Raw genomic sequence first — 72,089 nt, forward strand, 5'->3', positions numbered from 1 at the left:
GTCACCCATCTGCTCAAGAAGGAGAAGAAGAGCGCGCTTCGGGACGAATACGCCATAGAGCGGGTAACCCCGAAGTGTTGGGGAACGTCGCATGGGAAACAAAAGATTTCCTACTCACATGCAATACCTATCCATGGTGATGATCATCTACGAGAGGGGAAAGTGCATCTACATACCCTTGTAGATCGCTAAGCGGAATCGTATATAACGCGGTTGATGTAGTGGAACATCTTCGCGATCCAAATCGCAGCCCGTCCTGTGATCTCATCATGATCCTCCCGCGATCCCATCACGATCCATCCCGATCTAGTGCCGAATGGATGGCACCTCCGTGTTTAGCACACGTACAACTCGATGATGATCCCCGCCTTCTTGATCCAGCAAGAGGGACGGGGAAGTAGATGAGTTCTCCGGCAGCATGACGACACGCCAGTGATGGTGGTGATCTCTTCCTGCAGGGTTTCGCCTAAGCACCGCAGAAATCCGATCTAGAGGAAGAACTACAAACTAGAGGAGAGGGTAACACGTGGCTGAAATTGTGTGTCTCAAAAACCCTCAGTACCTCTAGTATATATAGGAGGGAGGGAGGGGAGGAGGCATCCTCAAACCCTCAAGGTTTGGCCGAAATTGGAGGTGGAGGAGTCCTACTCCAATCCTACTAGGAGTAGGATACCTCCTTTCCACTTGGAAACCCTTTCCACCTTTGGGTTTTTGCCTCTCAAACCTCATGGGCCTTTGTGGGAGCTTATGTTAGCCCACCAGGGGCTGTTTTGTATCCTTCCACAGCCCATAAGGCCCCTCGGGGCGTGACACCCCTCCCGATGGTCCCTGGTACCCTCCCAACACTCCCGGTACACTACCAATGAGCCCGAAACTTTTCCGGTGACCATAACAGGACTTCCTATATATCAATCTTTATCTCCGGACCATTCCGGAGCTCCTCGTGACGTCCGGGATCTCATTCGGAACTCTGAACAACTTTCAATTGCCAACACCAATAACTCAACTATACCGAAATGTCACCGAACCTTAAGTGTGCAGACCCTGCGGATTCGAGAACTATGCAGACATGACCTGGCACATTCTTCGGTCAATAACCCAATAGAGGGACGTGGATGTCCATATTGGTTCCTACATATTCTACGAAGATCTCTATCGGTTGAACCTCTATGTCAAGGATTCAGTTAATCCCGTATGCTGTTCCCTTTGTCCTTCGGTATGTTACTTGCCCGAGATTCGATCGTCGGTATCTCCATACCTAGTTCAATCTCGTTACCGGAAAGTTTCTTTACTCGTTCCGTAATAGAAGATCTCGTAACTAACTCCTTAGTCACATTGCTTGCAAGGCTTGTTGTGATGTTGTATTACCGAGTGGGACTCGAGATACCTCTCCGTCACACAGAGTGAGAAATACCAGTCTTGATCCATGCCAACCCAACAAACACCTTTGGAGATACCTATAGAGCAACTTTATAGTCACCCAGTAACGTTGCGACGTTTGATACACACAAGGTATTCCTCTGGTGTCCGGGAGTTGCATGATCTCATGGTCGCAGGAATAGATACATTGACATGCAGAAAAACAGTAGAAATAAACTGACACGATCATATGCTACGTTTATAGTTTGGGTCTTGTCCATCACATAATTCTCCTAACGATGTTATCCCGTTATCAAGTGACAATACTTGCCTATGGCCAGTAAACCTTGACCATCTTTGATCAACGAGCTAGTCAACTAGAGGCTCACTAGAGACAATGTGTTGTCTATGTATCCACACATGTATTTGAGTTTCCAATCAATACAATTCTAGCATGGATAATAAACGATTATCATGAACAAGGAAATATAATAATAACCAATTTATTATTGCCTCTAGGGCATATTTCCAACAGTCTCCCACTTGCACTAGAGTCAATAATCTAGTTCACATCACTATGTGATTGTAATGAATCTAACACCCATACAGTTCTGGGGTTCAATCTTGTCTTGCTTGTTAGAGAGGTTTTTAGTAAACGGATCTGAACCTTTCACATCCGTGTGTGCTTTAAAAATCTCAATGCCATCCTATAGATGCTGCTACTACGTGCCATTTGGAACTATTCCAAATGACTGCTCCACTATACGAATCCGGTTTACTACTCAGAATTATTCGGATTAGTATCAAAGCTTGCATCGATGTAACCATTTACGACGAACTCTTTTATCACCTCCATAATCGATAAAAATTCCTTAGTCCACTAGTTACTAAGGATAACTTTTGAACGCTGTCCAGTAATCCATTCCTGGATCACTTTTGTACCCCTTGATAGATTCATGGCAAGGCACACATGAGGTGCGGTACACAACATATCATACTATAGAGCCTATGGCTAAAACATAGGGTACACCCTTCGTCCTTTCTATTTCTTCTACCATGGTGGAGCTTTCGAGTCTTACTGAAATTCACACCTTACAACACAGCTAAGAACACCTTCTTTGTTGATCTATTTTGAACTCCTTCAAAAACTTGTCAAGGCATGCATTCCATTGAAAGTTCTATTAAGTGTTTTGATCTATCTCTATAGATCTTGGTGCTCATTGTTCAAGTAGCTCTATCCAGGTTTTCCTTTGAAAAACACCTTTCAAACAACCCTTTATGCTTTACAGAAATTCTACATTACTTCCGATCAACAATATGTCAACCACATATACTTATCAGAAATTCTATAGTGCTCACACTCACTTCTTTGGAAATACAAGTTTCTCATAAACCTTGTATAAACCCAAAAGCTTTGATCATCTCATCAAAGCGTATATTCCAACTCCGAGATGCTTGCACCAGTCCATAGAAGGATCACTGGAGATTGCATACTTGTTAGCATCCTTAGGATCGACAAAACCTTCTGGTTGTATCACATACAACCTTTCCTCAAGGAAACCATCGAGGAAACAATGTTTTGACATCCTCTGTGCAGTATTTCATAAATAATGCAGCAACTGCTAACATAATTCCATCAGACTTTTAGCATCGCTACGAGTGAGAAATTCTCATCGTAGTCAACTCTTTGAACTTGTCGGAAACATCTTTGCGACAAGTCGAGCTTTTCTTAATGGCGACTGTTCACCATCATCGTTTGTCTTCCTTTTAAAGATCCATATGTACTTAATAGTCTTACGATCATCAAGTAGTTCTTCCAAATCTACACTTTGTTTTTATACACAGATCCTCTCTCGGATTTCATGGCCTCCATCCATTTGTCGGAATCCGGGCCCACCATCGCTTCTCCATAGCTCGTAGGTTCATTGTTGTTCAACAACATGACCTCCAAGATAGGGTTACCGTACCACTCTGTAGCAATATGCGAACTTGTCGGCCTACGAGGTTTGTAGTAACTTGATCCAAAGCTTAATGATCACTATCATTAGTTTCCACTTCAATTGGCGTAGGCGCCATAGGAACAACTTCCTGCGCCCTGCTACATACTAGTTGAAGTGACAGTTCAATAACCTCATCAAGTTCCACCACCCTCCCACTCAATTCTTTCGAGAGAAACTTTTCCTCGAGAAAGGACACATTTCTAGAAAAAACACTTTGCTTCCGGATCTGAGATAGGACATATACCCAATTGTTTTGGGTGTCCTATGAAGATGCATTTATCCGCTTTGGGTTCGAGCTTATCATGCTGAAACTTTTCCACATAAGCATCGCAGCCCCAAACTTTTAAGAAGCGACAACTTCGGTTTCTCCAAACCATAATTCATACAATGTCATATCAACGGAAATACGTGGTGCCCTATTTAAAGTGAATGCGTTGTCTCTAATGCATAACCCATAAACGATAGTGGTAATTCGATAAGAGACATCATACACTACTGGAATTCAGGATTTTGCCGTTTGCCTTGCCTTTGTCGTCTGCTCACGCATGGCAAAGGTACTCTTTGCCGCCAGCTGTCGCAGTGCTGACGGCAAAGAGGTGGCTGATGGCAAAGGTTTAATTTGCCGTTGGCCACCTCTTTGCCGTCCGCTGGCGGACGACAAAGGTTGGGCAGACGGCAAAGCCCCCCCCCAAACGGCCGAAATCGCACCCCACCCACCCCGCCCCTTTGCCGTCCGCCACCCTCCCTTTGCACACGGCAAAGGGGACATGGCCCTAACGGCTCGGGCGCCTCCCCTAACGGCTCCCACCATGCACCCCACTCCCTGCCCGCCTACACCCCCCTCTCTCTCGCGCCGTCGTCTTCCCACCCACCGCCGCCGTAGCTCCCCTCCCCAGCCACCCGCGCCGCCGCCCTCCTGACTGCCGCCCCCTCCAACCTCCTTCCCGACCGCCGCCCCCTCCAACCTCCCTCCCGACCGTCGCCCCCTCGCACCTCCCCCCGGCCGCTGCACCCCCACCTCCCTCCCGGCCACCGCCGCCCCCTCCCACCTCCCCCCGCCCCCCATCCCACCTCCCTCCCGGCCGCCGCCGCCCCCCTCCCACCTCCCTCCCGACCGCCGCCACCCCTCCCACCTCCCTCCAGGCAGCCGCCCCCTCCCACCTCCCTCTCGGCCGCCGCCCCCATACCACCTCCCTCCCGACCGCCCCCCTCCCACCACCCTCCCGGCCGCCACCCCCTCCCACCTCCCTCCTGGTCGCCGCCCCAGCCACACCTCCCCTGTGCCGGCGACCCGGGCGCCCTCCCCTCTGGTTAGTACTGTTTTTCTTATTTTTTTGTTTTTTTCCTGTTTTTTCTTCTTCTTTTTTGCTAGAATGTCCGAATAATAAAAAGAAAAAGTAGAAGAAGAATATGTAGTTTAGTGCTATGTTTAGTTTTTTTTCTATTTTTTATGTTAAATTAGATAGTTAGTTTATTAGGTAGAAAAAGTAGATAGAAAATAAAAAAATAGAGAGAATAAAAACTTAGAAGAAAATAAGAGAATAATAAACTAGAACAAAGAAGAAGAAGAAGAAGAAGAAGAAGAAGAAGAAGAAGAAGAAGAAAGAGGAGAGGAGGAGAAAGATAAAAGAAGAAGAAGAAGAGGAAGAGGAAGGGGAGGAGGAGGAGGAGGAGGAGAAAAAGACGAAGAATAATAATAATAAGACGATCCAGAAGAAGAAGAAGAAAAAGAGGAGAGAGTAGAAGAAGAAAGAAGAGGACCCCGACCCCCGACCCCCGACGCCCGACGCCACCAACCCCCGACCCTCGACCCCTACCTCCGACGCCACTGACACCAGACTCCCGACCCCCGACGCCCGACACCACTGACCCTTATGTATTGAATAATAATAATAATAATACATAATTAGCGAGCAATTTTTATGGCTTGCACCGATGAAAACTTACTTGAGGGATCTTATTCAATCCATAGGTAGGTATGGTGGACTCTCAAGGCAAAATTGGGTTGAAGGTTTATGGATGCACAAGTAGTATCTCTACTTAGTGCGGAAGTTTTCGCTAATATGAGGTGGAAGCAAGCGTCCCATGCCAAGGGATCTCTAGTCATATAATCATTGTTTGTAACCAAGCAAGCATAATTCATTAAGTTGTCTTCCTTGTCCAACATCTACTTCTAAGCATGTAATAGTTTAGTGAGTGTTTACAATCATAGATGGTGTCAAAGATGATATATTTATATGTGAACCTCTCCTTCTTTATCACTTCCTATTAATTTCCACAATGACCAAGGTCTACGTTTGTCCACCCTCAACAAGTTTCAATCAACATTCTTTTTATATGTGAAGCCATCACTTACCATAAGATCATTACATGATCTTTCATGCTTTTGTTCTTTTATCATTCTCTTGATCATGGCATGAGGCAAGGCCCTTAACTAAAACTCTCTTTATTATATGACTCACGAACTTGAATACATTAGGGGTGACACAAAGCAAAACTCAAGCCTAAAACACCAAGAACTTTATTCTACTAGAGAAAGATAAAACCAAAAAGGATGAACTAAGAAAAGGTAAAGGCAAAAGATGTGATGGTGATACGATACCAGGGCAACTCCCCCAAGCTTGGCGCAAGCCAAGAGGAGTGCCCATACCCGTGCTTAGTTGTCTTCCTTCGAAGGTGATGCTGGTGGAGTTGTTGTTGCAATCTGGGGTTGATTCTCTGTCTTCCAAGGCATAGGTGCTCCATCATGGAAAGATGATCGAGTCTTCGGAATCCTCAAATCTGTAGCCAACCGTATTGATTTAAATCTATACTCATACTCACAGTTTTGGTTCTGCAAGTCATAGATCAGGGCTTGGAGGTGATCAATTCTGTCATAGAGCCTGGAGAGGTGCTTCCCGATGTCATTGACATCGATCTTGTGCTTTTTGGTGAACTCCGTGATCATCATGTGGTTGGCGTTGAGTCCACACTCCACCATCCCTTGGCACTTGAAGACTTGTTGCTCCATTGCTTCGAGCCTCGCCTCCACGCTTCCGGTCTTCTTGGCCCCCTCAATATCACGGATGTGCAGCACCCCCTCACGCATCTCGATAGATTGAGGGTGTTGCAGCACTCCCGCGAGGTAGGGATTGATGACCTTCTCAAAGAACTTGTCCTTCGGAACTTTTCGGGATGCCATAGCGATCTAGATCTACAGCAGAAACAGGCTCGAAACAAAAACAGAGGAAAATTGCGTGATACGAGGGTTAGACCTTTCGGGAGAATATATAATGATTTTTTTCCGACCAGAAGGAGTACTCCGCAAGAAAACAGAGTCCGGGAGGCACACGAGGTGGTCACAAGCCCCCCAAGCGCGGCCAGGGGTTGCCCCGCGCCTGGCAGGCTTGTCGCCTCCTCATGCGCTTTCCGGACTACTTTAAAATTTTCTAATTTTCTAAAAATTCCAAAACGGAGAAAAATTCCTACTGGAAAAGTTTTGGAGTCGTCTTACTTACCGAATCACATACCTCTTCGTTATTGGAGTCTGAAACAGGCTGATAAATATCCCTTATGTACTCCTCCAGAGTTATGGTATTGATAATATTGCTTTCAACATTTATGGGAGTACGTGAGATATAATGCTTGATTCTTTGCCCATTTACCACTCTCGGAAAATTACCTTCTGTGTTGTTGATCTTGATGGCACCGGAACGATATACTTCCTCAACAATGTAGGGACCTTCCCATTTAGAGAGAAGCTTACCTGCAAAAAATCTTAAACGAGAATTATATAGCAAGACATAATAACCTACATTGAACTCACGTTTTTGTATCCTTTTATCATGCCACCTCTTAAACTTTACTTTGAACAACTTGGCATTTTCATATGCCCGAGCTCTCCATTCATCAACTGAGCTAATATCAAATAACCTCTTCTCACCAGCAAGTTTGAAATCAAAGTTGAGCTCTTTGATTGCCCAATAAGCCTTATGCTCTATCTCAAGAGGTAAATGTCATGCTTTACCGTAAACCATTTTGTACGGAGACATGCCCATGGGATTCTTATAAGCAGTTCTATAAGCCCACAGTGCATCATCGAGCTTCTTAGACCAATTCTTTCTAGACCTATTAATAGTCTTTTGCAGAATTAGTTTAATCTCTCTATTACTTAGCTCTACTTGACCACTGGACTGAGGGTGATAAGGAGATGCAATTCTATGGTTGACATCATACTTAGCAAGCGTTTTACGGAAAGCACCATGAATAAAATGTGAACCACCATCAGTCATTATATATCAAGGGACTCCAAATCTAGGGAAAATAACTTCTTTAAGCATACTGATAGAAGTGTTGTGATCAGCACTACTAGTTGGAATAGCTTCTACCCACTTAGTAACGTAATCAACAACAACTAGGATATGAGTACACCCGTTGAATTTTGGAAAAGGTCCCATATAATCAAAGCCCCAAACATCAAATGGTTCAATGACAAGTGAATAATTCATAGGCATTTCCTGACGTTTGCCGATATTACCTATTCTTCGACATTCATCACAAGACAAGACAAACTTACGGGCATCCTTGAAGAGAGTGGGCCAATAGAAACCTGATTGCAATACCTTGTGTGCAGTTCTGTCTCCCGCATGGTGTCCTCCGTAAGCCTCGGAGTGGTACTTCTGTAGGATCTGTCCCTGTTCATGCTCAGGTACACAACGTCTAATAACACCATCTACTCCTTCCTTATATAGGTGAGGATCACCCCAAAAGTAATGTCTCAAATCAAAGAAGAATTTCTTCTTTTGCTGGTATCCGAAACTAGGTGGTATATATTTGGCAACAATATAATTTGCATAATCAGCATACCACGGTGTACTATGTGAAGTATTGATGACATTCAGTTGCTCATCAGGAAAGCTATCATCAATAGGTTGTGGGTCATCAAGAACATTCTCCAACCTAGACAAGTTATCTGCTACGGGGTTCTCAGCACCCTTCTTATCGACAACATGCAAATCAAATTCTTGTAGCAAGAGAACCCATCTGATAAGTCTAGGTTTAGCGTATTTATTTTCCATTAGGTATTTAATAGCAGCGTGATCAGTGTGAATAGTGACTTTGGAATCAACTATGTAAGATCTGAACTTTTCACATGCAAACACGACTGCTAAAAATTCCTTTTCTATAGTAGCATAGTTTCTTTGGGCACTGTCTAGAGTTTTACTAGCATAGTGAATAACATTCAATTTCTTATCAACTCTTTGTCCTAGGACAGCACCAACATCATAATCACTAGCATCACACATGATTTCAAAAGGTAAGTTCCAATCAGGTGGTTGAACAATAGGCGTAGTTATCAAGGCCTTCTTAAGTATTTCAAATGCTTCCTCACAATCATCGTAAAAAACAAAAGGAATATCCTTTTGCAAGAGATTGGTAAGAGGCCTAGAAATCTTATAGAAGTCTTTAATGAACCTTCTATAGAAACCAACATGACCAAGGAAACTTCTTATACCTTTGATATCCGTGGGGCATGGCATTTTCTCGATCGCATTAACTTTAGCCTTATCGACTTCAATACCTCTTTCAGAAATTTTATGTCCTAAGACGATGCCTTCATTAACCATAAAGTGGCACTTCTCCCAATGCAAGACAAGATTGGTATCTTTATGTCTCTGCAAAACTCGATCAAGGTTGCCGAAGCAATCATCAAAAGAAGACCCGTAAACGGAGAAGTTATCCATGAAAACCTCAACAATCTTTTCACAAAAATCAGAGAATATAGCCATCATACATCTTTGAAAGGTGGCAGGTGCATTACATAAGCCAAAAGGCATACGTCTGTAAGAAAAGGTACCGAAAGGGCAGGTGAAAGTGGTTTTGTCCTGATCAGATTGTGCAACAGGTATTTGGGAGAAACCAGAATAACCATCTAGAAAGCAGAAGTGTGTGTGTTTAGACAGTCTTTCTAGCATTTGGTCAATAAAAGGCAAAGGGTAATGATCTTTCCTAGTGGCTTTATTCAATTTCCTAAAATCGATCACCATCCTATAGCCAGTAATAATCCTTTGTGGGAACAATTCATCCTTATAATTAGGGACAACAGTAATACCTCCCTTCTTAGGGACGCAATGCACCGGACTCACCCAATCACTATGAGCAACATGATAGATAATACCCGCTTCCAGGAGTTTTAGTATTTCTTTACTTACTACTTCTTTCATCTTAGGATTTAATCTCCGTTGATGATTGACAACTAGTTTGAAATCAGGATCAGTTTTAATCTTGTGCTGGCATAGAGTGGGACTAATGCCCTTAAGATCATCAAGAGTATATCCAATAGCAGCACGGTGCTTCCTCAGAGTTTTTAGTAACTTCTTTTCTTCATGCTCTCAGAGGCTAGCACTAACAATAACATGATATATCTCTTTTTCATCGAGATAAGCATACTTAAGAGTATCAGGCAACTATTTAAGCTCGAACAAAGGATCACCCTTTGGTGGGGGTGGATCTCCAAGCAGTTCAGCAGGCAAATTATTCTTAAGGATAGGATATTGTTCAAAGATTACTATATCTATCTCATCCCTTTCATCCATATGCATATCATTTGCATGCTCAAGCAAGTATTTCTCTAAGGGATCAATAGGAGGCACAACAATAGAAGCTAGGGCCATAGTTTCATCCTTACTAGACAACTCTTTTTCATGAGGTTGTCTACCAAACTTGGAGAAATTGAACTCATGTGACACACCTTCAAAGCCAACAGTGACAGTTTGCTTCTCACAGTCAATATGAGCATTGACCGTATTGAGGAAAGGTCTGCCAAATATGATGGGACGAAAGCTATCTTGTGTGGTAGAAAGAACGAGGAAATCAGCAGGATACTTCGTTTTACCACACAAGACTTGAACATCTCCAACAATTCCCAAAGGGCAGATAGTATCTCTATTAGCAAGGTGGATAGTGACACCAATAGGTTCCATCTCAACAGGTGCAATATCGTCTTTAATTTCATCATATAAGGATTGAGGTATTGCACTAACACTAGCACCCACGTCACATAAACCATGATAACAATGATCTCCTATCTTAACAGAAACAACACGCGTGCCAACAACTGGCCTATGTTTGTCTCTAGCATGTGGTTTAGCAATTCTAGCAGCATCTTCACAGAAGTGAATATCATGGCCATCAACATTGTCGGACAGGAGATCTTTGATAATAGCAATGCTAGGTTCAACTCTAATTTGCTCAGGGGGTGTAGGTGTTCTAATGTAGCCCCTACGTATCACAGTTGAAACTTTAGAATGATCCTTTATCCTAGCAGGGAAAGGTGGTTTCTCAATGTAAGCACTGGGAACAATAGGATCATTATAAGCAATGACTTTCTATTCAACTGGATCGGGTTTAACTACATTGACTTCTAAGGGAGGATGATATTTAAACCACTTCTCTTTAGGGAGATCAATATGAGCAGCAAATGATTCACACAATGAAGCTACTCAGTGTCAAGTCCATATTTAGCGCTAAAATCACAAAAAGTATTTGTTTCAACAAAGGATTTAACGCAATCAAACTTGAAATTCATACCTGACTCATTACCTTCATCAAACTCCCAATCTTCAGAGTTGCGTTTAATTCTTTCCAATAAATTCCATTAGAAGTCAATATCTCTCTCCATAAAAGAACCGGTACAAGAAGTGTCAAGCATGGTGCGATCATCATTAGAAAGCCGAGCATAGACGTTTAGAATGATAATTTCTCTCGAGAGGTCATTGTTGGGGCATGAATATAACATTGATTTAAGCCTCCCTCAAGATTGAGCGATGCTTTCTCTTTCATGAGGCAAAAAATTATAATTATAATTCCGATCATGATGCATAGGATAAAACTTCTGATGAAATTCCAATTTCAACCGGTTGTAGTTCCATGATCCAGTATCATCACATAGCCTATACCATGTCAATGCTTTATCCCTCAAAGATAAGGGAAAGACCTTCTTCTTGACCTCATCCTCGGGCAAACCTGCAAGTTTAAATAAACCACAAACTTTATCTACATAGATTAGATGCAAGTCTGGATGTGATGTTCCATCTCTTGTAAAAGTATTAGTCAGTAGTTTATCTAACATACCCGAAGAAAATTCATAGCAACTATTTTCAGTAGGTGCAGCAGGTTGAGCAACACCTCCTTGTGCTTCCGTTCGAGGCGAAGATACCCCGAACAAGCTCCTCAAAGGATTAGTTTCCATAGTAACACGTGACAATAAATTTCAGCACACTATATAAATGTTTCCTTACCAAATTCCACTTACCAAAGGCGCTTCACTCCCCAGCAACAACGCCAGAAAAGAGTCTTGATGACCCAAAAGTGTAGGGGATCTATCTATTCCTTTAGATAAGTAATAGTGTCGAACCCAACGAGGAGCAGAAGGATCTGACAAGTGGTTTTCAGCAAGGTAATCTCTGCAAGCACTGAAATTATCGGTAACAGATAGTTGTGTGATAAGATGATTCGTAGCAAGTAGCAAGTAGCAATAGTACAACGGTGCAGCAAAGTGGCCCAATCCCTTTTTTAGCAAGGGACAAGCCTGGACGAACTCTTATAGGAGGTAAAGGGCTCCCGAGGACACATGGCAATTTCAGTCAAGCTAGTTTTCATCATGTTCATATGATCCGTGTTCACTACATTGATAGTTTTGATATGTGGGCGGACCGGTGCTTGGGTGCTTCCCTTACTTGGAAAAACCTCCCACTTATGATTAACCCCTCTCGTAAGCATCCAGAAATACGAAATAAGAATTAAGACAAAGTCTAACCATAGCATTAAACTAATGGATCCAAATCAGCCCCTTACGAAGCAACGCATAAACTAGGGTTTAAGCTTCTGTCACTCTAGCAACCCATCATCTACTTACTACTTCCCAATGCCTTCCTCTAGGCCCAAATAATGGTGAAGTGTTATGTAGTCGACATTCACATAACACCACTAGAGGAGAGACAACATACAACACATCAAAATATCGAACGAATACCAAATTCGCATGACTACTTATAGCAAGACTTATCCCTTGTGCTCACGATCAAAAGTGACTACTCACAAAACATATAAATATTCATGACCAGAGAGGTATTGAATAGCATCAAGGATCTGAACATATAATCTTCCAGCGAGTAATCCAACTAGCATCAACTACAAAGAGTAATTAACACTACTAGCAACCTTACAAGTACCAATTAGAGTCGCGAGACGGAGATTGGTTACAAGAGATGAACTAGGGTTTGGAGATGAGATGGTGCTGATGAAGATGTTGATGGTGATCAGTCCCCTCCGATGAGACGAGTGTTGGTGATGACGATGGCGATGATTTCCCCCTCCGGGAGGGAAGTTTCCTCGGCAGGACGACCCTGCCGGAGCTCTAGATTGGTTCTGCTCAAGTTCCGCCTCGTGGCGGCGGCGATTCCTCCCGAAAGCCTCCTCTTGATTTTTTTCTGGAACGAAACCCTCCTTATAGCAAAAGAGGGGAGCCAGAGGGCCAATAGGGAGCCCACAAGCCCCCTAGGTACGACTAGGGTGGTAGGCTGCGCCTAGCAGGCTTGTGGCCTCCTGCTGGCTCCCCTTTGGTGCTTCTTCGGCCCAGTATTTTTTATAAATTCCAAAATAATTCCTCCTTGATTTTCACGGCTTTTGGAGTTGCGCAGAATAGGTTTCTCAAACTTTCTCCCTTTTCAGTCCAGAATTCGAGCTGCCGACATTCTCCCTCGTCATGTAAACCTTGCAAAATAAGAGAGAAAAGGCATAAGTATTGTACCGTGAAGTGTAATAACAGCCCGTAATGCGATAAATGTCAACATGAAAGCATGATGCAAAATGGACGTATCATTGGTGTGCCACACCATCAAGGGAGCGTCAACTTAATCCAATTTGGCTAGAACTGGGTATGTGGTTTGCTTCATGCCTCATGCAATTCGTTCTTAATGCTATCTTGAGCCGTTTACTAATACAATTTTCCTCTCTCTCTCTTTTAGGCGCGTCACAATAAGACGGAGGTGCCACATATGTACGACCTGCATGCGATGGCCCATACTGCCTCGTACAAGAAGGTCAAGGCATTCTCTGAGTCTGACCTCGAGCATCCAGAAAACTTCACCAACATCTCCTCCGACCACAAGCTCGTGAAGTACAGAGATCACGAGAAGGCGAGGAAAGGGGATGACTTTAACCCGAGCGAGGGGCCTATTGATCCAGAGCTGGTGATGATAGTTGGCAACGGGAGACCCCATGGCTCGATCGCCATTGGAGACAGCGTTATACATTGTCCTAGCACTCTCCACCAGATAAAGGCACGCCAAACCAGCTCCTGTCTTGAGATAACACCTCGTCCACGGCCAGTCGAGCTCGCCATCGAGGTTAGTTTAATGGACTCAACTATATTTCCACATTATGTTGTGCGTTGGAACCAATATGATTACAATGCTAACAATGAGTTGTGTTGCAGGCTGCTATTCCGAAAGAGAGAGAGGCAATGCAGGCAGTTTTGGCGGAGAAGGATAAGGAGATGAAGGAGCTGGAGGAGAGGATGACTGCATTGGTGGAGGCGGAGAGGGCACGGAATGATGCGTCTAACTGGGCCATATATGAGCTCTTCGTGGTAAGTTTCTTGTTCATATTATTTCAGATCATGCATTTTAATGTCTATTTCATTAATAACTAAAAAGTTTGACTTGTCGAAACCAAATGTACAGTCTATGTGCGAGAAGACCGACCAAGTCCCTCTGGCGATGCCAGTCATTAACATGGCGGGGATGGTGAGTTTCATTCCAATGCAGTGATCTTAAGAGTGTCCTCATGCTAACGACACCTTGCAAACGATGTTTGGTGCAGAATATCTCCCGAAACGCATCGCATGACCCTTCTACAGTGGAGCCTTCTCCAGGGCAGCCTTCTCCAGGTGAAACAAGTCAGAGCCACCGTGCTTCACCGCCGTAATGACGATAATGGTATGTTATCCTCCTTCGTCTTCTCTCCTCCTTTTCCTTCTAGTTTTCCTTCATATTTTCTTCTTCTTCTCCTCTTCCTTCTCCTTCTCCTTGTCCTCCTCCTCCTCCTCCTTCTTCTTTTTCTTCTCCTTCTTCTTCTCTTGTTGCTTCTTCTATTTCTTCTTCTACGTACCTTATTTTCCCCAACATAGGCATACTTAGCTAATTGTCCTCCAAAATGACATAATTAGCTTAGTTAGGTAAAAACATCATAAGAACCTTGGTTAGCTCATTAAAATGACATAATAAGCTCATAATGACCTATTTAATAAACAATTACCTATACTTACCTAATTATCCTCCAAAATGACATAATTAGCTCCAAAAAGGCATAATTAGCTAATTTAGCTCGAAAAAGAGGACAAGAGGAGAAGAAAGAGGAAAATGAAAAGAAGGAAGAAGAAGAAGAAGAGAAGAAGAAGAGAAGAAGAAGGAGAAGGAGAAGACGGAGAAGGAGCTAGTCCCCTCCTTATTCTTTTCCTTATTCTTCTCCTTCTTGTTTTCTTCTTCTTCTCCTCTTCCTTCTCCTTCTCCTTCTCCTCCTCCTCCTCCTTCTTTTTATTCTCCTTATTCTTCTCTTCTTGCTTCTTCTCTTTCTTCTTCTACGTAGATTATTTTCCCCAACATAGACATACTTAGCTAATTGTACTCCAAAATGACATAATTAGCTTAGTTAGGTAAAAACATCATCACAACCTTGGTTAGCTCATTAAAATCACTAATTTAGCTCCAAAATGACATAATAAGCTCATAATGGCCTATTTAATAAACAATGACATATACTTACCTAATTATCCTCCAAAATGAGATAATTAGCTCCAAAAAGGCATAATTAGCTAATTTAGCTCGAAGAAGAGGACAAGAGGAGAAGAAAGAGGAAAACTGAAAAAGAAGGAAGAAGAAGAAGAAGAGAAAAAGAAGAGAAGAAGAAGGAGTAGGAGAAGAAGGAGAAGGAGCTAGCCCCCTCCTTCTTCTTCTTTTCCTTCTTCTTTTCTTCTTCTTTTCCTCTTCCTTCTTCTTGTCCTTCTTCTTTTCTTCTTCTTCTCCTCTTCCTTCTCCTTCTCCTCCTCCTTCTCCTCCTACTCCTCCTTCTTATTTTACTTCTCCTTCTTCTTCTCTTCTTGCTTCTTCTCTTTCTCTTCTTCTAGTAGCTTAGACTCATCCAACAAAGACTAAATTGGCTAATTATCCTACAAAATGACATAATTAGCTTAGTTAGGTGAAAACATCATAAGAACCTTGGTTAGCTCATTAAAATGACCAATTTAGCTCAAAAATGAAATAATAAGCTCAAAATGGCATAAGAACCTTGGTTAGCTCATGAATATTATATACTTAGCTTGGCTTCCACCTAAATGACATAATTGGCCAATTTAGCTCCAAAATGCCTTAATAATCATAGTTGGCTCCAAAATGACATATTTTACCCAAGTTAGCTCTAGAATGGCCTATACTTAGCTTGGCTTCCACCTAAATGACATAATTAGCTTAGTTAGCTCCAAAATGGCCTATTTAATATAAAATGACATATACTTTGCTAATTATCCTCCAAAATGACATAATTAGCTCCAAAAAGGCATAATTAGCTAATTTAGCCCGAAGAAGGGGACAAGAGGAGAAGAAAGAGGAAAAATGAAAAGAAGGAAGAAGAAGAGAAGAAGAAGAGAAGAAGAAGGAGAAGGAGAAGAAGGAGAAGCTCCTTCTCCTTCTTCTCCTCCTTCTTCTCCTTCTTCTTGTCCTTCTTCTTTTCTTCTTCTTCTCCTCTTCCTTCTCCTTATCCTCCTCCTTCTCCTTCTTATTTTACTTCTCCTTCTTCTTCTCTTCTTAGCTTCTGCTTCTTCTCCTCCTTCTTCTCCTTCTGCTTGTCCTTCTTCTTTTCTTCTTCTTCTCCTCTTCCTTCTCCTTATCCTCCTCCTTCTCCTTCTTATTTTACTTCTCCTTCTTCTTCTCTTCTTAGCTTCTGCTTCTTCTCCTCCTTCTTCTCCTTCTTCTTGTCCTTCTTCTTTTCTTCTTCTTCTCCTCTTCCTTCTCCTTATCCTCCTCCTTCTCCTTCTTATTTTACTTCTCCTTCTTCTTCTCTTCTTGCTTCTTCTCTTTCTCTTCTTCTATGTAGCTTAGACTCATCCAACAAAGACTAAATTGGCTAATTATCCTACAAAATGACATAATTAGCTTAGTTAGGTGATAACATCATAAGAACCTTGGTTAGCTCATTAAAATGACCAATTTAGCTCAAAAATGAAATAATAAGCTCGAAATGGCATAAGAACCTTGGTTAGCTCATGAATATTATATACTTAGCTTGGCTTCCACCTAAATGACATAATTAGCCAATTTAGCTCCAAAATGCCTTAATAATCATAGTTCGCTCCAAAATGACATATTTTACCCAAGTTAGCTCTAGAATGACCTATACTTAGCTAATTATCCTCAAAAATGACATAATTAGCTCCAAAAAGGCATAATTAGCTAATTTAGCCCGAAGAAGGGGACAAGAGGAGAAGAAAGAGGAAAAATTAAAAGAAGGAAGAAGAATAAGAAGAGAAGAAGAAGAGAAGAAGGAGAAGGAGAAGGAGGAAGAAGAAGGAGAAGAAGGAGAAGGAGGAGAGAAGCTCGTTCTCCTTCTTCTCCTCCTTCTTCTCCTTCTTCTTGTCCCTCTTCTTTTCTTCTTGTTCTCCTCTTCCTTCTCCTTCTCCTCCTCCTCCTCCTTCTTTTTCTTCTCCTTCTCTTCTTGCTTCTTCACTTTCTTCTTCTACATAGGTTATTTTCCCCAACAAAGACATACTTAGCTAATTATCCTCCAAAATGACATAATTAGCATAGTTAGGTAAAAACATCATAAGAACCTTGGTTAGCTCATTCAAATGACTATTTTATCTCCAAAATGACATAATAAGGTCAAAATGGATTAATAATCATAGTTGGCTACAAAATGACATATTTTATCCAAGTTAGCTCTAGAATGACCTATACTTAGCTAAGTTCTATCCTAAATAACATAATAAGGCTATGTAGCTCCAAGATGACCTATTCCACCTAACTTAGCTATTAAATGGCCTATACTTAGCTAAGTTCTCTCCGAAATAACCTATATATACTTCTTCATCTAGTATTCTTCTTCTAACTTTCTTATTTGTCATTTTGCAGATTACATTCACTTCACGGGAAGCTTGGATTATATTGATGGAATGCTTGAATATGATTTCTTGTACCATGGCTTCACGGAAGCTTGTATTGAAACTATTGTAGTATATGGATATATATGAAACTTTGTATGCATGGATGAAACTGGTGTAATATATGGTTTGGTACAGATACAACTTGCATAATATGCATGTACTATGGATGAAAGTTATTTTAATATGGTTATGAGTACGAAGACAAATTTATTTCTACCAAATATATATATATATCCTGATTATTGTGAAAATTGCTGGATATAATAGAAAATAAAATAAACAGGGGCTGTTTTGAGCCTTTGCCATGAGGGGGCACACGACAAAGGACTTATGGCAGACGACAAAGGGGTGAGGGCTGACGGCAAAGGGGGAGGGGGCTGGGTGCAAAGGTGGAGGGAGAGGGGCTGGGTGCCCCCTTTGCCGTCTGCCCCCTCATGGCAAAGGGAGGAGGGCAGACGACAAAGAGGGGAGGGAGAGAGGGGCTGGGTGCCCCCTTTGCCATCAGCCCCTCATGGCAAAGGGAGGAGCCCAGACGGCAAAGGGGGGAGGGCAGACGACAAAGGGGGGAGAGAGAGGGGCTGGGTGCCCCCTTTGCCATGAGGGGGTTGACGACAAAGGCAGTAGGGCAGACGACAAAGAGGAGAGGCCTACCGTTAACACTTCACTGGACCGTCTCTGGATCTGCTGTCCCATTTTATTTGTCGTCTGCCCCCTCATGGCAAAGATTCTTTGAGGTCCGCCTTACAAAAGCAGACGCCAAATAACCTCTTCACCGGATATTTTTTTGCCGTCTACTTTGCCGACAGCTGACGGACAACAAAGCCTTTGCCGTCAGCCATGGCAGACGGCAAATTCTCAGATTCCTGTAGTGATAGTATGCACCATATCAAATAGGGCGCGGCTATGACGTTCGGACACACCATCACACTATGGTGTTCTAGGTGGCAAGAGATGTGAAACAATTTTCACATTTGTCTTAATTGTGTACCAAACTCGCAACTCAGATATTCATCTATATGATCATATCGTAGACATGTTACCCTCTTGTCATGATGATATTCAACTTCACTCTGAAACTACTTGAACCTTTCAATAATTCAGACATGTGTTTCATCAAGCAAATACACTAGTATCTACTCAAATCATCTGTGAAGTAAGAACATAACGATATCCACTGCGTGCCTCAGCACTCATGTAACGACCAAACCTCTCGAAGGATTTGAGTCTCTGTGCTTTACTGTGCTAGTCCCTGGATCGACTCGCTAGCACACACAGTATAGATGAAAACCAGATATAGCAAGTGCATCATTTATAATAACGTATGATCTAGAATTTATAAAATATAACAATCTGCATAGCACTTAGCTAGCTTTATTCTATTAAACAACGGAAAAGTAGCAGAATAATAACGATGAGTCCCATCATAGCCCACTGGCGATGTTGAGTGAAGACTCGCGACCCTAACGGTACCTTACTCCTCGTCTGAATATCCTGCAACATGATACGTTGCAGCCATATAGGTCAATACTTTGAATATATTGGCAAGTTACACATGAAAAGTAATATAACTGACCTACATGTATATGCATAGTATAACAAGAGAAAGGCTAATTGTTATTTTGCAGAAAGCTGATTTTATCCTCATAACTACCTAATAGTCAAGTTTTAATTTGTTTGCTACAATAACTCACATATGGTTGAATTGGCATCTCCAACTCCAACCTATCACCATTATTAAGTTTCCCATCAAGTTTTATTAAGTGTGTCATCTGTCAAGATCATCCAACAACTGCAATGGCCTAGCTGCTCAAAATTGTCCATAACTGGGTACACGGCTAATCATGATTAGTTTATACACTCTGCAGAGGTTTGCACACTGTACCCACTAGACCCAACCCGAAGATTGAGACGAAGTCTTTCAGAAGCAGTCACCTCCACCCAACGGCAAGCCGGTACACCTATTTATATCTACATCTGCTAGCTTTGCCCAGGCAAGGTTCCCACAACCTACTCAACTAAGCCAGAGCCCATATAGCTAGTGGTTGCGCACGGAAGCTACTAGTCACTAAGTCTGTCTGATCTTTTTGAACCTGGGCGGCATTCCACTTACATTCAGAGGGTTGATACCATGATGTTCTTGAAACCACCCAGCAATACCATATCCGCCCAGAGGTGAATTAAATCCTTAATTACTACTCAAATTTATTTTGTAGTAATCCTCACATAATCTCAATGAACACAGGAACCAATCCCCGTCTACATAGCATAGCAAAAATTTATCTAACATGATCTTCAATGACGAGGGATATAGCTCAATAGCATAGCAATAATAATATTCCTATACATGCATAATTTTCATAGGGTGATATAATACTACATGCATAGAAAAATAATAGGTAAAGGATGATCAACATGTAACTTGCCTTGATTCTGGTTCAGAAAGTCACACTCCTGACAATAGTTTGCGTCGCACTCCGCACAATCTACACGTTGCAAACAATCACACCAATCAATCACCACAATCACATAACACCAAATAAAACCATCGGCAATAAAACAACTTGTTTAAACCAAAGCATAAATAGCATGGCAGTAGGTATAAAATCATCTACATGCTGATACGATGACAACGCAAATAGAATCAACTAAATCAGATGAACGGATTGCAAAATATGGCCTCCGGTATGTATAAAATAAATCTGATTTAACAAAGAAAATTAATTTTGCAAAACTGAAAACTACTGGTCTAACATGTTCTACTCATCAATACGAGATCACAGGAAAAAGAATTTCCTGATTCGGAGTTACGAGCAAAAAGATAAACGTGTTTCAAAATCTTATCGAGAATCTGATAGAGCTAAAAACAGGTTAAAACCGATTTTATTCGCCCAGAAGCTGTTCATCGGGATTTGATGAATCGGATCGTGTGTGCATTCTCACCATGAACAGCGAGGAAAAACGGAACCGTCTCGGTGTGGCTCCTCCGATGGTGCTCCGGTGGCGGTCGAACGGACTCCGGTGATGGCGGCCCCGTGAACTCCGGCGAACACGGACGAACTTCGGTGGTGCTCCGGTGTTGCTCCGCGGTGCTCGAGGCTGCTGCGCGTGCGAGGCGGCGGCGCATTCTGGCTCAAGAGGAAGGCGGATGCTCTGTGCGTGCGGGGCGGATCGGAACTAATAGAGGCAGGGAAAAATCGGGTCCTCGGGCTTTATGCCCTCGTGGGGAGGACTCCGGCTCGGTCTAGGGCGAAGGGACTCCTGGCCACGGTGGGACTCGGTCTCGGTTGACATGGAGCCCTGGAGATCGACGGGGAGCGGCGCTGGATCGGGGATTTCTTGGAGGCTGGGGCAAAGGCGATGTGGAGCTGTCCTGGAGGGTTGACCGCTCGGTCGCTGGGTTCCTCGGAGCTGCGGTGGATCAACGCCTGGTGGAGTCCTGGCCGCACGCGGGCACAGGAGCTGGGCGCTCGTGGGGCAAGGGGCTGTGCTGGCCAGGGACCTCGATGGGGTCGGCTCGGTGCTGGGAAGCCCCTGGCTGCTGGCCTCGCTGGGGCAACGCTAGCGCTAGGGATCCTAGCCCGTGGCTGGTGCGCTCGGGCGCTAGCCTGCCAGCTCGATGCTGGTGGGTTGGCCCCTGGTGGCACCCGTTGTCTTTTTTTTTAATAAAACCACAAAATAAATAAATAACTAAATAATAATTTTTTAAAGAAAAGTAAACATAAAAATAAATAAATAATATACGTATACAAAAATATATACATATATATATATATAAAATATATGCATATAGTAATATATATATATACATATATATATATATATATTAAAATGCTAATATAGACACATATATATATAAGTATAAAATAAATCCATCTAATAAATAATAAAGGAACCTAGTTCCACCTAATGCAAACTTTTGAAAATAGCTTTAATGCAATAGGCCACGCAAATAGCATTTGAAAACTTAACTAAAAATAATTTCGAACATTATAAAATTTGCAAAACCAAATCGGTAACTCCAAATAATATTCGGAACATTATGCACTTTAATTTGACAGCGGAGAGGTCATATTATCTCCACTCCAATAAATTGCCCGAAGTTACATAATGAATAAATTTTTCAGAAGAGCAAATAATGCATAGAAAAATATGAGATGCATATGAATGATCTATTAACACCCGAATTTAAGAAAATTGGGATGTTACAAACCTACCCCCCTTAAGATGAATCTCGCCCTCGAGATTCGGGTTGGCTAGCAAATAGGTGTGGGTGATCCTGCTTGAGATCCTCCTCTCGTTCCCAAGTAGCCTCTTCTTCTGTATGATGATCCCACTGAACTTTGCATAATCTGATTGCCTTGGTGCGAGTAATTCTCTCTGCCATCTCCAGAATTTTAACAGGCTTCTCCTCATATGTCAAGTCAGTCTCCAACTGAATTGCCTCAAGTGGCACTGTATCTCTTAAAGGAACATCTGCCATCTCGGCATGACACTTCTTCAGCTGGGATACGTGAAACACATTATGAACTCCTGACAAAGCTTTTGGCAACTCCAGCTGATAAGCTACCTCTCCTCGACGCTCCAAGATCTTGTAAGGCCCCACAAAGCGTGGTGCTAACTTACCTTTGATTCCAAACCTCTTAATTCCACGAAGTGGTGAAACTCTAAGATATGCACGTTCTCCTACCTCATATGTCACCTCCTTACGCTTTGCATCGGCATAACTTTTCTGTCTGGACTGTGCTCTCTTTAGCCTGTCACGAACCAATCTGACTTTCTCCTCAGCATCTCTAATCAAGTCCGGTCCAAAGAACTGACGCTCTCCAACCTCATCCCACATCAATGGCGTCCTGCACTTCCTGCCGTACAGAAACTCAAATGGTGCCATCTCCAAACTAGCCTGATAACTGTTATTATACGAGAACTCTGCATATGGTAAATTATCATCCCAACTGGACCCGTAGTCCAAAGCACAAGCTCTCAACATATCCTCCAATATCTGGTTTACCCTCTCAGTCTGCCCATCTGTGTGTGGATGGAATGCTGTACTGAACTCCAGTCTAGTACCCATTGATTCATGTGACTGACGCCAAAATTTAGAAGTGAACCGAGTACCTCTATCAGACACTACGTTCTTTGGAACTCCATGCAGACAGACAATTCTGGACATATAAATCTTTGCTAGCTTAGCACTGGTATAGGTAGTCTTTACCGGGATGAAGTGGGCGACTTTAGTCAAACGATCAACAACTACCCAAATAGAATCATAACCTGATCGAGTCCTGGGTAATCCAGTGATGAAATCCATACCAATCTGATCCCACTTCCAATCAGGTATAGGCAAGGGTTGTAACAAACCTGCTGGTTTCTGATGCTCTGCTTTAACTCTGTGGCACACATCACATACCGCAATATACTCAACAATTTCCCTCTTCAGGCTAGGCCACCAAAATCTCTCCCTCAAATCTAAATACATCTTAGTATTACCTGGGTGGATATAATAAGGTGAATCATGCGCCTCCTGAAGAATCAACTTCCTTATATCTGCATCCTGAGGTACACAAATACGCTTCTCAAACCATATGGTTCCACGTTCATCCTCATGGAAATCCTTTGCTTTCCCTTTCAGCATATTCTCCTTTATCTCAGCAATATACTTATCATCCTTTTGAGCTTCTCTAATTCTGTCAAGCAAAGTAGGCCTTACCTCAAGTGTAGCCAAATAGCCTTTAGGGACCATCTCCAATCTCAGATTTCTGAACTGCTCACATAACTCCGATGGCATATCATCAATATTAATTGCATTAGCATGGCTCCTACGACTCAATGCATCAGCAACAACATTAGCCTTACCAGGATGATACTGTACATTCAAATCACAATCCTTAATAAGCTCCAACCATCTCCTCTGTCTGAGATTCAACTCCCTTTGATTAAAAATATACTTCAAGCTCTTATGATCAGTAAATATATCACAATGATTACCAACGAGATAATGCCTCCAAGTTTTCAACGCATGCACAACTGAGGCTAACTCCAAATCATGTCTAGGATAATTATGCTCATGATTCTTAAGATGACGTGAAGCATAAGAAACAACTTTACCTTCCTGCATCAAAACACTCCCAAGTCCCTGACGAGAAGCATCACAATAAACCTGGAAGTCTTTGTGTATGTCTGGCAGAGTTAAGACTGGTGCTGTGACTAAACGCTGCTTCAACTCCTGAAAGCTAGCTTCGCAATCATCAGTCAAAACAAACTTATTCCCCTTCTTCAACAATTCAGTCATAGGCTTTGCAATCTTTGAGAAATTCTCAATAAACCTTCTGTAATAACCTGCTAAGCCCAAAAAACTGCGAATCTCACCAACTGACGTGGGTGTCTCCCACTCTGTAATAGCAGCAACCTTGGATGGATCAACTGCAACTCCATTACCTGATATAACATGGCCAAGGAATGCTACCTCATCCAGCCAAAACTCACATTTGCTGAACTTGGCATACAACTCGTGCTCCCTCAGTTTCTCCAACACCAAACGCAGATGCACTTCATGCTCTTGCTTATTCTTGGAGAACACCAATATATCATCAATGAAAACAACCACAAATTTATCCAACAACTCCATAAACACCTTCTTCATCATATTCATGAAGTATGCTGGGGCATTAGTCAATCCAAATGACATAACAGTATACTCATACAGCCCATACCTCGTAGTGAAAGCAGTCTTTGGAATATGTTGCTCAGGAATCTTTAATTGATGATAACCAGAACGAAGATCAATCTTAGAAAACACAGTAGCTCCCTCCAACTGGTCAAACAAATCATTTATCATAGGCAAATGATACTTATTCTTAATGGTTACCTCATTCGGGGAACGATAATCAACACACATCCTTAAGGTCCCATCCTTCTTCTCAACAAACAAAACAGGGGCTCCCCAAGGTGATGAACTTGGGCGAATAAATCCTTGTGCGTGTAATTCCCTTAACTGCTTCTTCAATTCCTCCAACTCTTGAGGAGGCATTCTGTATGGTCTCTTTGCAATTGGCCCAGTACCAGGCATTAAATCAATGAGAAACTCAATATCTCTATCTGGTGGCATACCTGGCAACTCCTCCGGAAACACATCTGGATAATCCTTCAGAACTGGCACCTCTTCCAGGCTACCCCCCTTAAGAGAGTTCACCTGCATCCTCTTATGCTGATACTTACATACATATTTGATTCTCCTCCCTCCTGGTGCACTGAGAGAAATAGATCGACTAGCACAATCGATAACTCCTTCATATAATTGTAACCAGTCCATACCCAAAATAATATCCAGACCTTGTGACTTCAATATGATCAAATCTGTAGGGAACTCATGCTTACCAATAGACAAGTTTAACTGATGACAACCAACACGTGCTATCATCTCAGCTCCTGGGGAACTCACTCTAATCGGCATACTAAGGGTTTTGGTGGGCAAGAGTAGATGAGTAATAGATAGAATAGGTCTAGAGGAATATAGATATTCTACCCATATGCATATTATGATCAAGGTAATATATATGAGGCAACAAAACATCATAGCAATAACACAAACAAGCATAACAATAATCAAACATATCTATATATATAGTTGAATAATTCCGACAAGATCCTAGTTTCACAAACAAGCAAAATAACAATCAAGCAAGCAACCTAGTATCGTCATGCCACAAAGCAGGCATAATCAGATACGGTAACACATTAATATCGCAAATAAAACAAGATAAGTGGTGGTCTCAGCACTAGTTCCTACTTAAGCTGGTCAAGATACTAGAGTGGTTATCTAATGAAAGAGTAAGATGTAGACAAAGTGTATAGAATAATTTTTCACTCCTATGGCTTTTCTAATCCATTTTCTAGGGCCACGACCTACAGTCAACGCATTTCTCTGATACCATCTGTAACGACCAAACCTCTCGAAGGATTTGAGTCTCTGTGCTTTACTGTGCTAGTCCCTGGATCGACTTGCTAGCACACACAGTATAGATGAAAACCAGATATAGCAAGTGCATCATTTATAATAACGTATGATCCAGAATTTATAAAATATAACAATCTGCATAGCACTTAGCTAGCTTTATTCTATTAAACAGCGAAAAAGTAGCAGAATAATAACGATGAGTCCCATCATAGCCCACTGGCGATGTTGACTGAAGACTCGTGACCCTAACGGTACCTTACTCCTCGTCTGAATATCCTGCAACATGATACGTTGCAGCCATATAGGTCAATACTTTGAATGTATTGGCAAGTTACATAGGAAAAGTAATATAACATACCTACATGTATATGCATAGTATAACAAGAGAAAGGCTGATGGTTATTTTGCAGAAAGCTGATTTTATCCTCATAACTACCTAATAGCCAAGTTTTAATTTGTTTGCTACAATAACTCACATATGGTTGAATTGGCATCTCCAACTCCAACCTATCACCATTATTAAGTTTCCCATCAAGTTTTATTAAGTGTGTCATCTGTCAAGATCATCCAACAACTGCAATGGCCTAGCTGCTCAAAATTGTCCATAAACGGGGACACGGCTAATCATGATTAGTTTATACACTCTGTAGAGGTTTGCACACTGTACCCACTAGACCCAACCCGAAGATTGAGACGAAGTCTTTCAGAAGCATTCACCTCCACCCAACGGCAAGCCGGTACACCTATTTATATCTACATCCGCTAGCTTTGCCCAGGCAAGGTTCCCACAACCTACTCAACTAAGCCAGAGCCCATATAGCTAGTGGTTGCGCACGGAAGCTACTAGTCACTAAGTCTGTCTGATCTTTTTGAACCTGGGCTGCATTCCACTTACATTCAGAGGGTTGATACCATGATGTTCTTGAAACCACCCAGCAATACCATATCCGCCCAGAGGTGAATTAAATCCTTAATTACTACTCAAATTTATTTTGTAGTAATCCTCACATAATCTCAATGAACACAGGAACCAATCCCCGTCTACATAGCATAGCAAAAATTTATCTAACACGATCTTCAATGACGAGGGATATAACTCAATAGCATAGCAATAATAATATTCCTATACATGCATAATTTTCATTGGGTGATATAATATTACATGCATAGAAAAATAATAGGTAAAGGATGATCAACATGTAACTTGCCTTGATTCTGGTTCAGAAAGTCACACTCCTGACAATAGTTTGCGTCGCACTCCGCACCATCTACACGTTGCAAACAATCACACCAATCAATCACCACAATCACATAACACCAAATAAAACCATCGGCAATAAAACAACTTGTTTAAACCAAAGCATAAATAGCATGGCAGTAGGTATAAAATCATCTACATGCTGATACGATGACAACGCAAATAGAATCAACTAAATCGGATGAACGGATTGCAAAATATGGCCTCCGGTATGTCTAAAATAAATCTGATTTAACAAAAAAAACATAATTTTTGCAAAACTGAAAACTACTGGTTCTAACATGTTCTACTCATCAATACGAGATCACATGAAAAAGAATTTCCTGATTCGGAGTTACGAGCAAAAAGATAAACGTGTTTCAAAATCTAATCGAGAATCTGATAGAGCTAAAAACAGCGAAAAAACAGATTTTATTCGCCCAGAAGCTGTTCATCGGGATTTGATGAATCGGATCGTGTGTGCGTTCTCACCACGAACAGCGGGGAAAAACGGAACCGTCTCGGTGTGGCTCCTTCGATGGTGCTCCGGTGGCGGTCGAACGGACTCCGATGATGGTGGCCCCGTGAACTCCGGTGAACACGGACGAACTTTGGTGGTGCTCCGGTGTTGCTCCACGGTGCTTGAGGCTGCTGCGCGCGCGAGGCGGCAGCGCGTTCTGGCTCGCGAGGAAGGCGGATGCTCTGTGCGTGCGGGGCGGATCGGAACTAATCGAGGCAGGGAAAAATCGGGTCCTGGGGCTTTATGCCGTTGCGGGGAGGACTTCGGCTCGGTCTCGGGCGAAGGGACTCCTGGCCACGGTGGGACTCGGTCTCGGTTGACCTGGAGCCCTGGAGATTGACGGGGAGCGGCGCTGGATCGGGGATTTCCTGGAGGCTGGGGCATAGGCGATGTGGAGCTGTCCTGGAGGGTTGACCGCTCGGTCGCTGGGTTCCTCGGAGCTGCGGTGGGTCAACGCCTGATGGAGTCCTGGCCGCAAGCGGGCACAGGAGCTGGGCGCTCGTGGGGCAAGGGGCTGTGTTGGCCAGGGACCTCGATGGGGTCGGCTCGGTGCTGGGAAGCCCCTGGCTGCTGGCCTCGCTGGGGCAACGCTAGCGCTAGGGATCCTAGCCCGTGGCTGGTGCGCTCGGGCGCTAGCCTACCAGCTCGGTGCTGGTGGGCTGGCCCCTGGTGGCACCCATTGTCTTTTTTTAATAAAACCACAAAATAAATAAATAACTAAATACTATTTTTTAAAGAAAAGTAAACAGAAAATAATAATAATAATATACGTATACAAAAATACATACATATATATATATATAATATACGCATATAGTAATATATATATACATATATATATATATATATATATTAAAATGCTAATAAACTCACACATATATATAAGTATAAAATAAATCCATCTAATAAATAGTAAAGGAACCTAGTTCCACCTAATGCAAACTTTTGAAAATAGCTTTAATGCAATAGGCCACGCAAATAGCATTTGAAAACTTAACTAAAAATAATTTCGGACATTATAAAATTTGCAAAACCAAGTCGGTAACTCCAAATAGTATTCGAAACATAATGCACTTTAATTTGAGAGGGGAGAAGTCATATTATCTCCACTCCAATAAATTGCCCGAAGTTACATAATGAATAAATTTTTTAGAAGAGCAAATAATGCATAGAAAAATATGAGATGCATATGAATGATCTATTAACACCCGAATTTAAGAAAATTGGGATGTTACAACTCATTGGACTACATACATCCAAATGTATTACTTCCAATAAGTTACTTTCTAGTTTCATCTCGCTGGAAAACGAGGCCTTCAATCATCTTGCCCATGTGGTATGACTTGCATGTCTCAAGTGATTCAAAATCAAGTGAGTCCAAACGATCCATCTTCATGGAGTTTCTTCATGCGTTGATACCAATAGGTATGGTTTGCATGTCTCAAACGTTTAAAAGATGAGTGAGTACAAAGATCCATCAGCATGGAGCTTCTTCATGCATTTTATACCAACATGACTCAAGCAGCAGTGCCACAAGTAAGTGGTACTATCATTACTACTTTGTATCTTTTGGCATCAATATTATGAACATGTGTAGCACTACGATCGAGATTCAATAAACCATTGAAGGTATTTATTCAAGCAAATAGAATAACCATTATTCTCTTTAGATCAATAATCGTATTGCAATAAACATGATCCAATCATGTTCATGCTCAACGCAAACACCAAATAGCAATTATTTAGGTTTAACACTAATCCCGATGGTAGAGGGAGTTTGTGATGTTTGATCACATCAACCTTAGAATTACTTCCAACACACATCGTCACCACACCCTTGCTAGTATCCATTTAATCCGTAGCTATAATTTTGAGTTACTAACACTTAGCAACTGAACCGGTATCTAATACCCTGGTGCTACTAGGAGTACTAGTAAGGTACACATAAATATCAGGTATATCCAATATACTTTTGTCGACTTTGCCAGCCTTCTCATCTACCAAGTATCTAGGGTAGTTTTGCCTTAGTGACTATTCCCCTCATAACATAAGCACTTAGTCTCGGGTTTGGGTTCAACCGTGGGTTTCTTCACTAGAGCAGCAACTGGTTTGCCGTTTCATGAAGTATCCCTTCTTGCCCTTGCCCTTCTTGAAACTAGTGGTTTTACTAACCATCAACAATTGATGCTCCTATTTGATTTCTACTTTTGCGATGTCAAACATTGTGAATAGCTTAAGGATCATCATATCTATCCTTGATATGTTATAGTTCACAGTCACTAGAATCAGAGGAGGAAGTATCATTCGGTACCTTTGAACCTTTTGCCATGAAGCAATAGGTTGGAGCGAAGTCATCAGCATAGTCATCAGTGTAGATGGCATTGTCGTTTTCTTCAAGGTTGAAGATTGAATTGCTGACGAATGTGGTAGCCAGTGCAAAACTTGCCACACCAGACTCTAAGTCTTCTTCAGATCCTTCCTCTTCATCACATTCCTCAGATTCTTCCTCAGAATCCATTTCCTTGCCAATGAGTGCCCGAGCCTTTCTGAAACTAGTCTTCTTATGTGATGAGGAATTTGAGGATGAGGATTTTGAAGATTTCTTCGTCTTCTTCGAGTCATCAGAACTTTAATCCTTGTATTTCTTCTTCTTTGATTCTTTCACCCATCAAGGACAATCAGCAATATAGTGACCTGATTTCTTGCATTTGTGGCAGGTTCTTTTCTTGTAGTCCTCACATGAAGATTCTCTCATATATCTTCTTGAAGATTTACCAAACTGGCCACGTCTTGTAATCTTCTGGAATTTCCTCACGAGCATTGCAAGATCCTGTCCAAGTTCTTCCAGATCACCAATGCTGCAATCCGAGTCTTCTTCTTCAGATGAGGAAATTGGTTTCACCTTCAGCGCACGAGGTCTAGAATAGCTTGGTCCATACAGATCTCTCTTTTCTTCTTGTTGGAATTCATGAGTATTGAGTCTTTCGAGTATATCAGCAGGATCAAGCATCTTATAGTCTGATCTTTCTTGAATTATTAGAACCAAAGTGTCAAATGAAGAATCCAAAGATCTTAGCAATTTCTTCACAACTTCATGGTTAGTAATGTCTCGAGCTCCCAATGCTTGTAGTTCATTTGAGATATCAATGAGGCGATCAAAGGTATCATGGCAGCTTTCATTGTCAAGCCTCTTGAAGCGATTGAAGAGATTGCGAAGAACATCAACACGAGAGTCACACTGAGTTGATATTCCTTCATTGACTTTGGACAACCTTTCCCAGATTTGTTTTGCTGAGCCCAAAGCACTCACTCCGCCATACTGACCTTTGCTCAGATGGCCACAGATGATATTCTTTGCTTGAGAATCAAGTTGCTTGAATTTCTTCACATGAGCGGCAGAGACAGTAGAAGCAATGGAGGGAACGCCATGTTCCACAATATACTAGAGATCATTGTCAATTGCTTGAAGATGCATTTGCATCTTGGTCTCCCAGTAGGGGAAGTCCTTTCCTTTGACAGTAGGACATCCTGCAGTAACCTTGATCATGCCTGTAGTCGACATAACTAAAACTCCAGGTGGTTAAACCAAAACCACATAGAATAAGGTAGTACCTTGCTCTGATACCAATTGAAAGTGTGTTATATCGACTAGAGGGGTGGTGAATAGGAGATATTTAGAATTTCATTGCTGAGCAAATTCCTTTTGAGGAAATTACTCACTGATGAATAACTTGCAGCGGAAACAGCAAAGGATCAGTAGTGCAAAGTATTACAAGGGCAGTTTTCTCGATGAGGATTATGAAAAACAGTTTGCAATGTACGCATGCACATAGTAAGCATGTGAGGATTAACTAGTATGAAGAATTTGAGGTTGAGGAAATTCAGAGAAAGTCTTCAACAAAATTTTCAACCAGAGACAATGAAAATCTTCAACATACATATCACATCCCTAGCTTCCATTTGGTGTTTTGCAAGATTGTGCTCATGTTTTAATTCTTGCATTAAAAATGAAAATAGGAATCAAAGAAAAACCCTAGCACTTCTATATTCAACTCAATCCAAATGAAGCAAAAGTTCAATGAACCGAAAATGGCCTTCATAAAAGTCCACTCTTTTTGATAAATATTGGAAACAATATTTCAGGGGTGGAACTTATTTAAAAAATACTTCTCGTATTTTATTTATCTCACAAAAGCCACTATTATTATCCAAATAGGTTGTTTTAAATATGTCAGAATAACATAATATGTTGAAATATTTATGTGGACTTGGAAATAATTCAAATACCACCCACAACTATTTTCACTATTTATAGAAGTAGTTTGGAGCCAAAAATAAAACAAATAAATGTCAGAACTATTTAACAGAAAATAGAAATGAAAAAAAGGAAAACCATACCTGTCTCTCACCTTGGCCCAGCCCACCATCTCTCCGGTCGTCTTCCTCCTCGACAGTAGGCAGCAGGAGGTGGCCGCCGCTTCCTCCAATGAGGGCACCTGCTGATGTCATGCTGATGCAGTAATTCTATTTCTGAATTAAAACAATTCTAGAATAAGTTTAAAACTTCAAAAATTCATAGAAAGTAATCTGTAACTCAGATTAAAATAATTTATATATGAAAAATAATCAGAAAAATTCAATGAACACAATGGTGTACTTTCAGGCATGACAAACAAAGTTATGAAACAGCATCAGGTCAAATCAATTAAAAGGAATTTAATAAATGTCATACTTTAAATAATATTTGAACTTGAATTCAAATCAGGTTTGATATCCCCACTAGCTCATGCTACATTTCATTTCATGCTATGTTCATGCATCATATTGTTGCATTTGTATGATATTGATTGTCGCTATTATTTTGGTAGGCTCTGCCCCTCCGGATACGTTCGATTATTCGACTGACGGATTTAATCCTTCCACTCAGCAACAAGGCAAGCACCTTTTTGATCATCCCGATATAATCCCATGTTCCGCTGCTGCTCTCACTTATTGCATTAGGACAAAATGTTTCAAATGCTTTACTTCGGTAGCTGAACCTATTCCATTGCATGACCTGTCATTGTCACAGTAAATAGCCAAACCTTGCAACCTAGCATACGTGGTAGTTGCTTGAGCCATGATGTGTCTTATGCTGCTATGCTTCCTATGCCAAGAGTTCGGTCATGTCTGTTTCATCTGGGTGATGAAAAGGAATGGATGAATGTGTTCTAGTGACAAAGAATAAGTGTGGAACCTGATTTGGTAAAGGTACCGATGAAAGGCTATGTAGGAGTACATGGCGGGTTGTTTCATTGGAACCGTCCTTAGGAACTGAGTTCCGTGTATGTAATCCAAGACTAGATACTACCACACGTTGGGATACTTAATTGACCCTCTCGGCTTATTAGTCGCCTAGGACTCGGTCTAGGAGTTGCAAGTAGTTTCTGGTGTTTATAGTCATGCTGGAGGCCGTGCATAGTGGTGACCTTAGAGGTTGGCTATGATGCGGTAGGCAGTGGCATGGTGTACCAAGTGGCACCCGGATGGTGGGCTTGGGAACCCTGCGCACATCGTTTGGGGCCGTAGCGGAAACTTCGGCCGGTCTTCCGTGCGGGTTCACTCTCAAATAGACGATAAACCTGGACTAGGTATTAGCGTGGTTAACGGTCGTCGCCTACTCTCTCGCTGGGCTTCCGCTTGGAGGTTGCCGAGGTGCATGACGTGCACAAGGCGGTAAGTGGCGAGAGCGTGTGTGAAGAAGTACACCCCTGCAGGTTATGATCTATTCGAATAGCCGCATCCGCGGATATGTACTACTTGGAGACATATGTTGTTCATAGATAACTTAATGGCTACTCATAAAAGTATCAAGATAAGTGTGAGTATCATGTATGCCATTTCCGTAGGGAGACGGAAAGTAATCCATGATAGTATAATGTTGTGGTGGTAGTGGACTCGTGTATGACTTTTCAAAGTTGTTTAAAACTATTTAAAATTGTAGTATAGTCTAGCCAAGAGTCAAAGCTGGCTTGCTGTATGAAACCCCACATCCCCTTTATTGATACATGTGCATGAGTAGATAGATGTGTTCTAAAGTCTTGTTGAGTACCTTTGTACTCATGTTTGTTTAATAAATGTTGTAGAAGATACCACGAGCAAACAGGTGGGTTGTACCTAGACCTCGATGATGACGAGAAGCTGGTGTCCCATCTACGACCTGGCCCCTTTCAGAAGGGATCTGTAGATAGTCAGGCTTTATGCCTTTTTCTTTCAACTGTCTATACCCACACAACTTTAATGCTTCCACTTGGTTTGTATGACTTGAGTGTCGGGTCATGTGACCCCTACCTGTACGAACTTATTATGCAAGACTCTTCCGTGTCTTCTAAGTAAATGTTGTGATGTTGTATGGTTATGTTGTGATGCCATTGATGTATCTATGCATATCGAGTATGTCATCCGTATGTGTGATGTACTGTGATATGTAAGGGATTTGACACCTAGTCGTATACCCTTAGTAGCTCTCTATACAGAGAAATGCCCCTTTGTGTTTCCACCGAGCCTTGGTAGTTCGCTACTACTCCGGGCACATTGTTGACCAGTATGTATCCTTCTTAGTTGCTGTGTCTGTCCCTACGGGGAAATGTCACGCGGTGTAATGGAGTCCTTGTAGCTTGCTACGACTCGTCTACACTCGCTGATGAACGACACCTGCTTTGCTGGGTTATGTATCCCTGTCTCTGTACAGTTGAGCCACTTGAGTTTGTGACTAGTTATGTCGACCCGGGTTCTTTGACATTGGAATGCTAGTGACACAATTGCATATGTGAGTCAAAAGGCGCAAACGGTCCCGGCTAAGGTAAGGTGGCAGCCATGGGGTTAACCGTGCGTGAGACCGCAAAGGGATGCAATGTGTTACAGACTGGATTCCTATGGCTTAGGATCGGGGTCCCGACAGCGTTGGTATCAGAGCCTGACTGACTGTAGGATTACCAAGCCAAACTGGTCAAAGTCGAGTCTTGAAATGCTTTAGTTATATGTAAGGGAATTGTTTGTGGAAGGGAATGTAAGGCTCTTGATTCTCTTCTCAACTCATTCTGTTCTGGTCATCCTCATCTTTTCTACGGGGATTAAGAACTAGGTTTCTTATCTATCTCTCAGGATCACGTGTTACTAATCGGTAGATTGTAGGAAAATAGTTCGAGAGTTAATCTGAGTTTCCTTTTGTTCCAAGGAAAAGAAAATAAGTATTTGATGACCATGGAACTTGAACTTGATAGTTGAGTAGTTATGCTATCCTATCTTTTGTGGGTTGTCTCAAAATTGTTTTTGAGCATTTACAGTTGTTATGCTGCCCAATTTCATTTCCAGAGCTCTAATGCCTTTGCATTATTCTCTATTTCAGATGCCTGCCCGTCCTTTTCATGAGGTGGTCCATCTGACTAGGTGCATTGATGTACCGGGTCACACGGCCATGCTGGTCAGGATGATGTCAGTAGCCGATTACCGCTAGTACCCAGAGTATACAGTGGAGGAGCAATACCCGGATTTCAACCAGAGTCAGTACCTGTGCACTGTTAGGGTATTCCTAGATTACCCTGGGACCGAGGAGCAGATCCATTGGTCTTATGGATTGGGGGTTACCGTTGACGTGGCGGTACAAGATGCCGCCTATTCAATGTTGACCATCATGAGAGCCAGACATGCACTGCTGCAGAATTCAGAGTTCTGTTATGTTCCCGCTTCTCAGCCAGGAGAAGAAGGATATCTGAGTGGAGTCTACTTTGATTCTTCTTTGGAGGACCCGCTGCTGCAGATTACCACTCAGATGTTAGAGAATAGAGACTGAGATGCTCGTGCCCTTTGTATGGAGCTCTATGCTACTCGTGCCCGTCTGTGGACAACTTTGACACAGCTGGAACTTGTAGTTCACATAGGCTATGGAGATATGGAGATGCTGAACCCAGTTAGGACTCATCTTCTAGCTCATGTTGAGTGGCCTGCTATCGGAGGTGTCACCCCTCTTCGGGGACCTCTATTGCCACCAGTCAGGGGACCGAGTCCACATCCGTGTCCTTACAGTTCCGAGGGGTCTCAGGCTAGAGTATTTCCTAATCCACAGGTTCAGCTCCCAGGTCATGGAGGCAATCTGTATGAGATGTTTTATGCGGATGCTTGATCTCGTGAGTGGAATAGTAGTGTTGTAGTAGTTATATTTCCACAGTCCTGTGTGTCTTGTGGAATATGACTATGTTGTGAGATGAGTTCCGGAGGCATAGATAAATAATGTATAGGAAGCTTGGAAAGCCTCTGATGAGTAGTATCATCTTTTTAGTAGTTTTCTCTTCAGTTTGAGGTTGTATTGAACTATGTTATGGTGTGTAAGAACCATGGTGTATATATAGCAGTTTGCTTGTTACCATGTTGTTCGGATGTTCATTTCCTCATTCCATGTTGTTTAGTGCATTCTTAATCCATAGTTAGTATTGATGTTGATCTAGTCTAAGCTGTGAGTTTGTTTGCGAGGATGGTGTTTACCAGACACAAACCTGCCCCTAGCCATGAGCAGGGAGAGGGTAGTCAGGCAGCCCAGGAGGATCTGCCTCACCCTCCTTCTCTGGCGGAGGTTATGCTGGAGGCAGAAAGGAACAAGAGAGAGACTAACCGTCTGCTAGAGCGTATTGAGCAAAATACGGCTCGTCAGCCGCGAAATGACCCAGTCTCCCTCAATGACTTTGTGAAGCTAAATCCCCCGAAGTTCCATCACTCCGTCGATCCTCTCGACGCTGATGACTGGTTGTGCCGTATATTGCGCAAGATACGCTCTGCCAATGTTTCTGAGGCTGACAAGGTGATCTTCGCTGCATACTTTCTGGAAGGCCTCTCCAATCTGTGGTGGGAGAATTATGAAGCTATGTGTCCTGCCGGACCAGCAGCCACATGGGCTGATTTCAGTGCAGCTTTCCGTCTGCATCACATTCCAGAGTGTCTGATGGACCGTAAGAGAGAGGAGTTATGTGCCTTCACTCAGGGAAAGTTGACTGTGGATGCTTATAGCCGCGAGTTCAGTAATCTTGCTCGCTACGCTTCAGAAGAGGTGTCAACTGACGCTAAGAAGCAAGCAAGATGCCGCAAGGGACCGAGCCCCGTACTACGTCATTACCTGCGCCTTCATGAATGTACAAGTTTCCAAGCTCTTGTCAACAAGGCGATCAGTGCTGAGACTGGCCATATCGACTATGAAGCCACGAAGAAGCACTCTCGTGATTCTGGCTCCTCATCCGGTTCAGCGTTTTCGAAGCGCCGGGTGTGGGTCCCGAATAGTTCTCTGTCGACAAGATATACCCCCATCCTATGTGGCGCCTCACACAAACCAGACCAACCCCCAGCCAAGACCAATGGTGGTCCAGTTTCCAATGCTGCACCACGTGCCAATCAGGTGATCTGTTATAAGTGTGAGGACACTATTCGCGTGAGTGTCCCCAGAATATCACTGCCAAGCAACCTTGGAAGTTTGTTGAGCAACGCAAGTCGGGAAAAGCATATTATGTGAAGCCAACTCCTGCGCGTGGCCGCGTGAATTATATTTCAACAGAAGAAGCTGCAGAGCATCCCGACGTCATCTTGGGTACCCTCCTTGTCAAACGTCACCCAGCGTCTGTCCTTTTTGACACTGGGTCATCTCATTCCTTCATTTCCAAAAGTTATGCGAAGTTGCATAACATCTCCTTTTGTGATATGCCAATCCCATTACTGATCCAAACTCCTGGTAGTAAATGGCAGACTTCTAGGATAAGTTATGACAATGAAATTCTAGTGGATAGGCTAGTTTTTCTAGCATCATTGATAGCCCTTGAATCCTCAGATATCAATATCATTTTGGGTATGGACTGGATGTCAGCTCATTACGCCAAGATTGATACCCATTCTAGGAATGTTCAGCTTACCCATCCCTCGGGTGAGATAGTTAATGTCTCAACTCGAGTTGCCAAATGCCAACTCTATTCCCTCAATGCTAGTCCTCTTCCAGAACTTGAAGACATTCCGTTAGTCCGTGACTTTCCGGATGTTTTTATAGAAGAACTGCCAGGAATTCCACCTGACAGGGATGTAGAGTTTGTGATAGATCTTGTTCTCGGAACTGTCCCAATAGCCAGAAGACCCTATAATATGGCACCCTTAGAGCTAGCCGAACTTAAGAAACAACTAGATGAGGCCAAGCCTTGAATAAAGGTTTCATTCGTCCTAGCTCTTCTCCTTGGGCTTGTCCCGTCCTCTTTGTCAAGAAGAAGGATGGAATGGATCGGATGGTTGTAGATTATCGACTAGTTAATATGGTCACCATAAAGAACAAGTATCCCCTCCCCAGGATCAACGATCTGTATGATCAGCTCGCAGGATCCTCAATCTTTTCCAAAATGGATTTGAGGTTGGGATACCATCAAATCAAGATCAAGAACGGGGACATTCCAAAAACGGCCTTTGTCACTCGTTATGGCCAATACGAGTACACCGTCATGTCCTTTGGTTTAACCAATGACCCAACCACCTTCTCTCGCTTGATGAATTCGATCTTCATGGAGTATTTGGATAAATTCGTCGTGCTATACCTTGATGATATTGTCGTGGTTTTGTCACGGCAGATGTCCTCGTGAAAGGATTTAGTACTGGAGCCATCGCACCTTGGTGGCGACTCAAAGGGGTTGAACAGGAGAGACACGGCGATTTACCGAGGTTCGGCCCCTCGTGAGGAGGTAAAGGCCTACGTCATGCTTTGAGTTGTATTGATGGAGTTTCAATTACAAGGAGGGTGTAACTCGCCAGACCTAGCACTCGATGATTTCTAACCTGTCCTCTTCTTCCCTGGGACTCGCCTTTATATAAAAATCGAATCCCTAGGGTTTACAAGGGTACTTTCCTTTCTACAAATCGTGACCTCTACGATCTCCAAGTCGCCATCTTCCAAAGCTTGGAGACCTTCCGGAAATTATAAACCGCCATACAACCTTCGATCTTGCCAGGCCAAGGCCCGAACCACGCCCTAGATGAATCACCTGATTTGATGACCCGGCCCAACTAGGGCGGGTTATTAACAGGTAATATCCCCAACATTAGGCCCCAGATTGACTTGAATTCTCTTCACGCCAATATTTTCACTCAGTTAAAGGCGATTCATTCTTCATCCTTCTCTATACATCAAAAACTTTAACCCGCCATCTGTCGTGGAAAAACTTAAATCGCCAAACCATTTCTCGTTGGCATCTTCTTATCCCTTGAATTCCGAAAAAACTGACGTAATCCTAACAGATCCTTTGGTATTGCTATCCCAAAATTTTCGGAGCGCCATTATGGCGAATCTTTTTATCCTTCGGCGGTTCCCGCTCACGGTGCCTCGATTCCAGCGCCTGCCCTGTTAAATAGGTGGGGGGGGACAGGTCTGGCGCATTCCACCCACCAGTCTTGTCAACCTTCTCCCCATTATCACAACGAGAAACCCTTATTGCCTTCCGAGAGCTCCGCCGCCGACCGCAGTTCCTGTCGTTGCCCGAAAGCTTTGGTTCCGCCCAAAGATCTAGTCACCGTCAAACACTTTACCGCGGCCGAGCTGCTCGCCGCCATCGACCATCTCACCGTCGTCGACCACCTCGCTGTTGCCAATCACTTCGTCGCCGCCGAAGATCTCCGCGCCCGACCGAGATTTTCGTGCCCCTCCAAAATCCTTCGTCGCCGTCGACCATCTCCGGCCGATCGCATCAGGTTAGATCATCGCTTACTTAAGAGCAGATCCCCATCCCTTTTCGAAGTTCATCACTGCCATGTTCTTGATGCCCTCCCAAACATTTGTTACTTATCCTTGATTAGTTAGTATTGATGACGACGAGAAAACCAATGTCTCTAATACCTTCACTTATCCTCCCTCGATTTGCATGTTTATAGTAATATTTCATCAAACCAACAACATTATCTCATCCTGGTTGTAATTTGCCGTATCCAGTCATTTTCCTCATTTATTTTCGGCTGTCCAGTAGATCCATAATTTACCGCTCGTTGCGTAAAAGCTGTTTGTAGTCTTCATACTTCACCATTTTGAACAAATGTCCCTGACGCTTTAAGACACGACTCTTTTGAGTAGCCAAACTTCTTAAGTCGCCATAGTAACCTGACTCGGATCTTTATATGGCGGGTCAAGATTTCTCCTCAGTCCGCGGACAAATTACTTGGCGAGTCAAATGAACTTATTTCACCTCTTACGATAGATGTTCAAGCGTGTAAGTTCACCCGTACTTTGCTCCTTTGTAGCATGGGCACCGTCTTCAAAAGTGACTGGCTCCCTACCAAGGTCAATGATACCATACTAGAGGATTATGTGAAAACGGGAAATTTGGACCCTTAGGATGTTATCGGTTGGCGTACCGGGTTTGGAGAGGAAATCCCCAATCCCAAAGAAGGGGAGATAGTTGTTTTCGTTGAACACCTTGAGCGGGGTTTTAAGCCGCCAGGATCAAAGTTCCTTAGAGACGCCATGGCTTTCATGAACGTCCGCCTCCAGGATCTAGGGCCCAATTCAATAAGTAACCTATGCCAGTTCCAAGTGTTTTGTGAGGCTTACCTGCGGATGGAACCCTCAGTTCCCTTATTCTGGTACTTTTTCCACTTAAATCGCCAAACAGAATTTCACAACGGCCCCAGCCTGGAACTTGGTGGTGTAAATGTTCAGCGCCGCAGGGATAGCCCATTTCCCTCACTCGCCATGCCAAGCCATCCCAAAGGCTGGGGCGAGTCTTGCTTCTATTGTCAAGAGACCTCGCCTGCAGGCGAAAACAAGCTTCTGGGCTATAGGGAAGATCGCCTTCCAACGAATTTCAAGCTTCCGGAAAAGCTCACCGAAGAGGAGGAATCAGATTTCATCCTAGTATTGTCCGAGTTAAGATCTTTGACAAACAACGGCCTTACTGGGGTCGACTTGATCCGCTGCTGGGTCGAATGGTGCATCCTCCCTTTAAGTCGCTGGGACGGGTTAATGTGCGAATTTGACGGCACCTTAGATCATCCTCAATGTTATTTCCGCACGGCTTTAACGGAAAATGATATTGTCACCATCATCAAGAAGCTGACCAGCGAGCCTGCGAGAAAATGCGGCCAAATCGGCCTCAAACCCTTCTGTAAGATTAATCCGGCGCCCAAGGTAAGCAACTTTAACCCGCCTTTTGTCTTTACTCCTTATGTTTCATTCGAATTGTGACCTTTTATAACATATGTCATTCCAGAAAGGTGATAAACTTTGGTCCAAGAAGCCCAAAAAGCCAGCCATGAAGCAAGCTAAGCCGCCCCCAAAGAAGAAAACCAAGGGCAAGGGCAAAGCTGATGTGCCCGAGCCATCCAAAGCCGATGAATCTCAAGTCGGCGACGCACCTTCAGAGGTAAAAACCTATCCTCTTTTCACTCGCCATCCACTACTGTTAACTTTGTATTTATGTCTCTGCCTCTCTTGAATAGAATGAAGACAACGAAAGCCAGGAGGATTCCGTAGAGGTAATTTCTATTTCCTCCGATTCATCTCCTTCTCCACCTAAGCCGACCAGGCGAATTTGTGGGAAAGTTCCCTTCTCACATCCAAATGCTTGTTTGGACCCAAATTTTCTTCTGAAGAAAGCACAATATACTTCAAATTCGGAAGACCCGAAGTCATTCCGGTGATCTGGTGTACGGCTTACCAACAAAGAACAAGAGAAAGTCAAATGAGGTACCCATGAACAACAATTCCTCATGTTTCTTTGGATCGCATTTGTAACCCGCCTATATCTTTGACGTATAATTCTTGCAGAATTCTCCTCCTACATATGGCGACTCAGTAATGTCGACACTTCCGCCAATGATCCGTGTCCCTGGGTAAGTCCTTTGATAATTTTACTTTGAATCTGATGGTGATAAATTTTTAGTCCTTAAACGCGCCTCTTCCCTCTTTCAGGGCACATGCGAAGAAGAGGAAAACCAGCAGGTCAACTCCTATCATAATCTCAGAGCCCATCAAAGAGCCGGCGCCGATCCTAGATAACCCGGACCAAGACAAGGCTGAGGATCAAATGGATCCTCCTAGCTCGCCCAAGGAAACAATGGATGGCCCCAAGCCGCCAAGTCCATTGACAACAGCAGAAGACCCGGACACTTTAATTATCACTGGTACCAGCTTCTCTAAACTGGCCACAACGGTTTTACCAAAGCATGTGCCATCATCATCTCAAACCGCTCCTGAGTCTGGACTCTCCAAGGCTAAGCTTTCTGAATATGAACATCTGGAATTCAAAGAACTTTGCTCTGGTTTTGTAAGTCGCCTGGAGGCGAGTTATGAGATGGAGAAAAGCCTGCTTCGGATGCTAAAAAATAAACATGAGGTAAGTTTTGTTATATACTATATTATCCCCATTAACCCCCAAGGGCCGGGTCATCAGTAAAAAGATGAGCCGGGTCTTGACCACTAGAAAAACTTTCGACCAGTAACCCCCAAGGGCCGGGTCATCAGTAAAAAGATGAGCCGGGTCTTGATCACTTAGAAAAACTTTCGACCAGTAACCCCCAAGGGCCGAGTCATTAGTAAAAAGATGAGCCGGGTCTTGATCACTAGAAAAACTTTCGACCAGTAACCCCCAAGGGCCGGGTCATCAGTAAAAAGATGAGCCGGGTCTTGATGCTGTATAATTTTGTCTGAAAAAATTATACATTAGCCCCCAAGTGTCAGGGATATTGCTTGCAATAGTTCTGAGACTTGCCCCTTATCATGTACTTCAACAGGAAACTCTTATCCAGACTGAATCAGCACTTGGCGACTTGAAGAAAAACTTATCCGATCAGCAGGATGCCCGAACCAAATCGGAGGAGAAGTATCAACTAGTCTTAGCTGAGATGGAAAAACTAAAAACCGATTTAAAAAGGGCTCAAGCTGACCAAGATGCTTCAACAAAACGAGCAGAGAAAGCTGAAGCCAAGCTAGCTACTGTGCAACAAGAGCTGTCCGGTTTGAAACGTCATATCTCAAACATGGCGCAAGCCGTCTTTGGTAAGATACTCAAACCTTTGACCTTTTTAGACAAATAACTCTTATCTCGAGTCGCTGATTATCATTACCCCCTTGTACAGGTCCGAGAGCCGCCAACCTTTAGGATGATTGCGTGCTGATGCTGAAGGCGATTTACACGCTGACAGAGCAGATGTATACCGGTAGTGTACTGACTGTGAAAGCAGTGATGGGAGCCAAGGAGCCTATAACCTCAATAAAGAAGATGCTTGGCTGCCTATCCACGCTTCCTCCCCAAATTGGCGAGTTGACTCGGTCAGCCGCCCGGAAGGGAGTGCTGACTACATTAAGTCGCTGCTTAGCGTATGCTCCAGAGATCAACCCAGAAGAAGTAGCGGCGGGCTTTCCTCAACTCAAGGATGATGGGTCAGAATTCGCCGAAGAGGACTACCAGCGTGTCGTCAAGGACTCCCGGCTGGCGGCGACTCAACTTGCTGCAAGTCTGGACTTATCAAAGTACCAGGCTGCTTATGATAGTAAGAACAAGAAGGTCAACCCGCCAACCTTTGTGACGAGCAGCTTAACTCCACGGCGACCCAAGAACCCTTTTGACTTGGACGCAGATCTCTCATCAATCCTTACCGATGAAGATGACTTTGCAACTCTGGCCAAGTGTAACTGGGTACTAGGCGACTTGCAAATTGAGGTTGGCCAAAGCTCGCAGCAAAACGATCCAAGGGCGTCAACAGAATAAACTTCATTGATTTGGCCCTAAGAGCCATGTAATAGGTCTCCTTTAGGAATCGGTACTGCTTTTGTGATACCTTCAAAAAGAATCCTTATGTCGCCCTTAAGGCGATATGAAATACTGGATCCGCCGTTTGAAAATTCTTTATAATGCTTAATCCACCATGGATAAAGTGATTTTGATCATCAACCTGTTCTAAGCTTGAAAAACATATGTGAAATCATCTTAATGAATAATAAATGATAACAAATATTTCAAGATGAATCAGAAAAAAGTTTGGAAAACCTTGTGGCGGTGCCAGGAAGGTAAATGAAAAATAGCAAATTCGTCGGTTCATAAGGTCGCGACAGGATGGGGCAAGTCAGAAAGCTCAAGCGCGCACCCTAGATGATGGTTTTTGTCGGCTCATAAGGTCGCGACAGGATGGGGCGAGTCAGAAAGCTCAAGGGCGCACCCTAGACGATGGTTTCATTGGCTCATAAGGTCGCGACAGGATGGGGCGAGTCAAAAAGCTCAAGCGCCACCCTAGATGATGGTTTCGTCGGCTCATAAGGTCGCGACAGGATGGGGCGAGTCAGAAAGCTCAAGCGCCACCCTAGATGATGGTTTCGTCGGCTCATAAGGTCGCGACAGGATGGGGCGAGTCAGAAAGCTGAAGCGCCACCCTAAATGATGGTTCGTCGGCTCATAAGGTCGCGATAGGATGGGGCGAGTCAGAAAGCTCAAGCGCCACCCTAGATGATGGTTTCGTCGGCTCATAAGGTCGCGACAGGATGGGGCGAGTCAGAAAGCTCAAGCGCCACCCTAGATGATGGTTTCGTCAGCTCATAAGGTCGCGACAGGATGGGGCGAGTCAGAAAGCTCAAGCGCCACCCTAAATGATGGTTTCGTCGGCTCATAAGGTCGCGACAGGATGGGGCGAGTCAGAAAGCTCAAGCACCACCCTAGATGATAATGATTTCGTCGGCTCATAAGGTCGCGACAAGATGACAAAATTGGTCTCAATGAGGAAGCCCCCAAGCCGGGAAGCATTTTAATTTTATTAGTTCATAATGAAACTGAAAAACTTACAAAATGCAGAGCTTAAGAGCTCAAGTGTAATAAGGCCGCAAGTGGGCAATATTCCAGGGGCGAGTTGACTCAGCCTCCGTGGTTGGCCGGTTAGGCCGGAGATCCACCAGATAACAAGAGCCGTTGCGAAGATTTTTGCTGACGACGAACGGTCCTTCCCATGGCGGTAACTTATGCATGCCAGCACGATCTTGTATCAACCGAAGAACTAAGTCGCCTTCCTGAAAGGTCCGGCTCTTAATCCGACGGTTGTGATAACGCCGTAGATCCTGCTGATAGATGGCCGAACGGGCCGCAGCCAAGTCACATGCCTCCTCTAAGGCGTCCAAGGAGTCTTGACGCGTCAGTTCGTTGTCTTGCTCCACATATGCGGCGACTCTAGGCGAGTCATGCCTTACGTCAGTAGGAAGAACGGCTTCTGCTCTGTAGACCAGAAAGAAAGGGGTAAAACCCGTGGACCAGTTCGGGGTGGTCCGGATGCTCCACAGTACTGAAGGCAATTCTTCGACCCAACATCCTGGGGTTTTCTCGAGGGGAACCATGAGTCGGGGCTTGATTCCTCGTAAAACCTCCTGATTCGCCCGTTCCGCCTGTCCATTAAATTGTGGGTGAGCAACCGCAGAAACATCAAGTCGGATATGTTCTCGATGGCAAAACTCCTGCATCGCCCCTTGGGACAGGTTAGTACGAGTATCAGTAATGATACTGTGTGGATATCCAAACCGGAAAATCAGCTTCTTCAAGAACTTGACCGCTGTGTCCGCATCGCAAGTTCCAATAGGTTCTGCCTCAACCCACTTGGTGAACTTATCAACCGCCACCAGCAAATGGGTTTTCTTGTTGGATGACATTTTAAAGGGGCCGGCCATGTCTAACCCCCACACCGCAAAAGGCCAAGTGATGGGAATCATTCTTAGTTCTTGAGCCGGCACATGAGCCTGACGTCCATAACGCTAGCATCCCTCGCACCGACGAACTATCTCTTCTGCATCTGCATGAGCCGTCAACCAAAAGAAACCATGACGGAATGCCTTTGACACGAAAGAACGTGACCCGACATGATGCCCACAGTCTGTGGAATGAATGTCATTTAAGATTATGCATCCTTCTTCGGAGGAAATGCATCATTGAAAAACTCCAAAGGCGCTCCGCTTATATAATTCGCCATTGATGATCACCATGGATTTGCTCCGCCGAACGATTTGACGGGCCGAAACTTTGTCTGTTGGTAACTCCCCTCGGGCGAGATAAGCCAAATAGGGAAGAACCCAATCCGGCGTGACGTGGAGAGCCGCCACGAAATGAGACTCAAGATCCGGTATTGCCAACTCCTCCTCCGATGGTAAACTCATGGATGGTTTATGCAAAATATCCAGAAAAACATTGGGAGGAACTGGCTTTCGCTGGGAACCAAGACGTGAAAGGGCGTCAGCTACCTCGTTGAGGCGCCGATCAATGTGGTCAACCTGATAACCATGAAAATGACCCGTCACGTCACACACAACCCTTCTGTAAGCCGCCATCACAGGGTCCCGAGAATCCCATGTACCTGAAACTTGCTGCGCCACCAAATCAGAGTCGCCAAAACATCGGACTCGCGTCAGATTCATCTCCTTGGTGAGTCGCAAGCCGTGAAGCAAAGCTTTGTATTCCGCAGAATTGTTAGTGCACGGAAACATGAGTTGGAGGACATAACAAAATTTATCTCCTTGAGGGGATACCAATACCACACCAGCCTCCGAGCCTTCCAGCTGTCTGGATCCATCAAAATAAATAGTCTAGTATGTAAGATCAGGCCTGTCCTCCGGGGCATGCAACTCCGTCCAGTCATTGACGAAATCAACTAAGGCTTGAGACTTGATGGCTGTGCGGGGGGTGTATCATACGTGATGCGGCCCAAGTTCAATCGCCCACTTGGCAATCCGCCCTGTTGCCTCCCGATTCTGGATGATGTCCCCGAGGGGGTCAGAACTAACCACTATGATAGGATGTTCTTGGAAATAATGCTTAAGTTTCCGACTCGCCATAAACACCCCATACACTAACTTCTGCCAATGTGGGTACCGTTGCTTGGAAAGGGTTAGCACTTCACTGGTAAAATACACCGGGCGTTGCACTGGGTACTCCTTCCCTTCCTCCTTTCTTTCAATGACCACCGCCACACTTACTGCTTTGGAGTTTCCCGCAATATACAGAAGCATGGGCTCTTTCTCAGTCGGGGCGGCCAGGACGGGCGGGTTAACCAGTTGCCGTTTCAAGGCTTCGAGCGCCTCGTCTGCCTCATTTGTCCAAACAAACTGGCCAGATTTCTTTAGTAACTGATAAAGAGGAATCACCTTTTCTCCCAGGCGACTTACGAAACGACTTAGAGCTGCAATGCGACCCACCAGTCGTTGAACTTGATTAACGTTTGCCAGCTTTCCAAGGGATGTAACTGCTTCGATTTTGTCCGGGTTAGCTTCAATGCCACGCTCAGACACCAGGAAGCCCAACAATTTCCCTGCAGGAACACCAAAAACACACTTGGTGGGATTCAGCTTCATCTGATATATCCGCAGATTATCGAAAGTCTCCTTGAGATCCTCCAGTAGCGTCTCCCCCTGGCGGGTTTTCATCACAATATCGTCGACGTAGGCATGGACATTGCGTCCGATTTGGTTGCGAAGGCAATTCTGGATGCAGCGCTGATATGTCGCCCCCGCACTCTTGAGTCCAAAAGGCATGGACACATAGCAAAAAGCCCCAAAGGGGGTTATAAAAGCTGTCTTCTCTTGATCCTCCATGACCATCTTGATCTGGTGATATCCAGAGTAGGCATCCAAAAAGCACAATCGTTCGCATCCCGCCACCGAGTCAATGATCTGGTCGATGCGGGGAAGAGCGAAAGGATCTTTCGGACAAGCTCTGTTGAGGTCCGTGTAATCAATGCACATACGGAAAGTACCATTGTTCTTGAGTACCAAAACCGGGTTAGCCAGCCATTTGGGGTGGAAAAATTTCACGATGAATCTGGCGGCTAAGAGACGGGCAACCTCTTCCCCGATCGCCTTGCGTCGCTCCTCGTTAAACCTGCGAAGATACTTCTGGATAGGTTTTGCCTTTGGGTCAACATTAAGATGGTGCTCAGCGAATTCTCTCGGCACACCAGGCATGTCAGAAGGTGTCCCAATTCTCTCGGCACACCAGGCATGTCAGAAGGTGTCCCAATTCCATGCGAAGATGTCCCAATTCTCACGGATGAATTCGATGAGCGCACTTTCCTATTTGGGATCGAGGCCCGTCCCAATGGTGAACTGCTTGGATGAATCGCCGGGAACGAAATCGATTGTTTTAGTGTCATCCGTTGGTTTGAACTTGAGGGGCGACTCAACATCTGTTGTTGGCTTCTTTAGGGGTGACATGTCCGCCTGGTCAACATTGGCCCGATGATGTTTGAGCTCCTCTGCAGCGCAGGCGACTTCCGCATAAGCTGCGTCCCCTTCTTCACATTCGTTTGCAATCCTTCTATCCCCATCAACCGTGATGGGTCCCTTAGGACTGGGCAATTTGAGCTTAAGGTAAACATAGCATGGGCGAGCCATGAAGCGGGCATAAGCCGTCCTCCCAAATAGCGCATGATAGGGGCTTTTCAATTTGACCACCTCGAACATCAGCGACTCAGACCTGTAATTTTGCGTCGTTCCAAACGCCACTGTGAGTCTGACTCGGCCTATGGGGTACGCCGACTTGCCTGGAACGATTCCGTGGAAAACCGTGGTTGAAGGCATCAGGTCCTTTTCCAATAGGTTCATCCTTTGGAAAGTGTCGAAATACAAGATATTAATGCTGCTGCCACCATCCATTAGCACTTTGGTCAAGGTGTACCCCCCAACTTGGGGAGCTACGACCAACACTAAATCGCCAGGGTTGTCAACTCTGGGCGGGTGATCCTCCCTACTCCATGATATGGTTTGCTCAGACCAGTGGAGGTACCTTGGAAGCGCCGCCTCAGAAACACTGTACGCCCGGTGACTCACCTTCTTATCACGTCTGCAAGCATTGGTGGTGAAAACATGATACTGCCCATTTCTTAACTTTTTGGGATTGTTGCGGAAGCCTCCGTTGTCATCCTGACCCTGCGGAGCCCCCTGTGGGGGCCGCTGCTGAAAGGCTCCTGGCGGGTTATACCGCCGCTGGTGATGCACCGGATACTGGCCGCTGCTTGGCTGCGAGCCTCCGTGAGCCCCCGGTTCGGGAAAACCGCCAAAGGGGTTTTGTCGTTGGTTGGGTGCAGCAAACTGCTCGTGCCGTTGGTCTGGGTCATCGTTTTGGCTTTTCTTGATCGCCTCCGCCCGAAACTCCCGCATTACGAAACAGTTCTCCCAGCAGTGAGTCGCCGGGCCGTCTGCCGTGGCATGCTGTGGGCAAGGGCCCTTGAGTAACTCTTCATAGTTACGCAGCCTCTTACCGCTAAATCCCCTATTTTTTTTCTGGCGTTGGTTGCCACTATTGGTGTTGGTATTGGCGACTAAATCTGAAGGTTCCTCTTGCTGCCTTCTCTTGCCATTGGCTCCTTGATTGTGGCGGTTACGTCCCTGGAACCGGGTATGATTTTTGGATGACTCGCCCTTCTTGGGCGAATTAGCTTTACCGTCCTCACCGGGATCTTTGGTGTCATCCGCTTCAGCGTACCTAGTGAGGGTGTCCATCAGCTCTCCCATGTCTTGGACCTTCCGCTTGAGTCGCCCCAATTTTTGTACCAGGGGTTCGTAATGGCAATTCTGCTCGAGGATCAACACAGCCTGAGCTGCCGTAATGCCATCTGACGAATGGATAATTTCCGCAACCCGCCGTGACCAATGGTGGGCCGACTCATCAGGGCGCTGAACGCAGTGCTGCAGATCGACGATCGTCATTGGACGTTTGCAGGTTCCTTGGAAGTTTTTGATGAATTGGTCTTTCAATTTGGCCCAGGTCTGGATTGTGTTGGGGGGTAAGTTTTTTAACCAAGTACGTGCTGACCCCTCGAGCATCATGCTGAAGTATCTGGCGCAGAATGCCTCGTTTACGTCGAGCATGTCCATGGGGATTTCATAACTCTCGACCCACGATGCCGGCTCAAGGTCCGGGGTGTAGTTAGGCACCTTTCTTGGTCCCTTAAAATCCTTGGGCATTCATTCGTTGCGAAGGGCGGGGGCCAAGCACGGCACCCCCACTCGCCCACCGCTCCCGACGAGAAGGGCCAGGGCGACTTGGACGTTCGGGAGATCCCGGCCCGGCGGGTTCTGATGATCAGGCGGGTTGTCCTGAGGGACGGGTCGCGGGCCTCTGTTTTCGGCGGGCTGGTCCTCTGGCCGACTCCTCGTGTAACTCGCCTGGGGAGTGGAATGCAGCCTATCTAGGCTATGTTAGAACTGGGCGTTTTGAACCACCGCCGTCTTCAACATCTCAATGGCGTTCCTTGCTTCTATCTCGGCAGGAGTGTTGCCGTGAATCGGAAGAGATTCCAAATGGTGAGTTGGAGCAAGGACGTTGTCCACCAGGTTGGAAAAGTGGCCTTGAGGCGTCCGGAATCGGGGAATGCGATCCTCAATTGGCTGAACCGGCGGGTTAGGCGGTTGACCCGGTCCTCCCCCTGGGGCGGCTCCCGCCCCAGGAGTTCGTGGAGTATCAAACAGGCGGGTCGGGTTGAGATCAGGGGGCAGGCGACCTGGGTGTCTCCGTTGATGGACGGCGTCGGATGCACGCTGGTGTCTTTCGAGCCGCCAGTTGTCAGTATTTAAGCGAGTCCTTTCGGCCGCAATTTGAGCTTGGCGAGTCTCGATCCTGGCGGACTCCACCTCAGCATCCCGATGAGCCTTTGCCACCGGTTCTCTGAGTTTGGCCAGCTCCACGTTTACCTCCTCCTGGTTTTCCGGTGTGAGGGGAGTCGCCATCAACCTTGTGATTTCCGCCGCTAATTCCACCAGGCGAGTCAGATTGGTGTAGTTTACCTTGGTTGACTGGTGTAGTTTCCTGGGACGCCGAGTGTTCTGGTTCCTCCGATCCCCGCGTGAACCCAACAAAGACCGGGCGAGTCAGATTTGGCGTCACTACTGGGTGGACATACCGGGCCGGCTCGACGATGTCGGTGGAGATGTCCGGCTCAGGCGCGGATGATCCGATCATGCTGATGAAGGTGTTGATCTTGCCGAAGGGGACCCTGTAACCAGATTCGATCGAATCCGCCTCGGGTCCCCATTGCCGGTTGTCGATGTAGATCTTCCCACGACGGCTCCGGGTCATGAGCCCCGTCGGTAACTCCCAAACCCTGGTAGGGCTCCCTTTGACAACTCAACTCCACCGTGCGTAGGCCCCATGGTGGGTGCCAACTGTCGTGGTTTTGTCACGACAGATGTCCTCGTGAAAGGACTTAGTACTGGAGCCATCGCACCTTGGTGGAGACTCAAAGGGGTTGAATAGGAGAGACACGGCGATTTACCCAGGTTCGGCCCCTCGTGAGGAGGTAAAGGCCTACAACCTGCTTTGAGTTGTATTGATGGAGTTTCGATTACAAGGAGGGCGTAACTCGCCAGACCTAGCACTCGATGATTTCTAACCTATCCTCTTCTTCCCTGGGACTCACCTTTATATACAGATCGAATCCCTAGGGTTTACAAGGGTACTTTCCTTTCTACAAATTGTGACCTCTACGATCTCCAAGTCGCCATCTTCCAAAGCTTGGAGACCTTCCGGAAATTATAAACCGCCATACAACCTTCGATCTTGCCAGGCCAAGGCCCGAACCACGCCCTAGATGAATCGCGTGATTTGATGACCCGGCCCAACTAGGGCGGGTTATTAACAGGTAATATCCCCAACAGATATTCTCATCTACTCGAAGAACGAACAAGAACGTGCCGAGCATCTAAGGCTGGTATTGATGAAACTTCGAGAGCACCGCCTTTATGCCAAGTTTTCAAAATGTGAATTTTGGTTACCAGAAGTGGCCTATCTAGGCCACGTAATCTCTGGTAAGGGTATTGCTGTCAATCCCGAGAGAGTTCAAGCCGTCCTTGATTGGACTCAACCTAAATTGGTTAAGCAAGTTAGGAGTTTTCTTGGTCTAGCGAGTTATTGTCGCCGCTTTGTCAAGAACTTCTCCAAGGTTGCAAAGCCTCTAACTGAACTCCTCAAGAAAGATAAAAAGTTCGAGTGGACACCACAGTGTGAGCATAGCTTTCAGGAACTGAAAAGAAGCCTGACTTCCGCACGTGTGTTGCTACCACCAGATTGTTCAAAGGACTTTTTTATCTATTGCGATGCCTCGCGAGAAGGATTAGGTTGCATTCTCATGCATGATCGTCATGTGATTGCATATGCATCTCGACAGTTGCGTCCACATGAGGATAATTATCCCACACATGATCTTGAGCTTGCACCGGTAGTCCATGCACTAAAAACCCGGCGACATTACCTTCTTGGTAATCGTTGCGAAATTTTCACTGATCACCAAAGTCTGAAATATAGCTTCACCCAGTCGGATTTAAATGTCACGCAAAGATGGTGGGTCGAGTTGATCACAGATTACGACTTAGGGATAACTTACACCCTGGGGAAGGCCAATGTCATGGCTGATGCACTAATTCGTAAGTCTTATTGTAAAATCTGATGTTACAACGAGGTCAACCACATCTCTATGAGGAATTTTGGAAGTTAAACCTCCACATTGTTCCTCAAGGATTACTTTCTACCCTGGTGGCGAAACCTACTCTTAGGGATCAAATCATAGCTGTGCAGACATATGATAAGGGTATATCTCAGATCAAGGAGAATATTACCAGGAGAAACGCTAAATATTTCTCTATTAATGAGCAACGTGTGGTGTTCTTCCAGAACCGTTTAGTGGTTCTTAAGAGCAAACATGTGCGACAGTTGATCCTTAAGCACTACATGAATCAGCTTCTTTGTTGTCTGCCATCACAGACGACAAAGACTAAATCCCGGACGATAAAGACAAAACAACATACAACAAAGAATCTCACGGCCGGCAAAATTTCTGTGTCAGCCTACGACGGCATAGGACCTTCTTTGCCGTCTATCCCCCCAAAGCGGATGACAAAGCTCTTTGCCGTCAGCTTTCCTTAGGAGCAGTCGGCAAAGTGCTCGAGATGACAACCGACATGCGTTGCCTCCATTAGGGGTTAACGGAGGCTTTGCCGTCTGCCTCCCCCTTATTCTTTGCCATCTGCCTCCCCCTTATTCTTTGCCGTCTGCTCCCCCTTACTCTTTGCCTTCAGCCTCCTCCTCCTCCCCCCTCCACTCTTTGTCGGCTACCTCCTCCTCCCCCCTCCACTCTTTGTCGGCTGCCTCCTCCTCCCCCCTCCACTCTTTGTCGCCTGCCTCCTCCTCCCCCCTCCTCTGTGCCCTCTTCTTTGCCGTCTGCCCACCCTGGAGGTAGATGGCAAAGAGCCTATATAGACACCCGAGGATGCACAGCTGGGTGCCATGTGGCACCTTTGCCATCTGCCAGCTGATGGCACATGTCTTTGCCATCAGCTGGCAGACGGCAAATAGCCCATATAGTACCTGTTTTTTTGTTATATATTATTTCACAGCACATATATATATATATTTTTGACATCACATTTATATAATTCAACACACATATATGATATATAGTTCACCACACATATACTTGCCAACACATATATATATATAATTCACCACACATATATGATATACATATAAATCAATGTACATCCCCATATATCGAAAGAACCAATAGACAAAGTATTGCACTGTTTATCCATATATACATATACATATAGTTCGATATTGTTCATCAACTCAAATGAAAACTAGATGATATAGATATAAAGTTCATCCATCGACATTGTTCAACTCCATGAATGCCATCTTCCATGCATGTAGTATATCCAATCTGCAAAAATGTGAATAAGAAAGTCAGAAGAAAAACAAAATATGATGTTTTTTAGCTAATTATGTCATTTTTAGCGGAAAACAAGCTAAGAATATAATATTCATGAGCTAACCAAGGTTCTTATGACATTTTTAGCTTATTATGGCATTTTGGAGCTAAATGGGTTAATTAAAGCAAGGATAATATGAAAGAGGAGAAGAAAGAGGAGGAGGAGGAGAAGAAGAAGAAATCAAGAAGAAGGAGGAGAAGGAGGAGAAGGAGGAGGAGGAGGAGAAGGACTAGACGGTCCTTGGCCTTCTCCTTCTCCTCCTCCTCCTCCTTCTCCTTCTCTTCTTCTTCTTCTTCTTTCTTTTCATTTTTCCTATTTCTTCTCCTATTCTCCTCATGTTGGAGATAAATTACCTAATTATGTCTTTTTGGAGCTAAATGGGCTAATTATCCCATTTTAGAGGAAAACAAGCTAAGTATATAATATTCATGAGCTAACCAAGGTTCTTATGCCATTTTGAGCTTATTATGATATTTTGGAGCTAAATCGGTTAATTATGTCATTGTTGGGGAAATTAAAGAAAGGATAATATGAAAGAGGAGAACAAAGAGGAGGAGGAGGAGAATAAGAAGAAATCAAGAAGAAGGAGGAGAAGGACTAGAAGGTCCTTGGCCTTCTCCTTCTTTTCCTCCTCCTCCTCCTTCTCCTTCTTCTCTTCTTCTTCTTCTTTCTTTTTATTTTTCCTATTTCTTCTCCTCTTCTACTCTTGTTGGAGCTAAATTACCTAATTATGTCTTTTTGGAGCTAAATGGGCTAATTATCCCATTTTAGAGGAAAACAAGCTAAGTATATAACATTCATGAGCTAACCAAGGTTCTTATGCCATTTTGAGCTTATTATGGTATTTTGGAGCTAAATGGGCTAATTATGTCATTGTTGGGGAAATTAAAGCAAGGATAATATGAAAGAGGAGGAGGAGGAGAAGAAGAAGAAATCAACAAGAAGGAGGAGAAGGAGGAGGAGAAGGGCTAGAAGGTCCTTGGCCTTCTCCTCCTCCTCCTCCTCCTCCTCCTTCTCCTTCTTCTCTTCTTCTTCTTCTTCTTTCTTTTCATTTTTCCTATTTCTTCTCCTCTTCTCCTCTTGTTGGAGCTACATTACCTAATTATGTCTTTTTGGAGCTAAATGGGCTAATTATTCCATTTTAGAGGAAAACAAGCTAAGTATATAATATTCATGAGCTAACCAAGGTTCTTATGCCATTTTGAGCTTATTATGGGATTTTGGAGCTAAATGGGATAATTATGTCATTGTTGGGGAAATTAAAGCAAGGATAATATGAAAGAGGATAATAAAGAGGAGGAGGAGGAGGATAAGAAGAAGAAATCAAGAAGAAGGAGGAGAAGGAGGAGGAGGAGAAGGACTGGAAGGTCCTTGGGCTTCTCCTTCTCGTCCTCCTCCTCCTTGTCCTTCTTCTCTTCTTCTTCTTCTTCTTCTTCTTCTTCTTCTTCTTCTTCTTTCTTTTCATTTTCCCTATTTCTTCTCCTCTTCTCCTCTTGTTGGAGCTAAATTACCTAATTATGTCTTTTTGGAGCTAAATGGGCTAATTATCCCATTTTAGAGGAAAACAAGCTAAGTATATAATATTCATGAGCTAACCAAGGTTCTTATGCCATTTTGAGCTTATTATGGTATTTTGGAGCTAAATGGGCTAATTATGTCATTGTTGGGGAAATTAAATCAAGGATAATATGAAAGAGGAGAAGAAAGAGGAGGAGGAGGAGGAGAAGAAGAAATCAAGAAGGAGGAGGAGGAGAAGTACTAGAAGGTCCTTGGCCTTCTCCTCCTCCTCCTTCTCCTTCTTCTCTTCTTCTTCTTCTTCTTTGTTTTCATTTTTCCTATTTTTTCTCCTCTTCTCCTCTTGTTGGAGCTAAATTACCTAATTATGTCTTTTTGGAGCTAAATGGGCTAATTATCCCGTTTTAGAGGAAAACAAGCCAAGTATATAATATTCATGAGCTAACCAAGGTTCTTATGCCATTTTGAGCTTATTATGGTATTTTGGAGCTAAATGGGCTAATTATGTCATTGTTGGGGAAATTAAAGCAAGTATAATATGAAAGAGGAGAAGAAAGAGGAGGAGGAGAAGAAGAAGAAATCAAGAAGGAGGAGAAGGAGGAGAAGGAGGAGGAGGAGAAGGACTAGAAGGTCCTTGGCCTTCTCCACCTCCTCCTCCTCCTTCTCCTTCTTCTCTTGTTCTTCTTCTTCTTCTTCTTCTTCTTTCTTTTCATTTTTCCTATTTCTTCTCCTCTTCTCCTCTTGTTGGAGCTAAATTACCTAACTATGTCTTTTTGGAGCTAAATGGGCTAATTATCCCGTTTTAGAGGAAAACAAACTAAGTATATAATATTCATGAGCTAACCAAGGTTCTTATGCCATTTTGAGCTTATTATGGCATTTTGGAGCTAAATGGGCTAATTATGTCATTGTTGGGGAAATTAAAGCAAGGATAATATGAAAGAGGAGAAGAAAGAGGAGGAGGAGGAGAAGAAGAAGAAATCAAGAAGAAGGAGGAGAAGGAGGAGAAGGAGGAGGAGGAGAAGGACTAGAAGGTCCTTGGCCTTCTCCTCCTTCTCCTCCTCCTCCTCCTCCTCCTCCTTCTCCTCCTTCTCCTTCTTCTCTTCTTCTTCTTCTTCTTCTTTCTTTTCATTTTTCCTATTTCTTCTCCTCTTTTTGGAGCTAAATTACCTAATTATGTCCTTTTGGAGCTAAATGGGCTAATTATCTCATTTTAGAGGAAAACAAGCTAAGTATATAATATTCATGAGCTAACCAAGGTTCTTATGCCAATTTGAGGTTATTATGGCATTTTGGATCTAAATGGGCTAATTATGTCTTTTTGGGGAAATTAAAGCAAGGATAATATGAAAGAGGAGAAGAGAAACTTACCGTAGTGGTCATCAAGGAGGAGAAACACCACAGTTGCTCGCGGCGGCTTCGTTTGGAGACGGTTGCCCTGGAGAAGGGTCGTGCGATGCCGCTCGGGAGTTATTCTGCACAAAAGATATTTTGCAATGTCTAAGTTAGCATGATGACACTCAATCATTAATACTAGTTTATAATGAAACTCACCGTGCCAATCGAAGAGAAGACGGGCATCGGCGGAGGGACTTGACCGCTCTTCTCGCACAGACCCTGAAGAGTGGGTCATATTAGTTAGTAATGAAACAGACATTACACACATGATTTGGCTAATGTGAGAAAAAACATACCACAAAAGCTCGTACAGGGCCCGTTGACCCGCCTCATTCCGGGCCCTCTCCTCCTCAATCAATCGTGCCGTTGTCTGGTCCCTCTCATCAAGAGCAGCCTGGAGAGCAGCCTGGCTTGCCATTCTCTCTTTCTCAAGAGCAGCCTGGTTTGCCGCTATCTCTTTCTGAAGAGCAGCCTGAAACACCATTCGTCGTTACCACAGTAATGATCTATGGTGACACACATAATGAAATGGATGAAAGTGTTCTTAGTCCGTACAACTAACCTCGATGGCAAGTTCGACTGGCCGTGGACGACGCGTTATCTCAGGACAGCTGCTCGACTGGCGCGCCTTGATCTCCGGAAGAGTGAGTGGACAATGTATTATCCCATCTCCAATGGCTATCGAGCCATGGGGCCTCCCGCCACCAGATATCATCACCAGCTCTGGATCCAAAGGTTCCTGGCTAGGGTTAAAGTCATCCCCTTTCATAGCCTTCCCCGCGTCCCTGTATGCCATGAGCTTCTGGTGGGATGATATGTTGGTGAAGTTATTGGGATCATCCAGGTCAGACTCAGAGAATGCCTTCGCCTCCTTGTACGAGGCAGTATGGGCCATGACATAAAGGTCGTACAAGTGTGGCATCTCCGTCTTATTGTGATGCGCCTAAAAGAGAGGAACAAAATATTAGCATCAAGAATGAATTGCATGAATCATGAAGCAAATCACATACCCAGTTTCGTCCAAACTGAAGTAAGTTGGCGCTGCCTTGATGATGTGGCACACCAACCATTTGGCTACGCCGATCCTTCGCATTCTCGTGGATGGCTCGCCAGCAGCCTGTGCACCACTCATCAACCAACGCCTCCCAACAATCCATCTTATCCGCACACCATCTCGGAGGCACCTATAAGTTATTAGAAAGATTTTTCAGCGCTATGCCTATGAATGAAATCAAGAAAACTACGTAGAAGGACTTAAGAATAGGTAATTACCTTCATGTATTGCTCCTTCTTCAGAAACTTTCCGCGGCAATCCTTCTTCTGCTTCTTAATACCACGCGTGGCGTAGTAATCTCGAATAGCGTGCGGCCGAGTCTCGTGGCGCAAGTTCTATAGTAACCGCCTACACTCAGCCTCGAGAACCCTGGCCGCCTCCTCCTCATATCCATCCTCACACCTATAGAAGGTCTGCAATCAAACGTGAAAACACCGATTAGTACAATAATTAGCTATATTGTTAATTTTAGATTCTGTAAAAGGATAATTTATCCAAAAGCTCTTGATCACCATCTCGGCCCTCGTGTGGCACAACACACCATCTATAATCTCCTCCGGCGGGGCCTGTGCAGCCTGGTAGTGCTCCCAGGAAAATCCTAGTGTAGGAACCTGACCCTCACCAGGCAACGTGACAAACCCCGGGAAATTTGTCCGGCAAAGCACACCAAGGACGGAGTTCGGCCTGCGGACTCCAAGAGGGTGTACCCATCCCCTGCAGTATGATAAGGTCAACACATTAGATATTTGAACAAACTTGAAGGCAAAAGCTAAAAAAAAGAGTAAATGTACTTACCTATCTCCTTCAGGTTTAATCACCGACCTCTGCTTGCGGGTAGCCCGCGCGACCGGGATACGTGTACTACCACGCTTGTACACGGTGGCCCCGTCCACTTGCACATCACCCTCACTATCCGTAAGCTCATCCCCGCCATCCCCGCCCCCTGAGCCACCCGGACCCTCGGTCCAATCCGGCAACTCGGTACGATCCTGCCAGGTCTCCCATCCGGGCCTCTCCACGTCAGGTGAAGCCTCCGGAACCGTAGTCTCCTCCGGCTGCTCCTGGGCCGAATGCACCTCGACCCGAGGCTGCTCCTGGACCGGAGTCTCATGGGACGAATGCCCGTCAACAACAGGCTCCTAGAACGGAGTCCCCGTAGCCTCCTCCGCAAACGGGTCGACCATACTAGTCCTATGCTCGGGTGAATGAGCTGGTGGTGGTGGCGAGGATGGCTCAATAGTCCTCCTGGATCTTCCGCGGCCACCACCTCTCCCTGTACCCTTCCCCTTCTTCCCTACCCGACTAGCACCTCTCCCAGTGGGCAATGCCGCCGATGAAGAAGAACCCACAGGTGGTGTCGACAGATTGTCTGCCAAGGCTGTACGGATAGATAGGGGTGGAAGGGAAGTACCACCCCTCGTGTGGGGCACCTGGGAAGAACCTGTCGAGCGATCTGGACCAACGCCCACCATCTTTCCACACCTGGTGACCTGACATGATAAAGATTAAAAGAAATTAGTACAACATAAAAAAATTGAATAACTGACATGAATAATAATATGTACATGAATAATAAAGATTCAAAAATATATAATTTAAGTTGTGAATCTTACAAACTAATAATCATCATCAATAAATGCATCATCATCATCACTATCACACATGTCTTCATGAATGACGTGCTCGTCGGGTTCAACGGCGTGAAGTTGTGAGAGGCCTTCCTTTAATCGTTGAAGCATTGACAGGTCATCTGCATCAGTAACCTCTACGAGTTCCAGGTCTTCTGGTTCCGGCTCAGGGCTGGAGTCGGATTCATTGTCGCTGTCTACTTCCATGTTCTTGGGTGAAGCACGGTGGTTCTTGAAACGTTTCTTGGAAAGACGTGTTTCTTGGAAGAATTCTCCATCATATGTGTCTGGGTTAATGTGAGGTTCATAATCCTGTTAATTTGGGAGAGGTGGTCTGACATGTGGCGGCACTTCATAAACAACATACCAACCTTCCAGATTCTTATCCGTTTGGCATGCCCACGGTAGATAGAAAACTTGGGTCGCCTGTTGAGCCGTAAAATAGACATCGGGAACATCTAAATGGGTGTTTGGATTGATTTTGACTAGTCCTATATGTTCATGAGTCCTTCTAGTCTTTTTCGGCTGGAACCAATAACATTTGAATACTACGACGTTCGGTGGGTTTTCACCATAGAATTGAAGTTCATAAATTGCTTCAACTCTTCCATAATACTCGATAACACCTTTGCCGATAGCAGAGACACCACAATTTGTAGATTTCCGGTCGGGCATAGATAGCTCTTTGCCAAAGGTACGAAAGAGATACCCGTTGATGTTGTATTTCTCAAATGAACGGACCTTATAGTCAAAACCATTAGCGACTTGTCTCAATTCGGCGTCCATAGACTTTGAATTAGCCTACAAGTTTAATATGAAACGGTTGTTGCATTAGCCCCAAGTTAGACCAAGAATAAAATAGGTCCATTATTGATAATTACCGTTTGTTTGAACCAAGAGATGAAACCGGGATAGCCGCCTCCTGTCTTTGACAAAAGCTCATACTCTTCGATGGAATCATTTTCGATCACCGCTCCATCCGAGAATTTGATGACGTAACGGCTGTTTGAAATATCCTGGAATAAGAGCAGTTCAAATGAATTAGAAGTTACGGGAAAATGTGCCGAGAACTCACTCGATGTACGGCCACACTTCTGTTAGGTTGTTGAAGATATACAATGAAATGTTCCGCCATTCTTCGACATCCAACATTATTGGTTTCGAAGCACGAGCTGGTGCGAGCTTCCCTTTGAATAGGCTGAGATTGGACCCACCTTTTTTAGGGTCTGCATCATTCTGCCGAGGCTTCGGATTATGCAAATGATAATTTTTGGCTTTGTAGTGTGCTGTCACAAAGTTTGCCACCTCCTCAGTAATGAATGCCTCAGCCATCGATGCTTCAATTCTACGCTTATTTTTACATTTAGCTCGAAGGGTCTTCTGCATCCTCTCAGTTGCATAGCACCAACGATCTTGCACGGGCCCACCCAATCTTGCCTCGGTTGGTAGATGTAAAATCAAATGCTGCATTGGATTAAAGAAGCCTGGTGGAAAGATCTTCTCTAACTTGCACAACAACTCCGGTGCAAACTCCTCCATGTCTTCTACCACGCCAGGCGACAATTCTTTCGCACAAAGAACACGGAAGAAATAGTTCAGCTCCGCCAGTACTAGCCATTCATCCTCAGGAATAAAGCCACGTAACATCACCGGCATTACCCGCTCTAGCCATATGTGCCAATCATGACTCTTGAGACCAAAGATTTTTAGTTTTTCAAGACTCGCTCCCCTCTTTAGATTCGTTGCATATCCATCGGGGAACATCAAGTGCATTTTGCCCACAAGATAATTTCCCTCATAGCCGGCCTTCCAAGATTGAACCAGACCTTTGGCTTCAACCACTTCTGCGTTCCTTTGCCTTCTCGCATGTTTTGTAACGGTCTATGACATAGTGTCTCTTGATCGACTCTAGCCTTAATATTATCCTTTGTCTTCCCATCTATGTCGAATAATGTACCAAAAATAGCCTCTCCGATATTCTTTTCAGTGTGCATCATGTCGATATTGTGTGGAAGAAGGAGGTCTTTGAAGTAAGGCAGATCCCAGAAGCGTGGCTTGTGAGTCCAGGCGTGTTTTGAATTATACCCCTTGAAATACCCTGGACGCTCTGGATCAGGCTCGAGGGCGTTTAACTGATCCAGGATCTGTTGGCCTGTGAACGCAGGTGGTGCCAAGTTTTTGACAACTTTACCTTTCGTAAAGTTCTTCTTGTATTTTCAGAAATGATGGTCAGGATCCAGGAACTGTCTATGCAAGTCAAAGCAAGAATACTTCCGACCCTCCTGCAACCAATGAAACTGAAGAGCTGCCTTGCATTGGGGGCACGGGAACCTTCCATGCACACACCATCTAGAGAATAGCGCATACGCTGGCAAGTCATGCATAGAGTACATGTACCACACATGCATTTTGAAGTTTTCTTTTCTAGCGGCATCGTATGTCTTGACCCCATTATCCCAAGCTTCTTCCAATTCATCCTTAAGAGGTTGCAGGTACACATTCATATTCTTCCCCGGATAATTGGGCCCATGGAATTATCAACGTCAGAAATATGTTCTTTCTTTGCATAATCTGCCTGGGGGGGATTGAGTGGAATGACAAATACAGGCCAACAACTGTAATGGGTTGCCGTCATGCCGAAGGGATTAAAACCATCCGTGGCGGCACAGACTCGAGGATTCCTTGGATCTGCCGCTTTATCCTGATGCAATCCACCGAAATGTTTCCACGCTTCCCCATCCGATGTGTGTAGCATCATCTTATTCCCATCCGCATCTACTTTGGTTCTTTTGCCCAATTTGTGCCATGTCATCTGTCTGGCTGTCTCTTCGACCATGAAAAGACGTTGAAGTCTTGGTACGATTGGCATATACCAAAGAACACTAACTGCGATTTTGGTCTGCCTCTTCTCACCCATACCGTTGTCTACCACAAGATACCTGCAAGACTCGCAATTGGGACAATAGTCCAAGTGTGCATACTCCTTCCTAAATAAGACACATCCTTTCTCACATGCATCTATCTTCTCATAGGGCATCTTAAGTACACGAAGTATTTTGTCCGACTGGTACAGGTTTGCAGGCATGACATGGCCTTTGGGTAGGAAACGTCCAAATAGTGTCATCATCGCGTCGTAGCATTCTCTTCCCAAGTTGAACTGAGCCTTCAGAGCCATTACTTGTGCAATTGCATCCAGCTGACAGAGCTCAGTGTGCTCATGGAGAGGACGTTTTGAAGACTCCAACATTTCATAAAAGGCCTTTGCAGATTCCTCCATCTCATCTTCCGAATCCCGAGCATCATCAAAGTCTTGCACCATGGCGTCGATCCCGGTACCATGCTCGTCCATGCGACGACGGACCACCTCAGCTCTTGTGCGTTGTATAGACTCACCATGAAATGTCCACACCGTATAATTAGGCTTAAAACCCCTCCTCTGCAGGTGTTTAATCATTACAGCCTCTGTCGTCTTTTTATAGTTGTCGCATCTAGGACAGGGGCAATAGTTTCTTTCCTGGCCATTTGCGAATGCGGCTTTCACAAATTCCTTTGTTTTTACAAACCATTATTTCGTCATCTCTTTCTGACTAGGGTGACCGGTATACATCCACGCACGATCACTCATCTTGCATAGCTATTAAAGACAGAAGAAATATATTCATATATAATTTAGCATTTATATTCATCGGTTAATCAGGTTTGCCATTTTCATTACGTTCAAGCAACCTACACGCTAATAGGTAAAGATAGGTCCTAATCCCACCCGAGTATGTGTAGATTGGGTTCGTTTTCTCATGCTCTGCTCCGGATCCAACGCAAAATTTCGGCAGCACCTCCCCGTTGTTCTCCTGATACACGTCTCCGCAATAAAAAGAGAGGATGTGCATCCGGAGAACAACAGGGAGGCACTGACGAAATTCCGCATCGGATCCAGAGCCCAGCATACGGGAAAACGAACCCAATCTACACATACTTGGGCTGTCCATGGATAATGTTGGACAATTCGAAAGGATGGCGGTTATAAATATGCAAAGACATGCATATTTATAGATGTCGCCCTTTCGAACAGGAGACGCATACTAGTCACGGATACTGCTAAATTAATTGAATTACCTAAATCCAGAAAGTTTCATCCGGAAACCGAGCCACACTAAATGAAGGGGCGGGGAGGAGATGAAATTTGTACTGACCCACGAATGCAGGGGCGGAGCTCGTACAACGCACGGGCAGGTCTTCGCACAGCAGACCTAACAGCGACGAGACAACTATCACAAGTAAATCCACCCGATCAACACAAATATTCCAATTATGTCATTTTAGAGAAAACAAGCTAAGTATATAATATTCATGAGCTAACCAAGGTTCTTATGCCATTTTGAGGTTATTATGGCATTTTGGAGCTAAATGGGCTAATTATGGCATTGTTGGGGAAATTAAAGCAAGGATAATCTGAAAGAGGATAAGAAAGAGGAGGAGGAGGAGAAGAAGAAGAAATCAAAAAGAAGGAGGAGAAGGAGGAGAAGGAGGAGGAGGAGAATAAGGAGAAGGAGGAGAATGTATTTTTCTTCTCTTCTTCTCTTCTTGTTCTTCTTTCTTTCTTTTCATTTTTCCTATTTATTCTCCTCTTCTCCTCTTGTTGGAGCTAAATTATCTAATTATGTCTTTTTGGAGCTATATGGGCTAATTATCCCATTTTAGAGGAAAACAAGCTAAGAATATAATATTCATGAGCTAACCAAGATTCTTATGCCATTTTGAGCTTATTATGGCATTTTGCAGCTAAATGGGCTAATTATGTCATTGTTGGGGAAATTAAAGCAAGGATAATATGAAACGGGAGAAGAAAGAGGAGGAGGAGGAGAAGAAGAATAAATCAAGAAGGAGGGGAAGGAGGAGAAGGACGAGGAGGAGAAGGACCAGAAGGTCCTTGGCCTTCTCCTCCTCCTCCTCCTCCTTCTCCTTCTTCTCTTCTTCTTCTTCTTCTTCTTCTTCTTCTTTCTTTTCATTTTGCCTATTTCTTCTCCTCTTCTCCTCTTGTTGGAGCTAAATTACCTAATTATGTCTCTTTGGAGCTAAATGGGTTAATTATCCCATTTTAGAGGAAAACAAGCTAAGTATATAATATTCATGAGCTAACCAAGGTTCTTATGCCATTTTGAGCTTATTATGGTATTTTGGAGGTAAATGGGCTAATTATGTCATTGTTGGGGAAACTAAAGCAAGGATAATATGAAGGAGGAGAAGAAAGAGGAGGAGGACGAGAAGAAGAAGAAATCAGGAAGAAGGAGGAGAAGGAGGAGGAGAAGGACTAGAAGGTCCTTGGCCTTCTCCTTCTCCTCCTCCTCCTTCTCCTTCTTCTCTTCTCCTTCTTCTCTTCTTCTTCTTCTTCTTCTTCTTCTTTTTCTTCTTTCTTTTCATTTTTCCTATTTCTTCTCCTCTTCTCCTCTTGTTGGAGCTAAATTAGCTAATTATGTCTTTTTGGAGCTAAATGGGCTAATTATCCCATTTTAGAGGAAAACAAGCTAAGTATATAATATTCATGAGCTAACCAAGGTTCTTATTCTTCTTCTTCTTCTTTTTTTCTTTTTTCCTCTTATTCTTCTCTTCCTCTCCTATTTTTCTTCTTCTTCTTTCTTCTCCTTCCCTTCCTTTTCCTTCTTTTTCTTAGTTTTTTCTTCTCCTTTCTCCTTCTTCTTCTTCTCCTTTCTCCTTCTTCTTCTTCTTCTTCTTTCTCCTTCTTCTTCTTCTCCTTTCTCCTTCTTCTTCTCCTCCTTTCTCCTCCTTCTTCTTCCCCTTTTCTCCTTTATTAAACAGGAAACTAACCTAACTAAACCTAAACTAAAACTAAACCTAAACTAAACTAAAACTAAGCCAAAACCTTAGTAAAACATATAACTAATTAAACAAAAACTTTTAAAAAAAGAAGAAAGAAAACTAACCGTGGGGAGTAGGGCCGTAAGGGGAGGAGGGCCGCACGGGGAGGAGAGGCCGCAGGGGGAGGAGGGCAGCAGGGGGAGGAGGGGTACGGTGAGGGGCGCGAGGAGGGCGGCGGCGGTGGGGTGGGCCGCTGGGGTGGAGTGGCATCGGCGGCGGCGGCGGTGGGTCAGGGAGGCTGGAGGAGGGCGCGGCGGCGGTGGTGGTGTCGGGGGTGAGAGAGAGGGGTGTCGGGGTGGAGGAGGGGGCGCAGGGCGGCGGTGGAGGAGGGCGCAGGGCGGCTGGGGTGGAGGAGGGGGCGCAGGGCGGCGGTGGAGAGGGTGCAGGGCGGTCGGGGAGGAGGAGGGCACAAGGCGACCGGGGAGGAGGAGGGCGTAGGGCGGCCGGGGGAGGAGGGCACAGGGCGGCGCAAGGAGGCCGGAGGAGGGCGCGGCAGCGTTGGTGGTGTCGGGGGTGAGAGAGAGGGGAGTCGGGGTGTCCGTTAGGGGTAGAGAGAGGCGCATGGGGGTGGGGCTAACGGCTGTTAGGGGGGCACCCTCTTTGCCGTCCGCCTCCCCACGGCAAAGAGCATGCAGGCAGATGGCAAAGAAAGTGGCTGTTAGGGGGGAGAGAGAGGCTGCGGGGTGGGCCGCCCATGCTCTTTGCCGTGTGCCTGCGTGCTCTTTGCCGTGAGCTGGCACACGGCAAAGAGCTAGCTGATGGCAAATAGTACCTTTGGCATCAGCCTGCTCTTTGCCGTCTGGTTTCTCGTAGCTGATGGCAAAGAGGGTCTTTGCCATCAGCGAGCAGATGGCAAAGAAGCACCAGATGGCAAATAACTGTTTTCTAGTAGTGAAGGAGGCTCATGAATCTCCTCTCACGATTCATCCTGGTGGTACTAAGATGTATCAGGACCTACGGCAGAGGTTCAGGTGGACCAGGATGAAGAGAGAAATTGCTGAGTTCATTGCTAACTGTGACGTTTGTCGTCAAGTTAAAGCGGAACATCAAAGGCCTGCTAGCACCCTTCAACCTTTAGCTATTCCTGAATGGAAATGGGATAAAGTTAGTATTGATTTCTTCACTGGATTTCCCACGACCAAGAAAGGGAATAATGCTATCTTTGTGGTCATTGACCGTTTGTCCGAAGTTGCTCATTTTCTTCCAGTTCATGAGAGTATAACAGCTAGCCAGCTAGCAGAGTTATATATCTCTCGAATAGTGTCTCTTCATGGTTTTCCATTGGAGATTAACTTAGACCGTGGAAGTATTTTTACTTCTTGTTTTTGTGAAAGCTTTTAGAATGCCATGGGGACTCACTTATCTTTTAGCAATGCTTTCCATCCTCAATCAAGTGGTCAAGTAGAAAGAGTCAATCAAATCCTAGAGGATATGCTTCGAGATTGTGTTATATCGTTCAGTATGAATTGGGAGAAGTGTCTTCTATTTGCCGAATTTGCTTATAACAATAGTTACCAATCAAGCTTGGGCAAAGCCCCTTTTAAAATTCTCTATGGACGAAGATGTCGAACACCTCTTAATTGGTCAGAAATTGGAGAGAGGCAACTCTTTGGTCCAGATATGATGCAGGAAGCAGAAGAGCAAGTTCACATTATTCGTGAAAAGTTGAAAACAGCCCAATCTCGTCAAAAGAGCCAATATGGTCGTCATCATAAGGCTGTGACCTTTGAAGTTGACGAGAAGGCTTACCTTCGGGTTACAGCTTTGAAGGGTACCCATCGCTTCGGTATCAAAGGCAAATTGGTCCTTGTTACATTGATCCTTTTCGCATTCTTGCCAAACAAGGAGAAGTTGCCTAACAATTGGAACTTCCTCCGCATCTTTCCAAGGTTCATGATGTTTTCCACATCTCGCAACTCAGGCGTTGCTTCTCGGATCCTATCCATGAAGTGGACCCCGAAATGCGTATCCCGCGCTCTTGCCGACGACTTCCAAATCTCGGGACGAGATTCTTTTGAGTGGGGGTGAGTTGTCACATCCCTAGCTTCCATTTGGTGTTTTGCAAGATTGTGCTCATGTTTTAATTCTTGCATTAAAAATGAAAATAGGAATCAAAGAAAAACTCTAGCACTTCTATATTCAAGTCAATCCAAATGAAGCAAAAGTTCAATGAACCCAAAATGGACTTCATAAAAGCCCACCCTTTTTGATAAATATTGGAAACAATATTTCAGGGGTGGAACTTATTTTAAAAATACTTCTGGTATTTTATTTATCTCACAAAAGCCACTGTTATTATCCAAATAGGTTGTTTTAAATATTTAAGAATATCATAAAATGTTGAAATATTTATGTGGACTTGGAAATAATTCAAATACCACCCACAACTATTTTCACTATTTATAGAAATAGTTTGGACCCAATTTTTTTTGTCAGAACTATTTAACAGAAAACAAAAATGAAAAAATAGGAAAACCTTACCTATCGCTCACCTTGGCCCGGCCCACCGTCTCTCCTGTCGTCTTCCTCCTCGACAGTAGGCAGCATGAGGTGGCCGCCGCTTCCTCCGGCGAGGGCACGGACCTGGGTGCCTGCCTGGACGCCCTGTCGTCCTGGCGAGGAAGATAACCTCCCCCACAACTCATTCCCGCAATGCTCATCTCCGCATTCTCCCTCCTTCTCTCCCTCCTCTCGGCCGCCATTGGAGCCAAGCTCGAGCTCGTCGTCGTCTCCGGCCACAACAAGCCTCCCTGAGCAAGCCATCGTCTACGCCGAAGGAATCAAGCCTCCGAGCCCTGCAACGCGCCAACGCCGTCGTCTTCTTCCTCGGATCGCCGATGTTCGCCGCCGTCGTTATCCCTCTCCAGGCCATCCCCGAGCCCGCTCTCGACGCCTCTGCAATCCCTGTGAGCCCCGGATGCTTTTCTCCATCTTTTACCCGTCGATCCCAAGCCCTAGCACCGGTTCCATCGGAGCCCGATGAGATCTGCCATGGGAGCTCGTCGCTGGTGAGGCTCCGGTGATGGGTTGATCCATCTGAGACCAATAGTAGCTTCAAGATACTGCGTAGGTGTTGTAGGAGCCAAACCCCGACCCATTTGCGCTCTGTTTCGATGACCTCGACGTTGCCCGAGCTCCGGCAGCCGCCCAGCTCACCGCTGGCGTCGACTCCGACCGTTTCAACCCCCAAGGCTTGCAAAAATGAACTCGCGGGCAAAGGGTCATTCCACTGGTCCCTTTCGCCGCTTGTTTGGTCGCCAGAGGAGCATTTCCGATGCTCTCCGCAGTCCCTGGATCCACCGGAGGCTCATCGCCGGTGGGTTTGACCTCGAGCGCTGGTGGGTTGACTCCCGAGAGTCTATGCTAAGTGGGTCCAGCCCTGGATAATTAAGTTAGGTTAACTAAAATATTAATTATCTATTTGAATTGCTAATCAGTCACTGACAAGTGGGCCAGCCACTGCTAATTAGCTAGTTAACTTAAAATTGAACTTAAAATTTAGTTGTCATGTTTGACTTTCAACACCTAGATTGACCTGCTGATGTCATGCTGATGCAGTAATTCTATTTCTGAATTAAAACAATTCCAGAATAAGTTTAAAACTTCAAACATTCATAGAAAGTAATCTGTAACTCAGATTAAAATAAGTAATATATGAAAAATGATCAGAAAAATTCAATGAACACAATGATGCTACTTTCATGCATGACAAAAAAAGTTATGAAACAACATCAGGTCAAATCAATTAAAGGAATTTAATAAATGTCCTACTTTAAATAATATTTGAACTTGAATTCTAATCCGCATCAAACCAAGGGTTTGATAGCCCCACTAGCTCATGCTACATTTCATTCCATGCTATGTTCATGCATCATATTGTTGCATTTGTATGAGGTTGATTGTCGCTATTTTTTCGGTAGGGTCTGCCCCTCCGAACACGTCCGATTATCCGACTGACGGATTTAATCCTTCCACTGAGCAACAAGCCAAGCACCTTTTTGATCATCCCTATATAATCCCATGTTTCGCTCCTGCTCTCACTTATTGCATTAGGACAAAATGTTTCAAATGCTTTACTTCGTAGCTGAACCTATTCCTTTGCATGACCTGTCATTGTCATAGTAAATAGCCAAACCTTGCAACCTAGCATACCTGGTAGTTGCTTGACCCTTGATGTGTCTTATCCTCCTATGCTTGCTATGCCTAGAGTTGTGTCAGGTCTGTTTCATTTGGGTGATGAACAAGAATGGATGAATGTGTTCTAGTGACAAAGAATAAGTGTGGAACCTGATTTGGTAAAGGTACCGATGAAAGGCTACGTAGGAGTACATGGCGGGTTGTTTCATTGGAACCGTCCTTAGGAACTGAGTTCCGTGTATGTAATCCAAGACTAGATACTACCACACGTTGGGATACTTAATTGATCCTCTCGGCTTTTTAATCGCCTAGTTCTCGGTCCAGGAGTTGCAAGGAGTTTCTGGTGTTTATAGTCACGTTGGAGGCCGTGCATAGTGCTGGCTTTAGAGGTGGGGTATGATGCGGTAGGCAGTGGCACGGTGTACCAAGTGGCACCCGGATGGTGGGCTCGGGAACTCTGTGCACATCGTTTGGGGCCGTAGCGGAAACTTCGGCCGGACTTCCGTGCGGGTTCACTCTGAAATAGGCGATAAACCTGGACTAGGTATTAGCGTGGTTAACGGTCGTGGCCGACTCCCTCGCTGGGCTTCCGCTTGATGGTTGCCGAGGTGCATGACGTGCACATGACGATAAGTGGCGAGAGCGTGTGTGAATAAGTACACCCCTGCAGGGTTATGATCTATTCTAATAGCCGCGTCCGTGGATATGGACTACTTGGAGACATATGTTGTTCATAGATAACTTAATGACTACTCATAGAAGTATCAAGATAAGTGTGAGTATCATGTATGGAATTTCCGTAGGGAGACGGAAAGGAATCCATGATAGTGTATTGTTGTGGTGGTAGTGGACTCGTGTACACTTATCAAAGTTGTTTAAAACTATTTAAAATTGTAGTGTAGTCTAGCCAAGTGTCAAAGTTGGCTTGTTGCATGAAACCCCACAACCCCTTTATTGATTCATGTGCATGAGTATATAGATTTTTTCTAAAGTCTTGCTGAGTACCTTTGTACTCACAGTTGTTTAATAAATGTTGCAGAAGATACCCACGAGCCAACAGGTGGGTTGTACCTAGACCTAGATGATGACGAGTAGCTCGTGTCCCAACTACTACTGGGCCCCTTTGAGAAGGGATCTGTAGATAGTCAGGCTTCATGCCTTTTCATTTCAACTGTGTGTACCCAAATAACTTTAATGCTTCCGCTTGGTTTGTATGACTTTGCTTGTATGACTTGAGTGTCGGGTCATGTGACCCCTACCTGTATGAACTTATTATGCAAGACTATTCTGAGTCTTCTAAAGAAATGTTGTGATGTTGTATGGTTATGTTGTGATGCCATTGTTGTATCTATGCAGATCGAGTATCTCATGTGTACGTGTGATGTAATGTGATATGTATGGGATTCGACACCTAGTCATATGCCCTTAGTAGCTCTCTATACGGAGAAATGCCCCTTTGTGTTTCTACCGAGCCTTGGTAGTTTGCTACTGCTCCGGACACATTGGTCGACTGGCATGTATCCTTCTAAGTTGTTGTGTCTGTCCCTATGGGGAAATTTCACGCGGTGTAATGGAGTCCTTGTAGCTTGCTACGACTCATCTACACTCGCTGATGACCGACACCTCCTTTGCTGGGTTATGTATGCCTGTCTCTATGCAGTTGAGCCACTTTAGTTTATGACTAGTTATGTTGACCCGGGTTCTTTGACATTGGAATGCTAGCGACACAATTGCATACGTCAGTAAAAAGGCGCAAACGGTCCCAGGTAAGGTAAGGTGGCAGCCGTAGGATTAACCGTGTGTGAGACCACAAAGGGATGTGATTTGTTACAGGCGGGATTCCTATGGCTTAGGATCGGGGTCCCGACAATACAATATTGAAGAATTGAAAAAGTTGAAGAAATAGAACCCGTATCACACTGAAGACAGTTGTTAATGACCCAGTTCCAACTGATGTGAAAGTCGTACGTCTAGTTTGGAGCGGCTTGGTATTGAAACCAAAGGACACACACTATCGGGACACACAGTCCCTCCCGTATTCTCCTTGAGCTAAGGACACACAGTCCTCGCCCAACACTCGTGGTAAGTCTTCACGGCAGACTTCCAAACCCTCACAAACTCGGTCACCCGGCGTCCACAGTTGACTGCTGGATTGCTCTAGACCATGACGCCTAACCGTCTGGAGGATGCACAGTCCTCAAAGGTAAAAGGCTTCAGTTCCACACAGGAACAAATTCTTCAGTGATCCTCGATCACTTGGTTTTTGGTTTGTGGTTTGGTGTTTGGGGTATTTCCTCTCTAATGATTTACTCTCGAAGTTTCTGAGGAATTTGGGTTGCTCTAAATGACAAGTGTTAGTTTCTCATGGAGCAGCCAACCAACTAATGGTTGTGGGGGCGGATATTTATAGCCTAGGAGCATCCCGACATGATTTCACATAAATGCCCTTAAATATTATGACCGTTGGTGTGGATAAGATCAGTGATGTGGCGCGAATAGCGGCAACGGTCGGGACTCTCAACTGTGAGAGTCCTCATGTCTCTCATATTCCTCACTTGAGGCTTTTGTAGGATTAGGCTTGGGTTGAGTATCATGAGGAAATTCGTTCCGTAGTATTACCTTGACCCCTTTAACAGTACAGTGTTCCTATGACTCAAGAGTGAAGAAAATGAAACAGAAAGAATAAATCATCACGCTTCAAAGTCTTCGGACTGATTTTCTTCAGGACACACTGAGTTCGTCATCTTCAGTATCTTCATGAGGAATCTCAATTTCATCGCAATTTCTTCACGATTCAAATCTTCAACATAAGACCAATTTCTTCAGCCGAAGATATACATTTTCAGGGGTCGATATTCATCGTATCACTCAAACTCCTCAGCGACTTACAGATCCTGTGTACACTCATGAACACATTAGATACTTAACCTATAGGTCTTGAAACCACCAAGATCACTAAGGTCACTAGATGCACTTACAGCTAGGCTCGTCAAGTTTAACCCGAGTGTTCCGCGTGTGCAACTATTTTGCACCCGTTGTATGTGAATGTTGAGTCTATCATACGCGATCATCACGTGGTGTCTCAAAACGACGAACTGTCGCAACGGTGCACAGTCGGGGAGAACACAATTTTGTCTTGAAATTTTAGTGAGGGATCACCTTATAATGCTACCGTCGTTCTAAGCAAAATAAGGTGCATAAAAGGATTAACATCACATGCATATCATAAGTGACATGATATGGCCATGATCTTGTGCTTCTTGATCTCCATCACAAAAGCACCGGCATGATCTTCATCGTCACCGACGCCACACCATGATCTCCATCATTGTGCCGCCATCGAAGTTGTCGTGCTATCTATGCTATTACTACTAAAGCTACTACCTAGCAATATAGTAAACGCATCTGCAAGCACAAATGTTAGTTTAAAGATAACCCTATGGCTCTTGCC

The sequence above is a fragment of the Hordeum vulgare genome, chromosome 3H, assembly GCF_904849725.1.
Source record: "Hordeum vulgare subsp. vulgare chromosome 3H, MorexV3_pseudomolecules_assembly, whole genome shotgun sequence".
NCBI classification, from domain to species: domain Eukaryota; kingdom Viridiplantae; phylum Streptophyta; class Magnoliopsida; order Poales; family Poaceae; genus Hordeum; species Hordeum vulgare.